Below are 72089 nucleotides of genomic sequence, written 5' to 3'. Positions count from 1 at the left end.
AGACACTCCCGCGTTTTTCCCTGGCACGCCTGCTTTTTTCCGCACACTCCCAGAAAACAGCCAGTTTCCGCCCAGAAACACCCACTTCCTGTCAATCACACTGCGATCACTTCAACAATGAAAAATCTTTGTTCGGGTGTGAGTAAATCTACTAGGTTTTGTGTTAAAATTCTAACCGCATGCGCACTGCGAACCATGCGCATGCACATTTTTGCCTTAATCGCTCCGTTGCGAAAATCGTCAACGAGCGAACAACTCGGAATGACCCCCTATGTTCAGAGAAAGTGTTCCTTATGAAGGTGGAATAAAGGCATATAAACAGCCATGCGGATTTGTTCCCTTCATAATACCCCAATGAAAATATAGCAGAGATCAGAAAAATTGTATCTCTCAACAATAAATATTTTTATACTATATAGATGACATTTGTTGATACAGACAATAATTGGCATGCAATTTTGTCCCATGACTGAATTTCACATTTTGTACAGCACTGATCAATCAACAGGCTTAACATTTTTGTCTTTGCAAGTGCATTTTGTACTGTTTTCAAGAAAGATGGTCTCTTCTGGTAGCAGTTGAGAATACTACTTTGTATTTTAATGTTATGTCCGTGTCCTGCAATGTCCAGTACTACAAGTCACATTTTTTATTTTATTCAAACTACAGGTTGAGTATCCCTTATCCAAAATGCTTGAGACCAGAGGTATTTTGGATATCGGATTTTTCCGTATTTTGGAATAATTGCATACCATAATGAGATGTCATGGCGATGGGACCTAAGTCTAAGCACAGAATGCATTTGTGTTACATATACACCTTATACACACAGCCTGAAGTCAATTTTAGCCAATATTTTTTATAACTTTGTGCATTAAACAAAGTGTGTCTACATTCACACAATTAAATTATGTTTCATACACACCTTATACACACAGCCTGAAGGTCATTTAATACAAAAATTTTAATAACTTTGTGTATTAAACAAAGTTTGTGTACATTGAGCCATCAAAAAACAAAGGTTTCACTATTTCACTCTCACTCAAAAAAGTCCGTATTTCGGAATATTTGGATATGGGATACTCAACCTGTATTTCTGTGTACACCGTGTCACACCATATAAATAAAATAGGCCCCACAATGCTATTACTGTATGGGGTTTGTAATTATGATCTTTAATGTTTTTGATATAGATCCAATCTAGGCCTCCATTACGCGGACACTGGGTTCTGATTATTCAAGTAACTTTATAATGCAGCCCAATGCAGTGGTTTATATTACAGCTCAGAGAGAAGTATAAAATAGTGGTGTGTTGGAAGGAAAAAGTATAAAAACAAAATAAAAAACCTAAAATTTTCCTGATTTTTTTTTTCCTTCTTATTTTTTTTATCTACATAAATGAATTACAAATATAATCAGAAAATTATGACAATTTTCAGATTTTAAAACAGTTTTTTGCATTTTAATTTGCTCCATGTACTTTGTTGTCTTTTAAGCCACATAGAAAGCTCATGGGAGAATTTGCAGACCTTTTCACTCATTTACTTAACACAGGAAAGAGGTTTGCCTACATTTCAAGTAAAAAAGTTTTATTACTTTAAAATCATATTTACATGTATTTTAAAACGTAAACATTATTCATTGGGGTAGACAACATAGCTCAGAGTAAAACTACATTATGATGAAGGAAAATAGGTGAAAAACTGCTATATTCTCTTAAGCCACTTGTAGTTTAGTGCTTTCACCCATGTGTATATAAAAGGATTATTTTATAAGATTCAAATCATGTATTACATGAGGTAAACACACAGGGCGGTATTCAAATGATATCACACCCAATCTCCTTTCTAAAGTGATCCACCATTACGCACATTGCGTCCATATTGATCAGGTTTAGCTGCTTAGGGCACCCTCGCTACCCCAGGGGTAGCAAGCTGAAATGATTATACCATGCCAGTCAGCAGAAACAGAATTGGTGTGGAAGGGAGTAAAAAAAATTGAATACCGCCCATGTAGTTTATAGATGCATTTTACCCATTTTTTTTTTAAATTTACTTTTACATTAAGCAATCCCACTTAAGTTTCATATAAGAATTATTAAGTAATGTAACGTAAAAGAGAGGACATTAGGTTATTCATCTCCACAACTTAAATCGTATAATAATACGAAGTCAGAGCTTTTAGATTTTACAAAAAAATTCCCTTTCAACACACTGATAATTAAAAGGTTAAAAAAAGAAAGCTTCCTAAGCTTGTTCACAAAGAGCAGATGTGGGCCTGCAGGTGTATTTTTGAGTTTAGATGAATATTATTTATCTGGCAACCCCACTTACAGGGAACATGTGAGCATCTACAAAGAACCAACTAAATCTTTGTCATTATTAAAGTATATATATATATATATATATATATATATATATATATATTTATTTATTATACATAAAAACTTTTTGACATTTTAATTTGCAGCTGAGATTATCCAATTCTGTCCCCTTAAAATCTGAAAGCAATTCCATTTTCATCTATCAATAAAAATAAATAAGAACAAAATAAGATCACTGCCAGCCAGCATTTATAGTGTGGCAGTGACTGGTGTTCATGTTGCAGCAGGTTAGCAGTGAAATGGAGTCTCCATGCTGTAAACAATTCTGGTGTGAAATACCCTGAGATCATGTGGATAACAGGCTACATACTGCATAGAGTAATTACCCCTATATCAGATTACAGATTTGCTAGGTTCCTAATACAAACAAGTATCTGATACACACTGAGTCCTGACTCTAAACTGCATTTGTCTTTCTATTTACTGCTTTGCCATCCACCATTTAAACAAACACCCTCCTTTATCCCACAATGCTTGCTGCTCCACACCTATATATAGACCTTGTTTGATGACATCATGATCATGTGACCAGGCAGTTACTACTTTCTCTCTAATGGCTAGGGTAAGAAGCTGAGAGTCATCATGTGACTGGGATGGGCTGATAGGAAAATATGCAGAACAGATGATTCCAGAAAGTGGCTTAATTTCAATAATGTTGCAGCAGCTGCACTGTATAATGTGAACAGAACACAGGGGTGTCAGTAGTACCTCATATAGCAGTGTGACATGCAGACTTGTAGGAGTAAGGAAAATACATTACATATGTATGCTTATTGCTTACATCAGCTTTATTTAATTTTTGCTATTTATTAAGCTGTCATTGTTCTAAAATACCCTTCCTTATTATTATTATTATCATCATAATTACATAAAAGCTAGTTATACAACCCTGTCTTTTTAAGTTTTTTGTGTAGATGGCAACATTTAAAAAGTAATTTCAAATGACAGCTGTAATTCTGTCTTCCACTGCTAATAATGGTCATTATGGTGGGTATGGTCATTTTTTTTTCATTTGGGGGATGGTGAGGGGTGTATCAAAGTCTCAAAGCTTGTATAGAGATAAAAGCCCATATTTCCCAAGCCTTGGAGAGTGATAAATTGCACGGTGATAAAGTACCAAACAACCAGCTCCTAACTTCCATGACAGCACTCAGAAATCAATGAAAGGATTTCAACGGAAAAAAGTATTGGATGGTGCGCAATAAATGAAATACAGGCAGCCATCACATATAAAGGGAACACCACATCCCTAGGAGCCAAGAATAAACAAATACATTTTCTCTTACGTCCTAGAGGATGCTGGGGTCCATTTTAGTACCATGGGGTATAGACGGTTCCGCAGGAGCCTTTGGCACTTTAAGACTTTTCAACAGTGTGAACTGGCTCCTCCCTCTATGCCTCTCCTCCAGACCTCAGTTTAGAATATGTGCCCAGGAGACTGGATGCACACTAGTGGAACTCAACAGAGCTTTGCTGGAAAAAGACGTTCTTAGGTTTTTTATTTTACAGGGAAGTTGCTGGCAACAGCTTCCCTGCTTCGTGGGAGTAGGAACCAACTTCTCAATTAGTTAATGGTTCTGCTTCCGCTGATAGGACACCATTAGCTCCTGAAGGGTACTGAACACAGCCCAAGCCTGGCCAGCGTTCAATCCCACAGCACTGCCGCCACTCCCTAATAGAGCCAGAAGTCAGAAGGCTGGTGAGTATATTACCGGAGTTCTGCAGAGAGGGGATCCTCCGGTCATCATTGGTGGCATACAGGTACATGCACAGCAGCGGGACGCTGCACACCATGTCTCTCATCACAAGGGTGCAGAGCGCGTGGGTGGGGGGACGCGCTCTGAGGGCATATTTTAAAACCTTACTCTCACTGGCAAAAAGGGTACATATATGTACAGCCGCTGATGTGCCATCCCCAGCCAGTATAAATATTACATTGCTGAGGCTGAAGGGCGGGGCTTCTCCTCAGACTTGCCAGAACACTCACTGGGTGCCATTTTCTCCTGCCGAAACTCCAGTGTGAAGCTCCTGAACGCTGTTTCTCCTCATGACAACGCTGATACAAGTACAGGGTGTTATAGAAGGGGCAGAGAGTGTTCATTATAATTAGGTCTGTGGCCCATTATTGGTATATGCGCTGTAAGTGGGTAATATTTCCACAATTCACAATAAGGCGCAGTGTGTGAACTGGCAAATCCCTCTGTGTCTCTGACAGACTTTAGTGTGGGTCTGTCCCCAATAGCTCCCCTGTGTGATAGGCGTATGTGTGTGTGTGTGTGTACAAGTGTGTAACATGTCAGACATTGGGGAGGGTTCTTCCCAGGAAGAACCCATTTTAGATGCACAAGAGGGTGATATGGTGGCCCTTCCCTCTCAGAAGGAGCCGGAGTGGGTGAGAATGTTGCAAAAGAATATGTCAATGCTTGCAAAGTAATTCTGAGTCTGAACAACAGACTAAATATTGGAGGCAGTCTGTGGAGGATGCACTATTTACTGACCCCTCCATATCATCCACTCGGGTCCCAGCCAGTTCCCAGAAAAGGCCTCTGGCCCAGATAATGCAAGGGGACACAGACACACATGTCGACACTGGGGATTTGAGAGGCGTAAAACCCAAATTACCCAAAAGCATACAATGTATGATAGTCGCTATAAAGGAAGTGTTGGAGTTTCCTGAAACAACACTGGTCCCAAAGGAAAAGGATTATTTTAAATTAAATAAAAAACAGGTTGTGACTTTTCCTCCTTCAAAGGATTTGAATGCGTTCTTTGGAGAATCCTGGGCTAATCCAGAGAAGAAATTTACCCTTCCCAGAAGGATACGTGTAGCGTGCCCTTTCCCTGAGGAAGACAGGCACAAATGGGAGACACCCCCAATGATAGACACCTCAGTTTCACGGCTGTCTAAGAAAATTGTTTTGCCTGCCACTGGTCCAGCCCCTTTAAAAGATCCAGCTGACCATAAATTAGAAACCACCCTAAAATCTATATATACGGCTAACGGAACGGTGCTCAGGCCCACCATTGCTTGTTCGTGGGTGGGTAACGCTGTGGAAAAACGGTCTGACAACTTGCTTGTTAACATAGATACAGTTGACAGGGATGAAATAGTCCTAACTCTCGGACATATCAAAGATGCTGCAGGTTACTTAGTTGAAGCTATGAAGGATATTGGGTTGCTGAGTTCAAGATTCTCTGCTATGGCGATTTCAGGCCGCAGGGCGCTATGGATCCGCCAATGGAATGCTGATGCGGAATCAAAAAAGAATATTGAGGCGCTCCCTTACAATGGAGAGGCCCTCTTTGGAGACAAGCTGGATGCCATGATTTCAACAACTACATCAGGCAAGTCAGCATTTCTGCCCTCAGCAGCTGCTCCACCTAGGAAAGGATTTCATTCTCATACGATGCAGTCCTTTCGGCCCAACAAGTCCAAAAAGGCAAAGGGTACCCCCTTCTTCACATGAAGAGGTAAAAAATCTACAACACCATCAGGCTCGCAGGAGCAGAAGTCAACAGCTACTTCTGCTAAAACCTCAGCATGACGCTGGGGCTCCCCTGCGGACGTACGATCGGGTGGGGGAACGTCTACGGTTTTTCAGCCAGGTCTGGATTCACTCAGATCTGGATCCTTGGGTATTACAGATAGTATCCCAAGGGTAGAAATTGGAATTTCAAGACCTTCCCCATGTCGATTTTTCAACAACCCCTGAATTGGACACTTCAAATATGGCACCGTGTAAGGTTTAAAAGCACCAGGAGCCGGGAGAAAGTCTTCAGCTGTCTAATCAAAGGACTTGCTAATCAGGAGATAACAAAGCCGTTTATGACAAGCCGTGTAGCACTGCTGTTTTCTGCAAAGCAAATGCAACAAAATTGCTAAATAACATACTAACACAGCTTGACTAATCCTTGCTTTAATATCAGTGCACTGATCTTTGCTATTTGCAACAATCCATGAGCCTTATTAACATCGGGACTAATGCACTTACGAATTTGGATACATTTGTTCACTGAAAAGTTGCCATATTGACGCACTAATTATATTTATGTGGTCATGCAAGTTTATTGTCTTTCTGTATAGACATATGTGTAGTTTAAATTAATACTGGCCGGTATTGTGATTTTTAGCTTGATTTTATAATATGTATGTGTAAATAAATTATACACGAATCTATGGAAGCGCTGTTTTTGTTTTTGTAGTGTGTCGTAAATTGGAGTTTGAATAGCCCCTATATTGCAGCAGCTGAAAGAACCGTGTATCATTTGAATATTATAAATTATACCATTGCTATAAATTAATTTTTTTTTTTAAATAGCTTTGCCAAGATCATTATGCGCCGAATTATTTTTTCTTTGTGTGTAAACTAGTCTATTCATATCAGGCTGCTTTTGTCTGGCAGGGCCATGTTGACACTCAGGTGTATCGCTGATAGGATGGAGAGAAGAAATCAATATCTTAAAGGGAAAACTCTTTCTAATACAGAAGGGTGTTTGGAAGATAAAACAGATATGCATAGGTTATTTAATAAATTGGAGAATCTCTGTATTGCAGAGACAAGGCATTGGTGGGACCAGATTACCCTACAGAAGTATCTGGACGGTAATCTAGTACCCCAGGGATTAAGAATATTAAAATCCTCAGCTGTTAAAGATGATAAAAAATTCTCAGATGATTGGAATGGTATCTTAGATATGTGTTCTAAAAATCTCATGAAACTCCTTATTCGATATAGGGAGGAGCAAGTGACACAATTACAAGATGAGATTGAAAAAACTCATACATTATTAAAAGCATTTGAGGGAAGTACAGATTTTAAAGAAAGAGATGCTAAGGTAAATAGGAAGATTGAGGAATCAGAGCAAGAAATTATAACTCGGAAGGAACACAAATTAGACAGAGACCAACAAGATTATGCAAGGGGAGAAGTCCACAATTTCAATAGGACCTGTAGGAATAGCAATAGATTCAATGATCCTGGAACTCCTTATATTAAGAAAAAGAAAAGTGTCCAGTTTCGAGAAAGGAATAGAGATTAGGAGATAAATTGTAATAGACAGACATCTCATTACCGTACAAATCAAGGTAATGATAGGAAAAGGAACCATAGCTACAGTGATCAAAGCCAACATGGGGTATCATACCGAAATAGATATGAGCCCCTAACATATTATAATTCTCCTAATTATGAGTTTAATAAGATGAGAAGAAACAGTAGGCAAAATAGGAGGGAACTAGAGGGTGATGAGGAACTTGAGAATTCCCCTGTAAATCAGTCTTTTTTAGGGACACGCCCCCCAAACAGGTGGTACAAGGAAACCCCAAAGGGCCCACAAAAACGAGGAAGAATAAGAGACGACGAGGAGTCAGAGGAGGGAGGAGAAACAAAAACAAAGAATCCATGTGTCAGATAGGTGGTGAGAAGAAGGGAGTATTCAATCTCTCTTCCAAGGAACTCACAATTGATGAGAAAAAACTCTTGGAGAGGGGTTTGAATTTTGCCCCGGTGACAAAACCGAATCTTTTCAATTTGTTTATTGATTTGAATCGCTTTGTAAGAACTCTCTGCCGTAAGCGATATTTCGCGCTGAAAACCATGAAATATAACAAAATTTATGGTATGGCCATAGTCCTAGATAAGGACGATAGGGAAACCATCAATATTTCAGAATCATTAACAAATGAGTCAGAGCAAGAGGTGGATAGTCAAAATATATGACCAAAATCTATTTAGAAATAAATCAAACTTCTACCCACTGCAATAGAAAGGGCCATTTTAGAACAATGTGTGAAAAGGCAGATGAGAAACATTTTAGGGATAATCTCACTTCTGGAGAGAGGAGGTCGATTAAATGTCTATATGCTGATAAAAATATTGTGATTAAGCCTGCGGATAAGGGCAGTGGGATTGTCATCCTAGACACTATGGATTATGTGAAGGAATCACTGAGACAGCTAAGTGATGAAGGATTCTATAAGAAGCTCACAGGCAATCCCACCGCCCTTTTCCAAAGTCAATTAAAGGATTTATTGGATGATGGACTACAGTCAGGAGCCATCTCCAAGGATACTATGAATTTTCTTTTTTGCACTCACCCAGTTATCCCCACATTTTATTATTTGCCCAAAATTCACAAGTCACTTGTCACTCCCCCTGGGTGACCTATTATTTCGGGTGTGGGTTCCCTCACTAATAATCTTTCATTTTTTGTTGATCACTATTTACAAGGATATGTAGGTCAGCTTAAATCATATATTAAAGATGCAAAGGGCTTTTTAAATATGATAAATCAAGTGGTGTGGAAGCCAGGGTATTACCTGGTAACATACGATGTAGAATCACTGTATTCAATATTCCGCACGAGCTAGGTATTCAAGCAATAGAACATTATTTGAAAAATGATAAAAATATAACAGAAACACTCACTGGCTTTATATTAGAATCAACTAGATTCATTCTCACTCATAATTATTTCACGTTTGATTCTTCTATTTATTTACAAACACGGGGGACTGCCATGGAGACCAGGTGCGCCCCGAGTTTCGCGAACCTCTATATGGGGCTCCTGGAGGAGCGACATGTTTGGGGCGCGGAACTCGGGGAGAGCCTGGTCCTCTATGGTAGATATATAGATTATTTATTTTGGATTTGGGATGGGGATTTATCTTCACTGCATGCTTTCACTTTAAGTTTAAATCAAAATTTGTTTGGTTTAAAATTCACTTGTTCCTATAGCACGGTCACTATTAATTTTCTGGATATCACACTTAAAGTGAAAGACAATTGTCTTGCTACGGAAACGTATATAAAACCAGTCGACACTTAGTCGAAAATAGTTCACACTTAAGAAGTTGGAAGAACAATATTCCAAAGAGCCAGCTGGTCAGACTTAAGAGAAATTGTTCCACAGAAGCTACCTATAGACAGCAAGCGACCGATATGTTAACCTCCTTTGAAAAACAGGGCTATCCTAAAGATCTACTACTAAAAGCAAATGTGGAGGTAGAAAAGATGGAAAGAGCTAAACTTTTAGAGCCCCGACAGGATGTTATTTGTTCAGAATTTAAAAAGAAAGATGTAGAATTAGAATCAGCATTTTTTGTCACCCAGTTCAATAGCTATGCAAGTGAAATTAAAAAGATCATAAAGAAGAATACCTCCATACTCTGTATGGATAATTTATTGAAAGATAAAATGAACTTAGAGGGAAGGGTAATCTTCAGAAAATCGGAAAATTTAAAGTCAAGATTGGAACAAAGCCATTTTGTGAACCCCACTGTGTCTAACTCATGTAAGAACACCTGGTTATCAGAGAAACCAGTCGGATTTCATAAATGTGGGAGACTTGAATGTACGACCTGTAAGTACTCCCCTAGAAAAAGTACGGATTTCCGTTCGTATACGAACAGAGAAACATTTTTGATTAAAAAATTTCTGAACTGTAAGTCAGTCTTTGTAATTTACCTGATCACCTGTGGCTGTGGTAAGCAGTACGTAGGTTGGACAATTCGTACGCTTCATGTACGATTTTCCGAACATCGAAGAAACATCCAAAAGGGTTTAAAACTACATCCCCTATCATCCCATATCTCTAGTTGTCAGAAACAGAGTATGGCTATAGTAACGGTGAAGGCAATAGAACAAATAGGAATAACCAAACGGGGGGGGGGGGGAGGGGATAGATTTAAACAACTGTGCAAACAAGAAGCATATTGGATATATGTACTGGGTACCCTAACACCTGGGGGGCTTAACGATACAGTTGAGCTGAATAATGTTTAGGGACTTAAGTATGTTGGATACATAATGATGTAAAATCAAATATGTGAAGTTCCTCTGCCACTACCAATATCCTATTTATTTTGAAAAAACTTGGGATATCTCGTTTCCTCATCTCCTCCCTTTGTACATCTCATGATTCCTCCTCTCTCTATTTTCCATTGTTATGAGCTATACTTGTTGCCATTCGGGAATGTGGTATGTTGTAACTTGGATTTGTGTCTATATTTGGGGGGCGGGAGAATAGAGAATTCTGGACTGCCCTTATGTCTGTATTCTTTCGCCTCTCTTCTTATTCTTCTAAATACATGTACAGTGGGGATCGAAAGTTTGGGCACCCCAGGCAAAAATTAATTTTAATGTGCAAAAAGAAGCCAAGGAAAGATGGAAAAATCTCCAAAAGGCATCAAATTACAGATTAGACATTCTTATAACATGTCAAAAAAAGTTTGATTTTATTTCCATCATTTACACTTTCAAGATGACAGAAAACAAAAAATGGCGTCTGTAAAAGTTTGGGCACCCTGCAGAGTTAATGCCTTGTACTGCCCCTTTTGGCAAGTATCACAGCTTGTAAACGCTTTTTGTAGCCAGCCAAGAGTCTTTCAATTCTTGTTTGAGGTATCTTCACCCATTCTTCCTTACAAAAGTCTTCCAGTTCTTTGAGATTCCTGGGCTGTTTGTGACGCACTGCTCTTTTAAGGTCTATCCATAGATTTTCAATTATATTGAGGTCAGGAGATTGTGAAGGCCATGGCAAAACCTTCAGTTTACGCCTCTTAATGTAATCCACTGTGGATTTTGAGGTGTGTTTAGGATCATTATCCATTTGTAGAAGCCAGCCTCTCTTTAACTTCAGCTTTTTCACAGATGGCATCAAGTTAGCATCCAAAATTTGCTGGAATCTTATTGAATCCATTTTTCCTTCTACTCGTGAAATGTTCCCTGTGCCACTGGCTGCAATACAACCACAAAGCATGATTGATCCACCCCCATGCTTAATAGTTGGACAGAGGTTCTTTTCATTAAATTCTGTGCCCTTCCTTCTCCAAACGTACCTTTGCTCATTCCGGCCAAAAAGTTCTATTTTAACCTCATCGGTCCACAGAACTTTATTCCAAAATGCATCAGGCTTGTCTATATGTTCATTTGCAAACTTCAAACGCTAATTTTTGTGGTGAGGATGTAGAAGAGGTTTTCTTCTGATGACACTTCCATTAAGACCATATTTGTACAAGTATCTCTTTATAGTGGAATAGTGTACCACAACTCCAGTGTCTGCCAGATCTTCCTGGAGGGATCGGGCAGTCAAACGTGGATTTTGACTTGCTTTTCTCACAATCCTGCTAGCTGTTCTGTCTGATATTTTTCTTGGTCTTCCAGATCTTGCTTTAACTTCCACTGTTCCTGATGACTGCCATTTCTTAATTACATTCTGAACAGAGGATATGGGCATCTGATAACGCTTTGCTAGCTTCTTATAGCCTTCTCCTGCTTTGTGAGCGTCAACTATTCTCAGTTTCAGTGTTCTACACAACTGCTTAGTGGAACCCATGGTGCTGATTGTTGGAGCAAGGTCAGATGAGTCTGGGCTTTTAAAACCTTTGAGATTGACATCACCTGGTCTTTCCAGATGATGATTGAGAACAATCCATGACACTGCCAGGTCTCAGCTGTCCAGAGGGGGCAGTAGAAGGTATTAACTCTGCAGGGTGCCCAAACTTTTGCAGATGTCATTTTTTGTTTTCTGTTCTTTTGATAGTGTAAATGATGGAAATAAAATCAAACTTTTTTTGACATGTTATAAGAATGTCTAATCTGTAATTTGATGCCTTTTGGAGATTTTTCCATCTTTCCTTGGCTTCTTTTTGCACATTAAAATGAATTTTTGCCTGGGTGCCCAAACTTTCGATCTCCACTGTATGCATGTGTAAAGGTTTGAAATAGCTAATAAGGATTATAATGGGAACATTCCAGATATATGAAGTATAAGATTTGTATTTGGAATAAAAAAGCTAAACTATAATAATGATGTATGATTTTTGGGTATTATTTCTGCCGTTATATAAGTACGCATATACAAAATGTATGTAGGGCTATATATGTATGTATGTATGTATGTATATGTATAAATGTATGCATGTATATACATATGTATTTCTTTATCTTTCCTCTTTGCAAAATGGAATAAGAATTAGCGTGCACCTGACTGTTGACTGTATTTATTTATATATATTTTTCAACATCTTTTGATACATTTATGTGTCGGCGCATGTATATAATGTATGGCTTTTAATTTGAAGCCGGCGCTAATACATGGATGCATAAATGTATTAATAAATGCTTGCAATGGTAATGTGTTTTATTAAATATTATTGTAATCTTTATTGAATAGTATAGTTTAAATTGATATAACTGTGTCTCTGTGTCATAAATCCAAACCTGTTGAATAATGCAGAGTAGTAATTAGTTATAATGAAGTTACAATGATGTTAAATATGCACTGCATTTAGAAAAAATATGTGGAATGCATAATGTATCCATTTGAGGAGGATGTAATTGACGTCTCAATATGAGAACGAGGCTTGGAAAGCGGACATATGACCAATACACGTCATCTGTAATCATTGCGCAAGCACCCGCGGTCTGGCTCGAAATGAGGCTTGGAGAGCAGACACAGGGTGCAGGAAGCTAGAAAGCACGCTATTTAAATGCGGGCACAGAGACTCACGTTCTTATCATCTCGGAGGAAGCCGCCGATGCGCTGTAGGCGGAGAAACGCATAAGACGTCATTTTGGTCCGGTACCGGCTATCTTTATACAGCACGTGTAATCTACATTAACAACCCCTGAATTGGACACTCCAGATATGGCACCGTGTAAGGTTTAAAAGCACCAGGATTCGGGAGAAAGTTCTACAGCTGTCTAATCAAAGGACTTGCTAATCAGGTGATAACAAAGCCGTTTATGACAAGCCGTGTAGCACTGCTGTTTTCTGCAAAGCAAATGCAACAAAATTGCTAAATAACATACTAACACAGCTTGACTAATCCTTGCTTTAATATCAGTGCACTGATCTTTGCTATTTGCAACAATTCTAAAAATACATGAGCCTTATTAACATCGGGACTAATGCACTTACGAATTTGGATACATTTGTTCACTGAAAAGTTGCCATATTGACGCACTAATTATATTTATGTGGTCATGCAAGTTTATTGTCTTTCTGTATAGACATATGTGTAGTTTAAATAAATACTGGCCGGTATTGTGATTTTTAGCTTGATTTTATAATATGTATGTGTAAATAAATTATACACGAATCTATGGAAGCGCTGTTTTTGTTTTTGTAGATTTTTCAAATCAGCCTTACCAGCTTCTGTTCAGGACAGAACAAAAGTGCTGAACGCAATACAGAAATTATGTCAAGACAACATAATTTCCTTAGTTCCTGTGTCACAATAGGAAAAAGGGTTTTATTCAAGCCTGTTTGTAGTCATTGGAGTCCCTGGTCACTTGTACAATATTGTGAAATCTATTGTTGTATTGAATTCTAATGTAGGACAAATAGTCTTTTACCTTTTGCGTATTTTAGATGTCTAGGCCACTTTATCAAAGGTAAACATCTATTTGTTGACCAAGAATATACCTATTGTCTGGCCTATTATGTAAGCTAAAAAGGAGAACAATTTCTTATTAACATACTATAAAGAACAAACAGCCGATTTTAAACCTAAAGACTCTGAACCTCTATTTGAAAAGGTTCAAATTCAAGATGGAATCCCTGAGAGCGGTGATCTCCAGCTTGGAGGAAAAGGAATTTCTGGTGTCAATGGACATCAAAGATGCTTATTTACATGTTCCCATCTACTGTCCGCATCAGGCATACCTGAAGTTTGCAGTGCAGGACTGCCACTACCAGTTCCAAACATTGCCTTTCGGGCTCTCCATGGCTCCGAGAGTATTCACCAAGGTGATGGCGAAGATGATGGTTCTTCTTCGCAAGAAAGGAGTCAATGTAATCCCATACTTGGACGATCTCCTCATAAAAGCAATATCCAGGGAGAAACTAGTGCAGAACATTGCTCTTTCCCTGACAGTGCTTCAACAGCACGGTTGGATAATAAACCTTCCAAAATCACAATTGGAACCCACAATGAGGTTATCATTTTTGGGAATGATATTAGACACAGAAGCATAGAAAGTATTCCTACTGGTGGAAAAGGCTCTAGAGATCCAGAGGATGATCAAACAAGTTTTGAAACCAGCACGCATATCGTTTCATCAGTGCATCAAGCCTGCTGGGGAAGATGGTAGCGGCCTACGAGGCTCTACAATTTGGCCGATTCCACGCCAGGGTGTTCCAATGGGACCTACTGGACAAGTGGTCAGGATCGCACCTACACATGCACGGGGGATAATCATGTCTACAAAAGCCAGAATTTTACTCAGACTTGGATCCTGGTGACCACGGATGCAAGCCTCTGAGGTTGGGGAGCAGTCACGCAAGGGGAAAGCTTCCAAAGAAGATGGTCAAGTCAAGAAGTACTCCTTCACATAAACATTCTGGAATTGAGAGCTGTGTACAACAGCCTTCATCAAGCGGCACACCTTCTTCAAGGTCGTCCCATACAGATCCAGTTAGACAATGTAACGGCAGTAGCTTACATAAACCGTCAGGGCGGAACAAAAAGCAGAGCGGCAATGGCGGAGGTGACAAAAATACTCCTCTGGGCAGAAAGACGTGCAAAAGCTCTATCGGCAATTTTCATTCTGGGAGTAGACAACTGGGAAGCAGACTTCCCCAGCAGATACGATCTCCATCCAGAAGAATGGGGCCTCCATCCAGAGGTCTTTGCGGAGGTAGCAAGTCGTTGGGGCGTTCCTCAAGTAGATATGATGGCATCACGTCTCAACAAGAAGCTTCAGAAATATTGTTCCAGGTCGAGGGACCCACAAGCAATAGCAGTAGATGCACTGGTGATCCAGTGGGTGTTTCAGTCGGTGTATCTGTTCCCTCCACTTCAACTAATACCAAAAGTTCTCAAGGTCATCAGAAGAACAAGGGTTCAAGCAATTCTCATTGCTCCAGACTGGCCAAGGAGGGCTTGGTATCCAGATCTTCAGGAGTTACTACTGGAAGATCCTCGACCTCTTCCTCTTCGCGAGGACCTGCTTCAGCAGGGGCCATTAGTTTATCAAGACTTACCGCGGCTACGTTTGACGGCTTGGCTGTTGAGCGCCAGATCCTAGCCCGTAAGGGTATTCCCAATAAAGTCATTCACACACTTATTCTGGCCAGGAAAAGGGTAATGTCCAAACATTACCATCGTATTTGGAGAAAATATGTAATCCAATAAGTCTCCTGCGGTGGAGTTTTCAATTAGGACGTCTTCTCCTATTTCTACAGGAGGGTGTGGATGCTGGCTTGAGATTAGGGTCTATCAAGGTCCAAATTTCGGCCTTGTCCATTTTTTTCCAGAAACAGTTGGCTTCCCTTCCTGAGGTCCAGACGTTTGTGATTGGGGTTCTGCGCATCCAACCTCCCTTTGTGCCTCCTGCGGTGCCATGGGATCTTAAATGTGATGTTGCTGTTCCTTAAATCGGACTGCTTTGAGCCTCTGCAAGAGGTAGAGTTGAAGTTTCTCACTTGGAAAGTGGTCATGCTGTTGGCCTTGGCTTCAGGCAGACGAGTGTCTAAATTAGCGGCTCTGTCACACAAGAGTCCTTATTTGTTTTTCATGAAGATAGAGCTGAACTGCAGACGCGTCAGCATTTTCTTCCAAAGGTTGTGTCTTCTTTCCATATCAACCAACCTGTGGTGGTGCAAGTGGCTTCTGACACCTCAGCCATTTCAAAGTCCTTGGATGTCGTCAGAGCGTTGAGGACTTATGTTGCAAAAATGGCTCGGATAAGGAAAACAAAATTTTGTTTGTCCTCTATGACCCCAATAAGATTGGGGGTCCTGCTTCTAAGCAGACTATTGTGCGCTGGATCAGAGGAACCATTCAACACGCTAATTCCATGGCAGGATTGCCGTTACCGAGTTCGGTAAAGGCCCACTCTACAAGGAAAGTGGTTTCTTCCTGTGGTTTCTTCCTAAGATTGGGGGTCCTGCTTCTAAGCAGACTATTGTGCGCTGGATCAGAGGTACCATTCAACACGCTAATTCCATGGCAGGATTGCCGTTACCGAGTTCGGTAAAGGCCCACTCTACAAGGAAAGTGGTTTCTTCCTGGGCGGCTGCCCGGGGTGTCTCGGCGTTGAAAATTTGCAGAGCAGCTACTTGGTCAGGGGCAAACACGTTTGCTAAGTTTTACAAGTTTGACACCTTGGCTGCTGACGACCTTCAGTTTGGTCAGTCAGTGCTACAGGAACTTTAGCACTTTCCCGCCCGTACTGGGAGCTGAGAGAAATGTCATATAGTGGAAGAATTTTGGTAATTAAGGCAATTATTTTGCCACTTTTACTTTTTGTGTCAAATATTTTCCCGCCATCTGGAATATGTTTAAGAAAGATTAATAGGGCCCTTTTTCTCTTTTTTTGGAACTCCAAAATGGAAAAAGTTAAAAGGGAAATTGTTCTAAAGTCACGTCAGAAAGGGGGTTTCAAATTTCCAGATATTGAATTTTTCTTGGGTTTTAATTTTGTTATGACAATAATAAAAATTTTAGGGAAAGGTAGTATGGCAGCCTTTATGGCAAGATATGTAGCTGGAAGTATATTTTGGAAACTAAAGTGGTGTGATTATGATTTAAGGAGGCCTGTTTCTTTTGTGTGTCCTTAGTGGTATGAAAGGATGTTGTTTTTCCTGAGGAAATTTAAACTAGAAAATGCTAGTAAAATAGAATTACAGCAAAAAAAGAAAATAGAGTTCGTCAGGAAAGATGAGGGGACTGTAAACATTTATCTTTTAACTCAGAAGCAGGCTGTTAAAGTGTGGAGGAACTTACAGACAGATGGAATGACTAACAAACAAAAAGACATGGTGGGGCTAAGCTTACACAGAGCCTTACCTGTCAGAGAGTGGTTAAAAGGGAGGGATTTAGTAAGATCTGAAAAATGCCCTTGTTGAAAGATGCTATGGGAGGGAAAATATATCTCATATATTCTGGGAATGTGGAGTAGCTCAGGGTGTGTGGAAGAGTTTGGAACCCTTGTGCAAAGAATTAACAGGGATACCTGCTATGTCATTAGAAATTGTCTTATTTGGGTTAGGGGCGTGTGGTAAAATTAAGGGAAGATTACTATATTTGTTAATTACTTGTGTGAAAGAGGTGCTGTGGGACACAAGGAATTTGTATATCTTTAAGAAGGAAAACTTCCAAGTAAAGGACTGTGTCAGTATGGTTCTCGACAAACTGTAATTTTGCTATATGTGGTGTAACAGTATTTATTTCTGACCTACAGCTATTTGTCTTCTATGTATAAAATGTGTACACATAGCCATATACTGTATTTGTGTTGTAAGACTTTCATTTTCCATCTTTGTAGGAACAAGCTGTTTGTTCTTTATAGTATGTTAATAAGAAATTGTTCTCCTTTTTAGCTTACATAATAGGCCAGACAATAGGTCTATTCGTGGTCAACAAATAGATGTTTACCTTTGATAAAGTGGCCTAAACATCTAAAATACGCAAAAGGTAAAAGGCTATTTGTCCTACGTTAGAATTCAATACAACACTAGATTTCACAATATTGTACAAGTGACCAGGGACTCCAATGACATGTGTATGGAGATATGATCCCTTGACCACCTCTCAGAATTCTGGGTTAAATAGAGGGTCACGTCAGACTGATGGCAGCCTCCATTGAGACCTGAGATTGGCATCAGGGTTCCTTTAACTGACAAGACCTAGGCACTACGCAGCGACAGGAGGCTCCCTGGGACTACACCTTATGCTAGGACTCTGATTATCCTGTATAACTGCCTTAACCACTCAACTGGCATGATCAGATTTCATGCAACTGCGCTGTCCCACCCTGACCCCCCGTTTTTGACGTGGAGATCCGTCCTGAAGATGTGCATAATATAATGTTTAAATATTTAAAAAAATACCTTTTCAACTTTATTAAATAAAATAAAGTTTAAAAAACAATGTTAACGCTTTTGAAGGGAAAAATCGTCAGTTAAGTGGTTTAAGGAACGTGGATAAGTATATTTCAATTATTGTCAATGATATTGTAAATAAATGATTGTTAAACTGTATTAGTGTTCCTGACCCTCACTATACTTCCGATATACTAGTCCCACTGAAAACGTGGGATAAGAGGAAAGGAGATGGTTTAGATGATGCTGAGGGCATATGGAAATTTAAAAAATGGAAACATCTCGTGAAAATATAAACTTTGCAACAGGTGTTACCCGAACTCTCATCGTTCCCATTTACTGCATCATTGCACATGGGACGACAGTAGAAAGGGTAACTGACCTACAGCTGCTGGGACGTCTTTACCTTCTCAAAGCGATACTATTATATATCTGCTCCTTTGATTGTGGCATGCACATATTCATGGATACATAAAAAGTGTCCAGATTTGAGTTTATGTTACCAGAATGTATAACTTGTGGATCACTGATTTATAGGTTTTTCCTGTGCTGTACATGCATTACCTGATTAAATCAGGGATTGAATATATATAGGCAAAAGTATTGAGATAGGGATATCTTTACCTTCTCAAAGTGATAACTATATATTTTCCTTTTATATCTATGGTGATTATGTTATGCGCAAGTACATGGATACATGATGAATGTCCAGATTTTGGTTCATGTCATCAAAATGTATGCTTTGTGGATTAATGATCTGTTTGTTTCCTTTTTTGCACTGTACGCATACAGCCTGATTTAATCAGGGATTTAGCACACACATGCCTAGACATAGAGAGAAAGGGGAACAGCGTGCATGTTGGCAAATATTTAAGTATCCTTAGCATTTTGGCGAGTGATCTGACTGGCACTCACACAAACCAGCCCCTGGTTTCTATGATCAACTATCTAGCACAGTGATACATGTTTGTACATTATTGTCACAAAAGTACATACAGATTGAGAAACAGACTTAGAAAGGACATGATGTCCATACTGATTAATGTCTATACACTTTGGGAATGACGACTATTTTATACTCACATTTATGATGATCAATCATCCACCACCGCGATATATGTGTGCATATTATTGTCAAAAAGCATATATAGGTTAAAAAGGGCACAATGTCCATATTAACAAATGTTTATACACTTTGAGAATAATGGTTATGATGTATTTACATCTATGATGCTGCATTGAAACCTAATGATTTTGATTAATACTCTAAGGCATCAAGGTGTGTTGGTAATTAACACTAATTGTGTTTTAATTAATACCCACTACTCCTGCCTTCTTAGAGGACATTGTTTTTCTTTTCTTAAAGGATAAGTGCTTCAGTTGAGGTTACGAGTACCGCTAATCGGGTTATTTAATAGAGACCCAATGAATCTCTTGGAAGGATATCTTAGAATGAATAACAACCCGATAAAAATTATTTGATATTATATTTTCACTTTTTGTTCTATATTATTCACTGTTACAGTATAAGTGTGGTTATATATAAAAAGGAATCTTTACTGTTTATAAATACGTACAACAGTGACTAACAGGTCAATACTGACCAATTTATATATTTTTGTTGTTTATGTCTGATCTTGATCACAATATTTTATATAAATAATTAATAAATGTTAAGTTTTAATTCTATAATTAATACATATTTTTAGATAAAAAAGAGTGCGCCACAAAGTAAGCCTTCTTTGGTAGATGACCGTCTTTTGGTCATCCACCCCCCTCTTTTCTCGAGCTAGTTAATTGATAAGAAAGGTGTTTCACCACAGGTGATGGCAATCATACATTATCAGGAAAGTCCAGGAACAGAGCATTTTCTCCCTCATGGAGAGGGTCAGGTAGGCAAGTATGATGAAGGGCCTAAAAGTAATAAAAAAACATTGCATTCAGGAAGATTTTGACTTGTTACCTATTTCACCTAACCCTTATTCCCTGCTCAGTTCTATGGATGTACCTACTATGAGCCCTATAGACCAGTGGTTCTCAAACTCGGTCCTCAGAACCCCACACAGTGCATGTTTTGTAGGTAACCCAACAGGTGCACAGGTGTATTAATTACTCACTGACACATTTTAAAAGCTCCACAGGTGGAGCTAATTATTTCACTTGTGATTCTGTGAGGAGACCTGCAAAACATGCACTGTGTGGGGTCCTGAGGACTGAGTTTGAGAACCTTTGCTATAGACTATAGTGCACCGACCCCATTGATTTTTTAGGGGACGGAGGACTGCGCCGGGACGATGGACCAAAGGCTCATCACTCTGGCGCAAGTTCAGGCGTCAGCTGAAACCTGTCAAGTGCAGTATTGACTTAAAATATAAGTTTCAACAATGGAGGCCAAAACTTCACCTCATGAAATTTCATGGCTCATCTGCTACACCAGTTACTGTACTGCCATACATTAAGTAATGTTGTTTTCTCTATTTTGTTTGGTTTTCTTGCCCTGACATTAAGGGTTATGATAATTTTATTTCTTTTTCAAGCTGAAATATTTAAGTTTTCCTTTACTAATATTTTTCTTGCAGGGTCTGACTGACCAATTCTTATTTATTTTTTATATGAGAAACAGCAGTTCTACATTTTTATCTACTGTTCTGGATACAGGAATGTATCATTATTTTTTATTTATATTTTTGGCTGAGGTAAAGCCTATATATTTGTGTTATTTTTTAGGATGCTGGTTACAGCTAATGGCTGCCACAATTAGTAACAATCCTGTGAAAGTAACAGGATTGTACAGTGTTATTTTGTTGCAGAATTTTGTTTTCTACAATGTGTCTTTTTATTTGTATTCAATGCACAGGCTAAAGCGGAGGAAAGGTAAATTTGTACTTTCCACTAAAGGGTTAATTAAGTGGTCACTCAGCTCTGACCTTTTGACCGGCCCTAATCAGCTGGTGATTACTGCAGGTGTGGGTGTGCTGGGAAGAAACCAGTGCCTAGGTGCAGCTGCAGGTGAACTTTTGAACCTGTGTCTGTCTGAGGGTGAGTGGGAGGTCACTACTACTGCTCCATAATGGGTTTCTTTAGGGTTTCATCCTTGACTGTAATAGGCCCTACACACTGGCCGATTTGTTTGAAAGATATGAACGATCTCGTTCATAAATGAACGAGAACTCATTCATATCTTTCAGTGTGGAGGCTCCAGTGGTGAACGATGCGCGGCCCCGCTCTCGTTCATCGCTGGTCTCCCGTCGGCTGTGCATGCAGGCCAATATGGACGATCTCGTCCATATTTGCCTGCACTTCAATGGAGCCGCGTGACGGGGGGAGTGAAGAAACTTCACTCCCCCCCGCCGCCGGGTCGCTCGTCGGCCGTATCCGCCTCCGGGCAGCTCGGCGGCGGATCGGCCAGTGTGTAGGGCCCTTAAGGATGTTTAAATCCAGGGGTAGAAGGGCTGCAGTATTACAACAGCTATATGTAAATGAAGGGGATATAATGTGTGCAGGATTGTGGGCTCACTGAGGCTCCACCTCAGGCTGAGTGGCCATATGGTACAGCTGTTTGGTCAATGTCTCAAAGGAATAAAAATGATGGGATTGGGATTTTAAGTAAAAATAAAGATATTATAGTGGCTAACTATGTAGTGATAGAATTGGGCAGGTGTATTCTGGTGACACCTAAATATAAAAGTCATGTATTTAGGCTGGTGAATATTTATGCCACTGTTAATAGAGCAGAAAGGAAACCTTTTTTTGAGAAAATTAATTTTTTTTCTACCAGGTAAAAGCCCATTAATAGTTGTGGGGGATCTAACTTGTAAACTAAAATGCCAAACTGATTGATTAAAATTTTTCCCTGTACAATTAGTAAGTGACTTTCAATGAATTGATGTGGTAGCGGCTTGCAGGGTTACCCCTGTGCCGAATAGCTATCACACTGATAGAGGGGGGATTCATTCCAGATTAGATTATTGCTTTGTGTCCAAGGGATGGGAGGTGTGTAATTATAGTTAGAGGGGAGTAGGGTTTTCGGACCATGAATGTATTAGATGTGATTTGGGAATTAATATAAATATGCTGTGTGGGAAAGGTTTGTGGAAACTTAATATTACTGTCTTGGAGAATGAAGAAATTAAAAAAGCCTTTGTGGAACTATATAAGGTTTGGGTGGGAAAAAAAGGGGATTACCTAAATGTTGTTTTGTGGTGGGAATGGGTTAAGGGAATGTGCCAGAAATTCTTTAAAAAAGGGGATATAAATTAGCAATGAGGAAAAAACAAACTTATAAGGAATGCATTGCCCGGTTAGAGTCCCTGTATAAACTGAGGGATAATGGATTTGACATTTGCAATGAAATTAAAGATGCACGGAAGGAGTTAAATAAGATGCTTTATGAGAAAGGCAAAGACATCATATATAGAGCAAAAATAGATAAATTAGAGAAAGATGAGAAATGCACCAGATTCTTCTTTAAGAAAAGCATGGTCAAAAGGGATATGGATATACTTTTAAATGAGCAAGGTGTGGAGGTTAAAGGTGTGGAAGTGAGGGGCACTATTGTCAAATACTATGAGACCTTATATGCAGATAAAGTGAGAGATGATGGATTGGTAGAAGAGGTGTTAAATGCTGTGGAAAATAAAGTATATGAGGAGGTTAAATACTACTTTAACCATGTTGTTGTTGTTAGAGTTAATGTTAAGTAAATGACTGTATGGAAGTCAGATTTAGAAAAGCAAGTGAATATTTATTTTTAAGGACCACGCCCATATACAGGTTGAGAGACCACATTCTCTCTCCCTGGGTCAAAATGAATCAACCCAGAAACATGCCAATACAATGATTTTTATAACATACAGTTACGCCCCATTCTTATAACCCTCCCATATGATTTCATGCATCTTGAGTACAGTGTTATGCAATATTAGGACAATTGGCAAAGACAACAAAGAGATATTTAGCCAATACATCCTCGTGATGAGGCTGACGCGTGCTTTTAACCATGTGTCCTTGATTATAATAAAGAATACTATTTTCCTAATTTTCCATTGTTTAAAGTTGTGTGTGGGGGTATTCCTTATTAGGAATTAAACTGGACTTCAGATGTGCGTACGTGGACTTGATACTAGCCAACAAAGTTGTTTTGTTCCTCTTAGTGTGTATAAAGTTGATATGAATATGCTTTCTCATTTAGCTAGAAACAAAATTGATTCTCTTATGCTTTTAGACTATAATGGTGAATATGAGGTCACCTTTGATATTGTGATTATTATGTGTATGCATAATATACGTACTATCCCGTAGTACATATATATAGCTGTTAGGCCTTTAGAATGTTGCCTCTGTCACAGTATTTGACACTGGTGAATGAAATAAAACACGAGGAGGTGAAAATGGTGGTAAATGCAATGTCAAAACATAAAACACCAGGGAAAGATGGCCTACCTGTGGAGTTTTCTATATGTTTTGGGGAACAAACTGGTAATGATATCATTGATGTATGCAAATATATGTGGAAACATGCAACTCTAGCTGAAACAATGATGGAAGGTGTGGTGGTGTTAATCTTTAAAAAAGGGGATAGGAGAGACCTTAAGAATTGGAGACCGATCACATTACTAAATGTGGATTATAAAATCTTTGCAAAATTAATTTTCTTTAGGATGAGGGTTGTTATAGAGCAGGTAGTGCAGGAAGATCAGGTATGTGGAGTGCCAAATAGAGGGATGGAGGATAATTTAGTTTTATTAAGGGACATACTATGGGATTGTGAGGAGGAGGCAATCTTTGATGTTATTTTCAGTAGATTTTGAAAAAGCATACGATAGGTTATCCCCTGTCTTTCTATTCCAGGTCCTGTTTAAAATGGAGTTCCCTGTAGAATTTGTTAGTGATTAGTCTTTATGAAGGTGATGGAAGTTTCTTTTGGTTAATGGTATTTTAAGTAACATGGTCAAAGTGAGATCAGGAGTGAGGTAAGGGTGTGCCCTCTCTCCACTTGTTTTTATTTGTGCTATAGAGCCATTATTAAGTTTTAGTCAGGAAAGCAAGGTTATGAAAGGCTTCCTAGTACCAGGTAGTGGTGGAAAAGTCATCAAAGTTTTAAGCTATATGGATGACATGTGGGTTTTTTTGTGTGTGAATCAGAAAGAGCAGTCAAGAGGGCTACGATGTGCTTATCTATGTTCTGTGGGGCATCTGACATTAAAATTAATTGGCAAAAAAGTGAAATTAAATGTTTTGGGAGAGATAATGGCCCTCATTCCGAGTTGTTCGCTCGCAAGGCGATTATAGCAGAGTTACACACGCTAAGCCGCCGCCTACTGGGAGTGAATCTAAACATCTTAAATGTGCGACCGATGTATTCGCAATATTGCGATCAAAACCGAGTTAGCAGTTTCTGAGTAACTCCAGACTTACTCTGCCTGTGCGATCAATTCAGTGCTTTTCGGTCCCGGCTGACGTCATAAACACACCCAGCGTTCGCCCAAGCACTCCCACCGTTTCTCCAGACACGCCTGCGTTTTTTCCGGAAACGGTAGCGTTTCCTGCCACACGCCCCTAAAACGCCGTACATCCGCCCAGTAACACCCATTTCCTGTCAATCACAATGCGTTCTCCGGAGCGACGAAAAAGCCGTGAGTAAAATTACTTTCTTCTTAGTAAAGTTACTTGACGCATGCGCAGTGCGAACATTACGCATGCGCACTAAGAGAATTCTCACTGCGATGCGATGAAAAATACCGAGCGAACAACTCGGAATGAGGGCCAATGATTTTGTAGATGGAGAAATAAAAAAAGACTGAAGGCAGTATAAAAATATTGGGTGAAAAATTTGATAAGAACTTGAGTGGTCGAGAAAACTGGATAGATGTACAGAAGAAGATTGAGAGGAAACTGAGTTTCTGGAAGCTGAGAGAAATGTCCTTTAGTGAAAGAATTTTGGTAATTAAGGCAATTATTTTGCCACTTTTACTTTTTTTGTCAAATATTTTCCCGCCGTCTGGAATATGTTTAAGAAAGATTAATAGGGCCCTTTTTCTCTTTTTTTGGAACTCCAAAATGGAAAAATGGAAAAGGGAAATTGTTCTAAAGTCACGTCAGAAAGGGTGTTTCAAATTCCCAGATATTTAATTTTTCTCGGGTTTTAATTTTATGACAATACTAAAAAATTTTGGGAAAGGTAATATGGCAGCCTTTATGGCAAAATATGTAGCTGGAAGTATTTTTGGGAAACTAAAGTGGTGTGATTATGATTTAAGGAGGCCTGTTTCTTTTGTGTGTCCTCAGTGGTACGAAAGGATGTTGTTTTTCCTGAGGAAATTTAAACTAGAAAATGCTAGTAAAATAGAATTACAGCAAAAAAAGAAAATTAAAGCGTTCATCAGGAAAGATGAGGGGACTGTAAACATTGATCTTTTAACTCAGAAGCAGGCTGTTAAAGTGTGGGGGAACTTACAGACAGATGGAATGACTAACAAACAAAAAGACATGGTGTGGCTTAGCTTACACAGAGCCTTACCTGTCAGAGAGTGGTTAAAAGGGAGATATTTAGTAAGATCTGAAAAATGCCCTCAGGAAAGATGCTATGGGAGGGAAAATATATCTCATATATTCTGGGAATGTGGAGTAGCTCAGGGTGTGTGGAAGAGTTTGGAACCCTTGTGCAAAGAATTAACAGGGATACCTGCTATGTCATTAGAAATTGTCTTATTTGGGTTAGGGGCGTGTGGTAAAATGAAGGGAAAATTACTATGGTTATTAATTACTTGTGTGAAAGAGGTGTGGGACACAAGGAATTTGTGTATCTTTAAGAAGGAAAACTTCCAAGTAAAGGACTGTCAGTATGGTTCTCGACAAACTGTATTTTTGTTATATGTGCGATCAGAGGAAAGAAGATGGTTTAGATGATACTGAAGGCATATGGAAATCGAAAAAATGGAAACATCTGGTGGAAATATAAACTTTCTATGTAATTTGTAGGGATACGGTATTACCGGATCTTTGTACAATTTGGCTTTCGTATATTAAAAAATAAAGAACAGAATGATGACATGCTTTAAGTTCATGGTTCTGAAGGGCATTATCGAGATATGACCAGGGTAATTTGGATTGATCTTAAGCAAACCTAATGGTTTAAAAAAAAAAAAAATCTGTTCTTATCAGTTTAATATCTGATACGCCCCCTATCTGGGGCCATATATTAAATGGATTTTTAGAACAGGGAGATGGAAGAAGAGCTTGCTCTGTCCACTCCACGCATTGACCCGGTATTGCAGTACCTCCGTGACCGGTGCACCTTTCCTATTCTGTCTTCCAAAAACAGACTTTTGACAACGTCATTGCTTTTTCCTAGGGTTTGCATTTGTAGAGGTCTTGCAGCATTGCTAAACTCCTTGACTTTGGGGGATTTTGCAAGGAACAGCAACGCTTGAATACACTGTTGCAAAATTGTATTCAAGCGTTGCTGTTCCTTGCAAAATGCTACAATGGATTAATAAAAGCACCTGAAAACTACTGTGTGGAGTCTTGTTTTGTGTCTACTTCTTGTCTCCATTGAATTCCCTCCTTCTATCCAAGGCAAATTTAAATGCTGGGGGCCATGTGGATGTGAGGACTACGTAGGCCTAATTCCTGAATGCTAACTGAGTGCGAACAAACATCCCCACTTCGAAATCAATTCCTAAATTCATAACTTACTATTATCATCCTGCAGTTTGGCTTTTCGACCCTTTCTTGTTTGGAAATATATATATTTCTCTATCGTCCTAGTGGATGCTGGGGTTCCTGAAAGGACCATGGGGAATAGCGGCTCCGCAGGAGACAGGGCACAAAAGTAAAGCTTTTCCGATCAGGTGGTGTGCACTGGCTCCTCCCCCTATGACCCTCCTCCAGACTCCAGTTAGATTTTTGTGCCCGGCCGAGAAGGGTGCAATTCTAGGTGGCTCTCCTAAAGAGCTGCTTAGAGAAAGTTTAGCTTAGGTTTTTTATTTTACAGTGAGTCCTGCTGGCAACAGGATCACTGCAACGAGGGACTGAGGGGAGAAGAAGTGAACTCACCTGCGTGCAGGATGGATTGGCTTCTTGGCTACTGGACATCAGCTCCAGAGGGACGATCACAGGTACAGCCTGGATGGTCACCGGAGCCGCGCCGCCGGCCCCCTTGCAGATGCTGAAGTTAGAAGAGGTCCAGAATCGGCGGCTGAAGACTCTGACAGTCTTCTAAAGGTAGCGCACAGCACTGCAGCTGTGCGCCATTTTCCTCTCAGCACACTTCACACGCTGTCACTGAGGGTGCAGGGCGCTGGGGGGGGGGCGCCCTGGGAGGCAAATGTAAACCTATATACTGGCTAAAAATACCTCACATATAGCCCCCAGAGGCTATATGGAGATATTTAACCCCTGCCAAACTTCACTAAAGAGCGGGAGACGAGCCCGCCGGAAAAGGGGCAGGGCCTATCTCCTCAGCACACAGCGCCATTTTTTCTCTCACAGAAAGGCTGGAGAGAAGGCTCCCAGGCTCTCCCCTGCACTGCACTACAGAAACAGGGTTTAAACAGAGAGGGGGGCACTAATTGGCGATATAAATATATATATAAAGATGCTATTAGGGAGAAACACTTATATAAGGTTGTCCCTATGTAATTATAGCGTTTTTTGGTGTGTGCTGGCAAACTCTCCCTCTGTCTCTCCAAAGGGCTAGTGGGGTCCTGTCCTCTGTCAGAGCATTCCAGGTGTGTGTGCTGTGTGTCGGTACGTGTGTGTCGACATGTATGAGGACGATGTTGGAGGAGGCGGAGAAATTGCCTGTAATGGTGATGTCACTCTCTAGGGAGTCGACACCGGAATGGATGGCTTATTTAGGGAATTACGTGAAAATGTCAACACGCTGCAAGGTCGGTTGACGACATGAGACGGCCGACAAACATTTACCTCAGTCGGTCGACACAGACACAGACACGGACACTGAATCCAGTGTCGACGGTGAATAAACAAACGTATTCCTCATTAGGGCCACACGTTAAGGGCAATAAAGGAGGTGTTACATATTTCTGATACTACAAGTACCACAAAAAAGGGTATTATGTGGGAGTGAAAAAACTACCTGTAGTTTTTCCTGAATCAGATAAAATAAAATGAAGTGTGTGATGATGCGTGGGTTTACCCCGATAGCAAATATTGGCGTTATACCCTTTCCCGCCAGAAGTTAGGAAAACACCCCTTAGGGTGGATAAGGCGCTCACACGCTTATCAAGTGGCGTTACCGTCTCCAGATACGGCCGCCCTCAAGGAGCCAGCTGATAGGCAGCTGGAAAAATATCCTAAAAAGTATATACACACATACGGTGGTTATACTGCGACCAGCGATCGCCATCAGCCTGGAGATGCAGTGCTGGGTTGGCTTGGTCGAATTCCCTGACTAAAAATATTTTATTGATATAGAGCATTTAATAGGATGCATTCTATATATATGTATGCGAGATGCACAGAGGGATATTTGCACTCTGGCATCAAGATAAGTGCGTTGTCCATATCTCCCAGAAGATGTCATGGACACGACAGTGGTCAGGTGATACAGATCCCATACGGCACATGGAGTATTGCCGTATAAAGGGAAGGAGTTATTTGGGGTCGGTCCATCGGACCTGGGGGCCACGGCTACAGCTGGGAAATCCAACCTTTTTACCCCAAGTTACATCTCAGCAGAAAAAGACACTGTCTTTTCAGCCTCAATCCTTCCGTTTCCCATGTGGGCAAGCGGGCAAAAGGCCAGTCATATCTGCCCAGACATAGAGGAAAGGGAAGTAGACTGCAGCAGGCAGCCCCTTCCCAGGAAAAGAAGCCCTCCACCGCGTCTGCCAAGTCCTCAGCGTGACGCTGGGGCCGTGCAAGCGGACTCAGGTGAGGTGGGGGGGTAGTCTCAAGAGTCTCAGCGCGCAGTGGGATCACTCGCAAGTTGACCCCTAGATCGTACAAGTATTATCCCAGGGGTACAGATTGGAGAGTCGAGACATTTTTTCCTCGCAGGTTCCTGAAGCCTGCTTTACCAACGGCTCCCTCCGACAGGGAGGCAGTATTGGGAAAAAATTCACAAGCTGTATTTCCAGCAGGTGATAATCAAAGTACCCCTCCTACAACAAGGAAAAGGGTATTAGTCTTCCACACTATATTGTGGTACTGAAGCCAGACGGCTTGGTGAGACATAGTCTAAATCTGAAATCTTTGAACACTTACATAAAAAGGTTCAAATCAAGATGGAGTCACTCAGAGCAGTGATAGAGAACCGGAAAAAAGGGGACTATATGGTGTCCCTGGACATCAAGGATTACCTCCATGTCCAAATTTGCCCTTCTCAACAAGGGTACCTCTGGTTCGTGATACAGAACTGTCAATATCAGTTTCAGACGCTGCCGTTGTTTTATCCACGGCACCCCGGGCCTTTACCAAGGTAATGGCCGAAAAGATGATTCTTAAAAGAAGAAAGGCATCTTAATTATCCCTTACTTGGACGATATCCTGAAAGGGGCAAGTTTCCAGAGAACAGTTGGAGGTCGGAAAAGAACTATCTAAAGTAGTTCTACGACAGCACGAGTGGATTCTAAATATTCCAAAAATCGCAGCTGTTTTCCGATGATACGTCTGCTGTTCCTAGGAATGATTCTGGGCATAGTCCAGAAAGAGGTATTTCTCCTGGAGGGGAAAGCCAGGGAGTTATCCGACCTAGTCAGAAACCTCCTAAAACCAGGCCAAGTATCAGTGCATCAATGCACAGGAGTCCTGGGAAAAATGGTGGCTTCTTACGAAGCGATTCCATTCGGCAGATCTCACGCAAAAACTTTTCAGGGGGATTTGCGGGACGAATGGTCCGGATCGCATCTTCAGATGCATCAGCGGATAACCCTGTCTCCAAGGACAAGGGTGTCTCTTCTGTGGGGGCTGCAGAGTGCTCATCTTCTAGAGGGCAGCACATTCAGCATTCAGGACTGTGTTCTGGTGACCACGGATGCCAGTCTGAGAGGCTGGGGAACAGTCACACAGGGAAGAAATTTCCAAGGAAGTGTGGTCAAGTCTGGAGATTTCTCTCCACATGAATATACTGGAGCTAAGGGCAATTTACGATGCTCTGAGCCTAGGAAGACCTCTGCTTCAAAGTCAACCGGTGCTGATCCAGTAGGACATCATCATGGCAGTCGCCCACGTAAACAGACGGGGCGGCACAAGAAGCAGGAGGGCAATGACAGCAAGGATTCTTCGCTGGGCGAAAAATCATGTGATAACACTGTCAGCAGTGTTCATTCCGGGAGTGGACAACTAGGAAGATTTCCTCAGCATGAATGAATTCCACCCGGAAAAGTGGGAACTTCATCTGGAAGTTTCCACATGTTTGTAAACCGTTGGGAAAGACCAAAGGTGGTTATGATGGCGTCCCACATGAAGCGCCAGGTCTAGAGACCCTCAGGCAATAGCTGGGACGCTCTGGTAACACCGTGGGTGTACCAGTCGGTGTATGTGTTCCCTCCTCTGCCTTTCATACCCAGTGTATGGAGAATGATAGGAAGGAGAGGAGTAAGAACTATACTCGTGGCTCCGGTTTGGCCAAGAAGAACTTGGTACCCGGAACTTCAAGAGATACTAGAAAGGATCTTGATTCAGCAAGAATCATGTCTGTTCCATGACTTTCCGCAGCCGCGTTGACGGGTGAACGCCGGATCCTAAGGGAAAAAGGCATTCCGGAAGAGGTCATCCCTACCCTGGTCAGAGCCAGGAAGGAGGTGACCGCACAACATTATCACTGCTTAGGTGAAAATGTGTTCCATGGTGTGAGGCCAGGAAGGCTCCACGGAAGAATTTCAACTACGTTAATTCCTACATTTCCTGCAAACAGGAGTGTATATGGGTCTCAAATTGGGGTCCATTAAGGTTCAAATTTCGACCGGTCGATTTTCTTCCAGAAAGAAATTGGCTTCAGTTCCTGAAGTCCAGAAGTTGTTAAGGGAGTACTGCATATACAACCCCCTTTTGATGTCTCCAGTGGCACTGGGCGATCTCAACGTAGTTTGGGATTCCTAAAATCACATTGGTTTAAACAACTCAAATCTGTGGATTTGATATATCTCACATGGAAAGCGACCATGCTGTTGGTCCTGGCCTCGGCCAGGCGAGTGTCAGAATTGGCGGCTTTATCTCACAAAGCCATATCTGATTGTCCATTCGGACAGAGCAAAGCTGTGGACTCATCCCCAGTTTCTCCCTAAGGTGGTGTCAGCGTTTCACCTGAACCAGCTTATTGTGGTACCTGCGGCTGCTAGGGACTTGGAGGACTCCAAGTTGCTGGATGTTGTCAGGGCCCTGAAAATATAGTTTCCAGGTCGGCTGGAGTCAGGAAATCTGACTTGCTGTTTATCCTGTATGCACCCAACAAGCTGGGTGCTCCTGCTTCTAAGCAGACTATTGCTCGTTGGATTTGTAGTACAATTCAGCTTGCACATTCTGTGGCAGGCTTGCCACAGCAAAAAATATGTAAATGCCCATTCCACAAGGAAGGTGGGCTCATCTTGGGCGGCTGCCCGAGGGGTCTCGGCATTACAACTCTGCCGAGCAGCTACGTGGTCGGGGGAGAACACGTTTGTAAAATTCTACAAATTTGATACCCTGCCAAAAAGAGGACCTGGAGTTCTCTCATTCGGTGCTGCAGAGTCATCCGCACTCTCCCGCCCGTTTGGGAGCTTTGGTATAATCCCCATGGTCCTTTCAGGAACCCCAGCATCCACTAGGACGATAGAGAAAATAAGAATTTACTTACCGATAATTCTATTTCTCGGAGTCCGTAGTGGATGCTGGGCGCCCATCCCAAGTGCGGATTATTCTGCAATACTTGTACATAGTTATTGTTACAAAAATCGGGTTATTGTTGTAGGAAGCCGTCTTTCAGAGGCTCCTTTTGTTATCATACTGTTAACTGGGTTTAGATCACAAGTTGTACGGTGTGATTGGTGTGGCTGGTATGAGTCTTACCCGGGATTCAAAATTCCTCCCTTATTGTGTACGCTCGTCCGGGCACAGTACCTAACTGGAGTCTGGAGGAGGGTCATAGGGGGAGGAGCCAGTGCACACCACCTGATCGGAAAAGCTTTACTTTTGTGCCCTGTCTCCTGCGGAGCCGCTATTCCCCATGGTCCTTTCAGGAACCCCAGCATCCACTACGGACTCCGAGAAATAGAATTATCGGTAAGTAAATTCTTATTATTTTTTTTTGTGGAGGTGTCTGTCCGCGCTGGCTGCAGGAGGTGTGGATGTTTGCTGTGGAGGCAGTAAAGGAACAACCTCTGATGTATGTATATGCAGCATCTATCTCCTGGTGTTTCTCCCTCAAGTGGATGCCAGCAAGCAAGAAAGCAAAGCAAATGCAGTCTATACAGCCAAGCTCATTGTGACATCATGTGTGTCGCATAATGATGACATCACGTGTCGCATAATGATGACATCACAGAGGGTGCATCACGATGACATCACAGAGCCCTCCCTCTGTAGTGAAAAATTGAAACCTGCTAGGTTGGACGGGCTTGTTGAAATAATCCGAATTTCAAGGAAAGGTTCAACGCAACCAGGGAACCTTCCATTGAAGAATGAATGTCCCACTGCTTAATTGATGAAGTGCATAGCATTGTGTAAGTGTGATAAGCACGGAGCCAGGGACGGGCGGCAGATGTCTGGTGGGTGTGGTTGTCGGAGGCGGGCCACATGCAAATGATTGTGCATCAGCCAGCCAGCCAGCCAGCCAGCCAGAGAAAGAGAGTAAACTCACGATGCAGGAGTGAGTGAGTGAGTGAGGGAATGTGGGAGGGGGTGTGCCTGCTTGCTTGTCAGTCAGGATGTCTCCTTCTTCGTCGTCGCCACCACCGCTAAATGTCAAGTCAATCTACAGAGAGTATAGAGTGTACATGTTATGTGGGGGGGGAGGGTCATTCTCCATGATGGGTTGAGGATCCTTTTTCAGCCGTGCGCCTCCCTTGGCCCCTGTTCGGGTTATCGCTTCTCGGCCTTTTGGCTAAGACCAAGTGAGGTGGTGGAGGTCTTGCCAGAAGGTTGGTTTGTGGGGATCCTATTCCAGGGCCACTAGCTGGAGAGGAGGGATCAGGACACGTATTTTTCTGCAGTATGGCAGCTCTAGGGATCAAGAACACAATTCGGCTTGGGGTGAATGCAGATTTGAGAGATGCTATTCGTCTGAAAGACATTGCGGTGGATCTTTTGGAAGGAGTAATTGGAGTGGACATCAAGGGTGAGATCTTTTGTACACAGGACTTTCCTATACAGGGCTTATATAATGTCTCTTTCCATAATTATGTGGACTGTTTAAAAGTTTTCCAAAAACTAAAGGAAAAAGAAGGAACGCAGGATTTGGAAGGGATCACGGTTACTCTCTTGTTCTCATACCAAGAGATTCCGGTGACCGTGCACCTTTACAACCCCTTTCAAGAAATTTACCTTATTGAGCGGTTCTTACACAGGTACTGTTCTCATGTCAGGGGGGATTCAGACTAACCAATATTGTTGGTGTATTCAACGGCAAGGTCAAATTTTGTGTGAGGTTTAAGAAGTGTGAAGGTGGTATTGGGGGAATCATGCACCCTCCTGCTACTTTTACAGTGAATGGGAGCATAGGCTTCCTATATTATCCAGAGCAACCCCTTTATTGTAGGAAATGTTTTGAGTATGGCCACAAAAAGGAGGAGTGTAAGAGATTGTTTTCATGCTGCAGGAATTGCAAGAAAGAGGGGCATTATGCAGGGGACTGTCCTGAGCCTAGAACCTGCGACCTGTGTGGGCTAACGGGTCACACCTGCAGAGAGTGTTCTGGGCCTGCTGAGTATCAGTATGGGGCACAGAAGAGTGATGTGCCTGCGGTAGCCCTGAAGCTTGCAGAAGCGCCAAATGTTCAATCTGTGTTGGGTGCACAGAAACACTGTGATGGAGCGCAGGACCGGAGCATGGAGGTAACTTCGCACGTGCAGAGTCAGCCGCAGGTGTCTGTGTGGGCAGCGCTAATTGGAAGCCTGCTGGCAGCTGTGTGTGTGGCAGGTGGAAGCGCTGAGAGTCAGTGTGTGAGCGCAGTGTCTGTTCAGTGCAGCGCTGTGAGTAGAAGCCCTGTTGTGCACATCATTCGGGAGGAGGACACTGGCAGCAGCTCTGGCAGCCTCACGCCGGGTGGCAGGGTGCTGATGATTGCCAGCCCAGAGATAATGTCAGAATCGGCATCTGAAGCCTTTTAATGGAGCAGAGAGAACCTGTCAGATGACTCTGAGGCTTTCCAGCTGGTGCGTAAGAGTGGGGAACAGGAGGGTGCAGGTACCTGTAAGAAGCCACGTATTGCAGGTGCTGAGTCTGATAATGTGCAAGATCTTGCTATGGACCTGAGCACTAGCTCTATGCGGTCCCCCCTAGACAGAATCTAAGTGCCGTTTTTTTAGGAGGAGGAGGCGACAGAGTCGATGGAGGTATCTCAATCCGGTGGACCTGGATGAGGGGGACTTTAAGATTCCGAACTAGTTATGCCACATGGTTCCTATCCTTCGGCCAGCCATACCTTGGTTATAGGATCTTCAAATTCCAGACCCATTAAGAATGTGGCTAGGAGGTTCTGGATGAATTATGGTCTTATGGGGGTGATATTATTTGTGTACAGGAGGGGCTTTTGAGGGGCCCTTGAAGAAAAAAAAAGAGGGTAATTTTGAGAATTGCGTATGGTCTGGGACTAAGTGTAACATAAATGATGGGGTGGGTATACTTATTTGGAATAGGGAGGTGGTGGTGGAAAAGGTTATTGAAATTGAAGTGGGGTGCTGTATTATGTTAATATTGTGCTATAAAGGATGGAGGTTCAGAATTATGAATATTTATGCCCCAGTAGATAAAAATGACAGGAAGGAGTTGTTTGAGAAAGTTAAGTTGTTTATACCAGGAAGAATTCCTCTTGTTTTAGTTGGTGATTTTAATTGTGTCATTAATAAGGGAATTGGTTTTGGGGTAGGGGTCAGTCAGAGGGACATTACTGGGAATTTGTTAAAGCAATTGTTAAGTGATGTTGTGGATGTATGTAAGATAAGGCGGTCGCCAGTGATGTATTGGGCGGATAGTGGGGGGTCTGCTTCCAGGATGGATTATGTTTTTATTTCTAAGGGTTTGAGTGGGAGTGGGTATAAGCAGAGAAGAGTTGGGTTTTCAGACCATGAATATGTAGAGTTTGTTATGGAAGGAAAGTCGGATGTGAGGTATGGGTGTGGGGTGTGGAAGTTGAATAGTAGTTTGTTAGAAGAAGAATAAGTGAAAAGAGCGTTTAAGAGTATGTATGAGAGGTGTGTATGTAGGAAGAGTGAGTTTGAGAATATATTATGTTTGTGGGATTGGGTGAAAAAGAGAGTGAAAGTATTTTTCAAGAGATGGGGATGTAGATTGGCTCAGAAGAGTGTATGAGGATGCTAATAAGAGGTTGCAATATTTGTATCATGTGAGGGATTTGGGTGTGGATGTGTGTGATGAGATTAGGCATGAAAGAGAAGTTATAAAGAAATATATATATGCGAAAGGAAGAGAGTGTTCGAGGTTTTACTTTAAGTAAGTGTGTCAGGGTGTTAAAGATATGAATATTGTGATTGGGAAAGATGAGAGAGGTGAGTGGTAATGATATGATGGGTGTGATTGAGGATTTTTACAGAGAATTGTATAAGAGGAGAGAATGTGATGATAGTATGGTGAGTGAAGTGTTAAGTGTTTTGAGTGGTAAGGTTAGAGAGGATGAGAAGGATTGTTTGATGTGTGATATTAGTGTGGAAGAGGTGAGGAAGGTTCTGATGTCTGCTGCGAGGAACAAAACTGCTGGGATGGATGGTTTGTCTGTGGAATTCTATGTAACCTTTTGGGAAGAAATTCAAAAGGATCTTATGCAGGTTTATGGGTATATGTGGGAGAATGGTTGTGTGAGTGGGTCTATGCGTGAAGGAGTCATTGTGTTAATTCATAAAAAGGGAGATAGGGAGAGACTGGGCAATTGGAGACCAATAATGTTGCTGAATGTGGACTATAAATTATATGCGAAGGTGATTGCGGATAGACTGAGGAATGTTGTGGATTAAGTGGTTGGTGGGGAACAAGTGTGTGCTGTGCCTGGGAGGAGAATGGGGAATAATTTGGTGTTATTGAGGGTTGTATGAGGAGAAGGAAGAGATGTATGGTGTTAGCACAACATTTTGAGAAGGCGTATGATAGGTTTTCGCATGAGTTTATGTTTAATGTGTTAGTGAGAATGGGTTTTCCTCGTATGTTTGTGGAGAGGATTAGAAGTTTGTATGCAGGTGCTGGGAGTAGTGTGTTAGTGAATGGTAATGTGAGTGGAAGGATCACGGTTGAATCGGGTGTTAGGCAAGGGTGTCCATTATATCCTGTGTTATTTATATGTGTGATTGAGCCTTTGTTGAGAATGATTGTGAGGGATAAGGTGGTGAGGTTTTTTTTCATTCCTGGAAGTGGGGGTAAGGTGTTCAAAGTGATGGGGTACATGGATGATGAAACGCTTGTGTGTGAGAATGTTGCGGCACTGTCTAGGGCAAAATCGTTGATTGGTTTCTTTTGTAGTGTGTCCACTTTTAAAGTTAATTGGGATAAGAGTAAATGATAGTGTAAGGATAGAGGGAGTGGAATGTGTGGAAGGGGGGTTAATAGTGCTTTGGGTTAAGTTTGAGAGTGATTTCAAAGGGATAGAGTTGGGATGAGTGTGGGGAAAAGATTGTTAGGAAATTTAATTTTTGGAAGCTGCATGAGTTGTCTATGACAGGAAAGGTGTTGGTAATTAAGAGTGTGATTTTACCGTTGTTGTTTGTGTCTTGTGTGTTTCCAATAAGTGCGAGGAATTTGCAGAAGATACATAGATTGCTGTTTTTGTTTGTTTGGGGATGTAATATGGAGAGGATGAAGAGAGAGAATGTGATGAAAGCTAGAGGTAAGGGTGGGATTGATTTTCCGAATATTGAAGTGTTTTTTTTGGGAAATGGAATTGTGTCTGTAACAAGGATGTTTGAGAGTGACAGTAAAGCAGCGTGTATGATGAAGTATATGGGTGGATGGATGTTGTGTGGTCTGGGGTGGTGTAGGAGAGATTTGAGGAAGCCTGTGGCCTCAATTTGCCCAGGTTGGTATTGTATGATTGAGAAGTTTATTAGAAAGTTTGGTTTGAGTGGGATTAGAATGATTGATTTTAAGGAAAAACAGAAAGGGATGAAGATGTTGAAAGATAGAGAGAGTATGTGTAATATTGATTGTCTGAATGTTGTGGAGGTGAAAGAAGTATGGAAGAATATGAGTGTGAAAGGTATGACTAATCGTCAGAGAGATATTGTGTGGATGGTAATGCATGGGATTTTGCCAGTGCGTGAGGTGCAGAAGAAGCGTGATTTGGTACGGGTGGATACATGTCAGATAGAGGGGTGAGGTGGGAGTGAGTCTATTTTGCATTTTTTTTGGAATTGTAAGTTTGCTAGGAAAGTGTGAAAGGGTGTGGGTGGTGTATGTAAGGAAGTGGCAGGTATTGATATGATGACATGGAAGGTTGTAAAGTTTCGATTAGGTGCAAGTGGTAGAGTGCAAGCATGATTGTTATGGTTAATTATGGCAAGTGTGAAAGAGGTGTTGTGGGACGCTAGGAATTTGTGTGTGTATAGAAAGGAGGAGTTGTCTGTGAGGGATTGTGTAAGAATGGTGCTTGGTAATTTGTATGTGTGTTTCTTGTATGATTGTAAAACTGGTGGTGGATGCTCGGAGGCAGAAGGGTATTGGAAAACCAAGAAGTGGAAACATGTGGTTAGTTATTAAAGTGTGAGGTTTTCTTTGTGGGTTTATGCAGTTGTAGAGTGCTTTTTTAGGTTGTGGGATTATGTGGATTTGTGACATGTAACAAGTCGATTGTAATTATTATGTTTATGTAATGTGTACTTTTTCTTGTTCATAAACCAAGATGATGAGCAGATTTCATGGTTTGGGTTCGGTTGAGAGATGACTGTCCATTGGATAGTAGTGATGCCTGAAATCTAACCTGAATGGATTAAAAAAACAAAAAAACCTGCTCAAGGGAAACACATGGTGGAGTACCTGTTCTCACAATAGGAGCGTGAGAGGTTCCTAGTGTGGAATGGAGAAACACCTTGTGGAGTACCATGCCAGGGTGTGGCAATGCCTCTGGTCGAGAGTGGAGAAAAACTGGACTTAGTATCCGTTGCCTTCTTAGAGGTTGAAATAGGACCCCTTACGTGGAGCGGGAATGGCCTGGTCTAGTATCTGCTCTCATACTGAGGGTTGACCCTGACACAGAGTGGGTATGAAGCTTGGTCTGGCTAAGAGATTGGGAGCAGCCTGAAACTCAAGGTGTTTTGTGGCCCCGGAACTGGAAGGGACAGGGGTGCCTGAAATGCACTGGGGATTCAGACCACCATTGCACTAGGGCACTTTTGCACAGAACACTTCAGCCCTTCCTGTCTGCACCCACTATCATTTGCCCTGGCCTTTTGGCTAGGGCAGGGATAATTTTTTATATTCCCCCGGCCTTCTGGCTGGGGCTTATTTATTTATTCACGTATTTTGCACTACACTGCACTTATTGATGTTTTTTGTAAGTCACGTCACTTTTTTTGTTGGGGTTTAGGTGAGACCATTGTGGGCCACCCTCTCACCTAGTTTCCAATGCCCTCTCCTTTTGGGAAGGGCCAGTGGCTGTTTCGATCCCCAGGGGGAAGCTTCGGCCAACCTTGGGGATACTCGAGGGTCCCTCTGCGCTTTGGCAAATGGGAAACCACAGTCCCTTTTTCCCCTCAGTAGGCCTTTTGGCTCTGAGGGGTTGGGGAGTAACGGGGCCCTTCTCGTTTTGGAGAGGGTCCAAGAACCTGTGCCCCAGCACGTTTGGCACAGACACTGGGTGATGAAGCCATGCACCTCAGGCTTAAAAAAAACAAAAACAACCTGCTAGAGGGAAATATTTGGTGGAGTACCTGTTCTTACACTAGGAGCGTGAGAGGTTCCTAGTGTGTAATGTATAAACACCTTGTGGATTACCATGCCGGGGTGTGGAAATGCCTCTGGTCGAGAGTGGAGAAAAACTAGGCTTAGTATCCACCGTCCTTCTAAGGGGTTGAAATAGGACCCCTTGCATGGAGTGGAGAATGGTCCAGTCTAGTATCTTCTCTCGTACTGGGGGTTGACCCTGGCACAGAGTAGGTATGAAGCTTGGTCTGGCTGGAGGTCAGGAGCAGCCTGGGGTGATATGTGCCACTGGTGCAGGAAGAGCCAGGGCTGCCCGAATATGCAGTGGTGATGTCTGCCCATCTTTGCACTTTTACGGCACTTTGCACTTTCACTTCTCCAACTTCTGCTGCACTTTTTTCCTTTTCCCTGGCCTTTCAGCTAGGGCAGGGATAATTTTTGAAACCCCCCCCCCCCCCCGCCGGCCTTCTGGCTGGGGCTTATTTATTTATTCACATGTTTTGCTCTATTTTGCACTACACTGCACTTATTTATGTTTTCTGTACGTCACGTCACTGTTTTTTGTTGGGGTTTAGGTGAGACCCTTATGGGTCACCCTTTCCCCTAGTTGTTAAGGCCCTCTCCTCTTGGGGAGGGCCAGAGGCTGTTTCGATCCCCAGGGGGAAGCTTCGGCCAACCTTGGGGGGACCCACAGTCCCTTTTTCCCCTCAGTAGGCCTTTTGGCTCTGAGGGGATGGGGAGTAACAGGGCCCTTCTTGTTTTGGAGAGCGTCCAAGAACCTAAGCCCCCAGCATGTTTGGCACAGACACTGGATGATGAAGTCACGCACCTCGGGCTTCAAGTAAAAAAAAATAAAAAAATGTTCTTAGTTTAATATCTGATACGCCCCCTATCTGGGGGCCATATATTAAATGGATTTTTAGAACAGGGAGATGGAAGAAGAGCTTGCTCTGTCCACTCCACGCATTGACCCGGTATTGCAGTACCTCCGGTACCGGTGCACCTTTCCTATTCTGTCTTCCAAAAATAGACTAGTGACGACGTCATTGCTTTTTCCCAGGGTTTGCATTTGCAAAGGTCTTGCAGCATTGCTAAACTCCTTGATTTTGGGGGATTTTTCAAGCAGGCTTAGACTGTTGCAAAACTGTATTCAAGCGTTGCTGTTCCTTGCAAAATGCTACAATAGATGAATAAAATGAATAAAAGCACCTAAAAACTACCGTGTGTGGTCTTTTTTTGTGTCTACTTCTTGTCTCCATTGAGTTCCCTCCTTCTATCCAAGGCAAATTTAAATGCTGGGGGGCCATGTAGATGTGAGGCCTATGTAGGCCTAATTCCGGAATGCAAACTAAGAGCACGCTAACAAACATTCCCACTTCAAAATCAATTCCTAAATTTCCTAACTTACTATTATTATTATCATCCTTCTGTTTGGCTTTTCGAACCCTTTCTTGTTTGGAATTTATTTATTTTTGTGACAGTGGTGTCCACGCTGGCTGCAGGAGGTGTGGATAGTTGCTGTAGAGACAGTAAAGGAACAACTTCTGATGTATGTATATGCTGCATCTATCTCCGCGTGTGGGTGTCTCCCTCAAGTGGATGTCAGCAAGCAAGCCAAGCGAATGCAGTCCATACAGCAAAGCTCATTGTGACATCGCATGTGGACGCATCACGATGACATAACAGATCCCTTCCACTGTAGTGAAAAATGTAAATCTGCTAGGTTGGACGGACTTGTTGAAATAATCCGGACTTCATGGAAAGGTTCAACGCAACCACGGAACCTTCCATTGAAAAATTAATGTTCCACTGCTTGATTGATGAAGTGCATAGCATTGTGTAAGTGTGATAAGCATGGAGCCAGAGACGGGCGTCAGACGTCTGGTGGGTGTGGTTGTCGGAGGCGGACCACATGTAAATGATTGTGCATCATCCAGCCAGCAAGACAGGAGAGAAAACTCACGATGCAGGAGTGAGTGAGGGAATGTGGGTGAGTGGGTGTGTGCCTGCTTGCTTGTTGGTCAGGATTTCTCCTTCTTCGTCGCCGCCGCCAAAAGTAAAATCAATCTACAGAGAGTATAGAGTAAGCATGTGGGGGGAGGGTCATTCTCCATAATGGGTTGTAGATCCTTTTTCAGCCGCGGGCCTCCCTTGGCCCCTATTCGGGTTATCGCTTCTCGAGCTTTTGGGTCAGACCAGGTGCAGTTGTACTTGGTCTGGGCTGAGGGGTTTTTAGTGGGGGGTCCAGTCCTTGGGCCCCTGGCTGGTGAGGAGGGATTCAGATTTTGTTCGTGGAGTGGAGGCGTTCCTTTTCTTCATTTGCATCATGGCAGCTATAGGATTGAAGCAAACGATTCGTTTTGTTGTCAGCGAGGAGAAAAGATCAGCTCGTGGATTGAAATTTATTGCACTGGATCTGCTGGAAGAAAAGGTTGGAATTAATGTTAAGGTGGATTTGCTTTGCATTCAAGAATTTCCCAATCAAAGAATGTATGATGTGTTCTTTCGCTGTTATGCAGACTGTGCTAGTGCTTTTCAAAAGCTGAAAGATTTTGAAGGAGATGCTTTGTTGGAGGGCTTTTCTTTTTCTCCTCTATTTTTCCTTTCAAGAAACACCTGTGACTATTCATTTATGCAATCCTTTTATGGATGAAAAACTTATAGAAGCCTTTTTGTGTAGGTACTGTTCATCTGTGAGGGGGGGAGCTAGGCTGATGAATATTGTTGGGGTTTGGAATGGGAAATGAAGTACTTTGTGAAACTCAAGAAATGCCCTGATAATATTTATGGAATTATGCACCCCCTGCAAACTTTACAGTTGCTGGAAATAGAGGTTTTCTTTATTATCCTGGGCAGCCCACTTACTGTCGGAAGTGTTTTGAATATGGACACAGGAGGGATGAATGTACCAAGAAAGCTGGTTGTTGCAGAAATTGCAAACAAGAAGGTCAAATTGCAAGTGAGTGCCCTGCCCCCAAGGCATGTGACTTGTGCAGTAAAGAAGGCCATACCTGTAAAGAGTGTCCTGGTTCTGATGAATACAGAATGCATTGTGTAAGGAAGGAGATCTTTTCTGAAGCCATGTGGAGAAAATGCCTGAAAATGGCTTTGGGAGAGAAGAAGGAACAGACTAATGTAATGGAGACAGGTGTGAGCTTGTTGCCGCAAAACTTGCGCCAGCACGTGTCTGAGCATCAGATGGTGGCTGGAAGTCCAGTGGCGGAGGGGTGTGAAGCAGGGCCGACCTCTGTGTATGTCAAAATGGCCACAGTGTTGGTGAAGAAGCAGGGGATGCAGCCTCTGCAGCAGCGAGGGCAGAGTCAGATAAAGGAGTGCTCTTCAATAGATGAAGATTCTGTGGAAAGTTCAGTGGCAATACCGGCAAGTGGTGTGTGCCTATCCATAGAAAGTCCGGACATTATGTCTGATTCTGCTAACTCTGAGAGTTTTCAATGGAAGGATGGGGCCAGATATTGCGTAAATGTGAAGAGCATGGGGTGGAAAGTAGTAGCAAAAACCCCCATATTAAAAGTGCCGCAACAGGAGAAGCGGGACAAGTATATGCAATGGACTGAAGTGTTAGCCGGCTATCCCAGCTGTTAGTTTCCCCCACGGACGCCCTGAAAGTGCGGGTTTTTTAGGAGGAGATGGAGGAAAAGAGTCGATGGAGGTATCCCTATCACATGGCAATGGATGAAGGGGACTCTGAGATTTCGGCTAAAATATGTTAAATGGTTCCTCTGTTTTAGCCAGCCGCACAATGGCTATAGAGTGTTTAAATTCCAAGTCTATATTAAGAATCCTGCAAGAAGAGCTGCTGTCTTAGATGAAATATGGTCCTTTGGAGCAGATATTGTGTGTCTGCAGGAAGGCGGCATTGATGGGTCCCTAAAGAAAAATGCGGGAAAGTTTAGTAATTGTTTTTTGGTCAGGGTCTAAAAGTAATAGAACGGATGGGGTAGGGGTACTTATTAGGAATAACAAGGTGGTGGTGGAGTCTTTTTTGGAAATAGAAGTAGGGCAGTGTATAATGTTAGTGTTAGGGTATAGAGGGTGGAGGTTTAGAATTTTGAATGTGTACACACCTGCAGATAAAAATGAGAGGGAAAATGTATTTGAAAAAATTAAGTTGTAGATCCCTGGGAGAATTCCTATAGTGTTGGGGGGGGATTTTAATTGTGTGATCAATAAGGGTGTAGGTTGTGGGAGGGGCGTGAATAAAGTGGATATAACTGTTAATGCAAATAATAAGTTATTTCTTTTTGCAGGATGTTGTGTTTCTGTGCAAAATAAAGCCACCGCCGGTGACTTATTGGACAGACAGTGGAAGGACAGCTTCACGGCTGGACTATGCTTTTGTGTCGAAAGGTGTGAATGTTTGTAAGTATAAACAGAGAAAAACTGTTTTCTGATCATGAATAGTTGGGTTTGTAATAGAAGGTTTGGTTGATGGTAAGTATGGAAATGGGGTATGGAAGTTGAATGCTAGTTTGTTGGAAGTGGAGGAAGTGAGGTGTGCCTTTGGGAAAATGTATGAAAGGTGTGTGTAGAAAGAGTGAGTTTGTGAATGTATTATGTTGGTGGGATTGGGTGAAAGAAAGGTGTAAAGTTTTTTTATGAAATGGTGGAATAGAATGGCTGAGAGAAAGAGGAGAATGTATGAGGTTGCAAATAAGAGATTGACATTTTTGTATCAATTGAGAGATATGGGTGTGGATGTGAGTGATGAAATTAGGGGTGAAAGGGAGACTATTAAGAGATGTATGTATGCGAGGGGAAGAGAAATTATTTTTAGAGCGAAAGTGGAGAGAATGGAGGAAGATGAAAGGTGTACGAGATATTTTTTCAAGAAGGCATGTCAGGGTAAGAGAGATATGAATGTGGCGATTGGGAAAGATGAGAATGAGGTGTGTGGTGATAAAATGATGTATGTGATTGAGGTCTTTTATAAAGAGTTATATAAGAGGAATGAATGTGATGCTAGTATGGCGAGTGAGGTGTTAAGTGTCTTGTGTGATAAAGTGAGGGATGATGAGAAAGAGGGTTTGGTGTGTGAGGTTAGTGAGGGTGAGATGAAAAAGGTATTGATGACTGCTGGGAGGAATAAAACTCCAGGTATGGATGGGCTGTCTGTGGAATTTTATGGGTGTTTTTGGGAGGTGATTAAAGAAGAATTGATGGATGTGTATAGATATATGTGGGTGAATGGTTGTTTGTGTGAGTCTATGTGTGAAGGTATGGTTGTATTAATTCACAAAAAGGGTGATAGGAAGAGGCTGGGTAATTGGAGGCCAATTACTCTGTTGAATGTTGATTATAAGTTGTATGCAAAGATGATTGCAGACAGAATGAGGAATGTTGTGAGTCAGGTGATTGGTGAAGAACAAGTATGTGTGGTGCCTGGGAGAAGAATGGTTGATAATTTGGTTTTGTTGAGGGATGTGATTGAGGATTGTATTATAGGCGAAAGAAGAGGTGTATGATATTGGCAATAGATTTTGAAAAGGCGTATGATAGGGTTTCGCATGAGTTTATGTTTAGTGTGTTGGTGAGAATGGGGTTTCTGGATCTGTTTGTTGAAAGGATTAGAAGTTTGTATAAGGGAGTAGGGAGTAGTGTGTTGGTGAATGGTAATATGACCGGGAGGATCACGGTTGAATCGGGTGTTAGGCAAGGGTGTCCATTATCTCCATTTTTATTTATTTGTGTGATTGAGCCACTGTTGCGAATGATTATAAGGGATAAGGTGGTGAGGGATTTTTTGATACCGGGGAGTGGGGGGAAGACTTTAAAGGTAATGGGCTATATGGATGATGTGACACTGGTATGTGAGAGTAGAGCTGCTTTGAATAGATATAAATTATTAATTAGTTGTTTTTGTAGTGTGTCGGCATTTAGAGTCAATTGGGACAAGAGCAAATTTAAATGTTTCAGAGATAGTGAGGTGGAAGTAGAGGCTGTTGAGTGAGTGAAAGGAGGATTGAAAGTGCTTAGGGTCACGTTTGAAAGCGATTTGAAAGGGAATGAGAGTTGGGATGAATGTGGTGAGACGATTGTGAGAAAAGTGAATTTTTGGAAGTTGCGTGAGTTGTCTGTGACTGGGAAGGTGCTTGTAATTAAGAGTGTGATTTTACCTTTGTTGTTATTTGTGGCATGTGTGTTCCCAATTAGTGGGCGGAATCTGCAAAAGATAAATAGGATATTATTTTTGGGGATGTAAGATGGAGAGACTGAAGAGAGAGAATGTATTGAAAAAGAGATGTATTGGTGGGATTGATTTTCCGAATGTCGAGGTGTTTTGGGGGGTGAATGGTATTGTGTCTTTAGTTAGGATGTATGAGAATGGGAGTAAAGCTGCGTGTATGATGACGTATATGGCTGGATGCATGTTGTGTGGTCTAGGGTGGTGTAAGAGGGATTTGTGTAAGCCTGTGGCCTCCAATTGGCCAGTCTGGTATTGTATGATTGAAAAGTTTATTAGAAAGTTTGGGTTGAGTGGTTTGAGAATGTGTGATTTTAAAGAGAAGCGTAAGGTGTTGAGGGTGTTGCAAGATAAGGTGAGTATGTATAATATTGATAATCTGAGGGAGGTAGAAGTAAGAGGTTTGTAAGCGTTTGAGTGTGAAAGGGATAACAAATAGGCAGAAAGATATTGTGTGGATGGGTGTGCATGGTATTAAACTGGTATGTGAAGTACAGAAGAGGCGTGACTTAGTACAAATGGATACGTGCCCTAGGGATGGATGTGATGCAAGTGAAACTATTTTACATTTATTTTGGAATTGTAAGTTTTCTAGGGAAGTGTGGAAGGGAGTGGGTGGTCTTTGTAAAGAAGTGACTGGAATTAGGATGATGACGTGGAAGGTGGCAATGTTTGAATGTTAGGCTAATCTGCGTGTATGCATCCCCTGGTAAGAATGAGTGTTTGGAGCTTTTCCAAACCCTGCAGGTGCAGCTTGCAACCACTAGGGCAGTAGTGATGGCAGGAGACTTCAACTGCACCATGGAGAAGAATGGATGCAGCACCTGCAACTCTACCAAGCTTGATGTGACATCTAAAATGCTTATAGACATGGTGAACGAAGCATCATATGGGCTCCATGAATTACACGTGGAGCCGCCCCAATGGCTCTGTGCACTCCCACATTGACTTTGTGTTCACCTCTAGAGCAGTGAAGCAAACTAGGCATACTATGGTCCCATGCTTCTTCTCAGACTACAGGGCCATTCTCTTCCAAGGAGTCCTGGGCAATGGATTTTTCTCCTGGCTCCTGGAAGTTGAATTGTGCCCTACTGGAAAGAGGATGTGCTGGTGGAGCTGAAGAATGCCTATATCATATGGAAAACTGACAAATGTTATCTTGATTGTATGAGTGACTGGTGGGAATATGCTAAGGCTAACATTCACAATTTCTTTCAGGTTAAGGGCAGACAACCGACGTGCAACCAAAAGCCGAACTTCAGGAGACTGCAAAGACAACTGCAGTCCCTGCTGAACCTCCAATGGTGCGGCTGGGACATGAGACGAGCTGGATGAGACCAAAGGGTGCCTGAAAAGGCACTTTGAGGAGGAATCCAGACGCACTGTCTTCCGTTCCAAGGTGGAGAACCTGGAGAACGGTGAGAAATATAACTCTTTCTTTTTCAGGAAACTCCACTCTGGCGACACGCCCCTGACTAAGCTGCGAGATGAGACCAGTATTCCCAGACAGGGGAAGGAGGGCGTGATGAAAGTCGTCCGAAACTATTACAGCAACCTCTACTCCCCTAAGACAACAGGTATCACTAACACCATTGATCCTGCAAGTAAAGCAGCTCTGGATGCTCCCTTGGCGTTGGGGGAGTTGCACTCTGCCGCCAGATCCTTTAGGCAGAGCAGAACCCCAGGCAGTGATGGTCTCCCAGCAGAGCTCTATGTAGCGCTGTGGGACCTCATTGGCCTGGACCTGCTCGAGCTGTATGAGGAGGTGGTTGTGGAGGGCAAAATGCCTCTATCGCTGAGGGAGGGAATGATCACAATCTTTTAAAAGCGTAAGGGAGAAGTGAGCTGAAAAATTGGAGGCCCATCTCTCTCTTAAACGTGGACTACAAGATCCTCGCCAAGGTACTCATCAACAGGCTGAATGTGGTCATCGGACAGATCATTCACCCGGACCAGACCTGTGGCAAACCTAGCCGCAGGATTGCAGACAGCCTTGCCCTCCTCAGACACATGGTCCATTACATCAAGGACCGGAATGTGCACGCGGCTCTGGTCAGCCTTGACCATGAGAAGGCCTTTGATCGTGTCTCACATGAGTTGATGGGCAGTGTGCTGCATAAATTTGGGCTTAGTTAAATGTTTTGTACGTATGTTAACCTGATGTACCTTGACATTCCCAGCTCGGTGTTGGTGAATGGCTGGAAGACTGACCCCTTTTCCATTCTGTCTGGGGTCATACAAGGCTGCCCTCTTTCACCTCTTCTTTTTGTTTGTGTTATAGAGTTCCTGGCTGCGTGCATCAGACAGAATCCAGAGATCAGAGGGGTCATTGCACCGGGTCGTGATTGACGAGAGGCCAAGTGTTCGCTGTACATGGACGACGTCACTGTCTTCTGCGCAGACCAGAGTTCGGTGACAGCACTCATCCAGACCTGCGAGAACTTCAGCCGAGCTTCAGGGACTAAAGTCAACTGCGGGAAGTCAGAGGGTATGCTCTTCGGAAAGTGGCACCTGTCATCCTCTGCACCATTTCCTTTTGCTATCAAGCCCGACTTCATTAAGATCCTGGGAATCTGGTTCGGTGGCGAGGGTGCAGCCCTGAAATATTGGGACGAGAGACTGGCGACTGTTCGACTAAATATTGGATTGTGGGGCCTCAGAGAACTCACCATCGAGGGGAAATAACTTGTGCTGCTCAACGAGATTCTTCCCGTTCTGCAGTACACTGCGCAAGCCTGGACACCTCTGGCCAAGGTCTGCAGGGCCATCACAAGGGCAGTGTTTCACTTCATCTGGGGCTCCAAGATGGACAGAGTTAAGCAATCAGTATTGTACAAGGAGCCCCTGAAATGTGGAAAGGGAATACCTGATATCCCCACCATACTGCAAGCCTTCTTTGTGTGTAACTGCATCTGCAGGACTTTGTGTGAGAACTTTAAAGACCCTACAGGAAACTACATGTGCCGTTTCTTCCTCCTGCCCCTTTGGAGGGTCCTCGGCTGGGACAAATGGGATCGCTCCATCCCTTATAACTGGAACACCCCCTGGTTCTACCTGTACGTGTCCAAGTTCGTGAGAAAGCACCAACTTGAGGGAGTTAAACCTGACTTGTGGAAACCAAAGACCATCTACAAGCTCATCAAAGCTATGGACGTCATGGAGCAGATTCCAGGGCTCCCTTCAGCAACTGCCAAACAGGTCTGGGAGAATGTGGCCCCCAAAAGGCTCACAAACAGACACAAAGACCTGTCGTGGATGGCCATTCAAGGGGGTTTTCCCCTCAGGTCATTCATGCACTCCCGGAACCTGTGCAGGTACAGACATTGCCCCAGGTGCATCAACGCCGCCAACATACTCGACCAGATACTGGGAGACGACTCGCCGCCACCCGAGAAGGGTGACCCGGCACCCGATGCCGAGGAAGCCCCGCCTGACTGAGTGGTAACGTAAATGTTGAATTGTAACTGTTGCCTAGCCTTTCTTTTTCTCCCAACTAATGGCGTCTTTTTCTATTTTCACCATTAATGTGAGGAGTATTAAGGATAAGCTTAGAAGACAGTCTGTGTTTACTTTCTTAGAAAGTCAGAAATGCGATGTGTATATGTTGCAGGAATGCTCTCTTCCCTTCAAGTCATACAAACATCTGGGCAGGCAGTGGTCTCACGGCGCCTCCTATTGGTCCGGTGGGGGGGGGGGGGTGTAAGTCTGCGGGGGTCGCTATTCTTATTAGGGGGAGCCTCTTCCCGCTGGATTCTGTTCAGAAGCTTGTCTGCGGCAGATTACTTGTCGCAGACGGCTCCTGGGCAGGTGAGCCTGTTAGGCTAATCTGCGTGTACGCACCCCCTGGTAAGAATGAGCGTTTGGAGCTTTTCCAGACCCTGCGACTGCAGCTCGCAACCACTAAGGCGGTAGTGGTGGCAGGAGACTTCACCATGGAGGAGGATGGACGCAGCACCAGCAACTCTACCAAGCTGGATGTGACGTCTAAACTGCTTATAGAAATGGTGACCGAAGCATCATTGCGGGTCACTATGGGCTCCATGGGGGCCCCAATGGCTCTGTGCGTTCCCGCATTGACTTTGTGTTTACCTCTAGAGCAGTGAAGCAGACTAGGCATACAATGGTCCCCTGCTTCTTCTCAGACCACAGGGCCATTCTCTTCCAAGGAGTTCTGGGCAGTGGTTTTTCACCTGGCCCAGGCTCCTGGAAGTTGAATTGTTTCCTACTGGCGGTGCTGAAGGATGCCTACATCACATGGAAAAATGACAAATGTTGTTTTGACTGTATGAGTGACTGGTGGGAATATGCTAAGGCTAACATTCGCAGTTTCTATCAGGTGAAAGGCAGACAACAGGCGTGCGACCGAAAGAGGAACTTCAGGAGACTGCAAAGACAACTGCAGTCCCTGCTGGACCTCCAATGGTGCGGCTGGGACGTGAGAGACTAGCTGGATGAGATCAAAGGGAGCCTGAAAAGGCACTTTGAGGAGGAATCCAGACGTATAGTCTTCCGTTCCAAGGTGGAGAACCTGGAGAAGGATGAGAAATGTAACTTTCTTTTTCTGGAAACTCCACTCTGGCCACACGCCCCTGACTGAGCTGCGAGATGAGACCGGTATTTCCAGACAGGGGAAGCAGGGCGTGATGAAAGTCATCAGAGACTACTACAGCGACCTCTACTCCCCTAAGACCACAGACAGTGAGGAGGCTGATAAGTTCCTGTCAGGTATCACTAACACCATTGATCCTGCAGGCAAAGCTGCCCTGGATGTTCCCTTGGCGTTGGAGGAGTTGCACTCTGCCTCCAGATCCTTTAGGCAGGGCAGGACCCCGGGCAGTGATGGTCTCCCAGCAGAGCTCTATGTAGCGCTGTGGAACCTCATTGGACCAGACCTGCTCGAGATGTATGGGGAGATGGTGGTGGAGGGCAAAATGCCCCCATCGCTGCGGGAGGGAATGATCATGATCTTGTATAAGCGTAAGGGGGAGAGATGTGAGCTAAAAAATTGGAGGCCCATCTCTCTCTTAGACGTGGACTACAAGATCCTCGCCAAGGTGGTCGCCAACAGGCTGAAGGCTGTCATCGGACAAATCATTCACCCGGACCATGCCTGCGGCATCCCCGGTCGCAGGATTGCAGACAGCCTTGCTCTTCTCAGAGACACGGTCCACTACATCAAGGACCGGAACGTTCACGCGGCCCTAGTCGGCTTGGACCAGGAGAAGGCCTTTGATCGTGTCTCACATGAGTTGATGGGCAGGGTTCTGCATAAATTTGGCCTCGGTAAAATGTTTTGTACGTATGTTAACCTGATGTACCTTGACATCCACAGCTCGGTGCTGGTGAATGGCTGGATGACTGACCCCTTTTCTAGTCTGTCTAAGGTCAGACAAGGCTGCCCCCTTTCACCTATTCTTTTTGTTTGTGTTATAGAGCTCATGGCTGTATGCATCAGACAGAATCCAGAGATCAGAGGGATCACCGCACCGGGTCGTGACCGACGAGAGGCCAAGTGTTCGCTGTACATGGACGACGTCACTGTCTTCTGCGCGGATCATCGCTCAGTGACAGCACTCGTACAGACCTGCGAGAACTTCGGCCGAGCCTCAGGGGTTAAAGTCAACTGCGGGCAGTCAGAGGCTATGCTCTTCGGAAAGTGGCACCTGTCATCCTCTGCACCATTTCCTTTTGCCATCAAGCCTGACTTCATTAAGATCCTGGGAGTCTGGTTTGGCGGCGAGGGTGCAGCCCTGAAATGCTGGGACGAGAGACTGGCGACTTTCTGCCAAAAGATTGGATTGTGGAGCCTCAGAGAACTTACCATCGAGGGGAAATCACTTGTGCTGCGCAACAAGATTCTTCCCGTTATACAGTACACCGCTGGTCGCGGTCTGCAGGGCCATTACAAGGGCAGTGTTTCACTTCATCTGGGGCTCCAAGATGGACATAGTTAAGCGATCAGTTATGTACAAGAAGTCTCTCAAAGGTGGAAAGGGAATACCTGATATCTCCACCATGCTGCGAGCCTTCTTTGTGTGTAACTGCATCCGACGGACATTGTGTGAGAACTTTAAAGGTACTCCATGTCCCGTTTCTTCCTCCTGCCTCTTTGGAGGAACCTCGGCTGGGACAAATGGGACAGCTCCATCCCTTACAACTGGAACACCCCCTGGTTCTACCTGGATGTTTCCAAGTTCGTGAGGGAACACTGGCTTCCACAAGTCAGGTTTAAATCCCTCCAGTTAAAGACAATCTACAAGCTCATCAGAGATAAAGACGATTTGGAGCCGATTCCGGGGCTCCCTTCAACGACTGCCAAACAGGTCTGGGAGAATGTGGCCTCCAAAAGGCTCACAAACACACACAAAGACCTGTCGTGGATGGCCATTCAAGGAGGTTTGCCCCTCAGGTCATTCATGCACTCCTGGAACCTATGCAGGTACAGACATTGCCCCAGGTGCATCATACATGAGGAAACATCTATGCACCTGTTTTGGGACTGTGCCTGTGCTCAGTTGTTGTTGGATGCCCTGGAAAACGAACTGAAAAACTGTGTGCCAAGGAACTGTCTCACTTACCATTCGGTACTCTATGGACTATTCCCTGGCACCCATACCGTTGGGGCGATCCAGGAAACCTAGCGCCTTATGAACTGTGTTAAGGACGCTTTGTGGCTCACCAGGAACAGCCTCACACTGCGGAGGGAGAGGATGTCCATCCAGGACTGTTGCAGGCTGGTCCACAGCCTGCTAAGAGGCTATTCCATCATGGACAGCCCTGAGGAAGAAGAGGACTAGCCCCGCTCCCCTTTTTCTGCCCCTCTCCCCTTCTCCCCTTGTGTGAACTGATTAATGAGACTTTGGGACCGTGGCCCCTTCCCCCCTCCCCACTCACAATGTCTGTTGTTTTGTTGATGTCTTTCTATTTATTGCCCTTCCCCTTATGTGTCTGTCTTTCAATAAAGCTTCGGGCATGTGATTCCCCCTCCCTCACCCTCCTATCCTCCACACCCATAGCCTTATTAACTGTTGTATTATTGTATAGTTTAAATGCATAGTGCAGTCCGACAACTATAGTGTAGGCTCAGGCCTGTGCCGTAGTTCTTCGACTGCACTATACCGTCTGCATCTGTACTGTGTTTTGGCTGTGCTGCGACACGGTACTTATGATTGTCATGTATATGTATGTTTTTTGCTACTTTATGTCAAATTAAGACTGCTTTTTCAATCAAAAAAATCTGTTCTTATCAGTTCACGCTGACAGTGCTACCTTGTTTCTAGATTCATCTATCGAAAAGCCAAGAACCTGAGAGATATTCTTGTAAAAAGTGCATTACCGATCGAGAGAATGCAAATCAGAATTACATCTAAAGGGTTTTTCCGTTGTGGCTTTTGTCCCATGTATTAAAGTTGTAACATTGAAAGAAAAATAACAGAATATAAATCCAATCAAACACAGACTACATATCCCATCAAAGATTTTATCACTTGCTGCACCAAAAATGTTGTATACTTATTGGAATGCCATTGCGGCTTGCAATATATTGGTAGAACAGGAAGGTTGTTGAAAGAATGTTTATCAGAACATACGAGAAATATAAAAAAAGGTTATGAGCAGCATAGTGTTTCTAACCATTATAAAAACGTACATAACTGTAATCTTAAAGGGTTAAAAAGCTTTATGGGCATCAAAATTGTTAAACATAATTGGAGAACACGAAATTCAGAAAAACTGCTAGCACAAATAGAAATAAACTATACACCAATTAAAAACCCTATCACCAAGTGGTTTGAACTTAGAGTTCGAGGTGAAGTGGTTCCTGTAACGATTATGTATATCAGCTTGCCTTTTATTATGTCGCGGCTAAAGTCTTCTTTTTTCTGTCTTTTATGTTCTCAGAATTTTTGAAACTAATATCATGTGACCTATGTGGATCATGGAGATCATCTATATGGACATAAAGATTGTTCAAAATGACAGCTTCGTTAAAGACAGCCGTATGAAGATCTGGACGCTTAGTGATAATCAGCGTCTACAACATTGTAATGTCTTCGTCTATATACATATATATGTATGAGCTGGCAAAGTTGTTTTTTCACCTCCAGGTATTTAATAGTTAATTTTTTAGCTATATATATATATATATATATATATATATATATATATATATATATATATATACCAGCAAATAGAAAACCACAGCACTCGCCACCCCAGAAGTGGGGTGCAGTATCTGCACTCGCCACTAATAGGGTGGGGTGCATGTAGCCCATGGCCACCTACTCAAAAATATAGAAACAAAAAGTACAGCACTCACCAAAATGAGCTCAATTATCCTCACAACATCTATGGATAAATGAATAAATGATGGGGGTTTAGTTAGTGAATTGGCCAATGCACGGAAGCCTGCATACCGCTCCAAGGTACCCCACCTTCATGCATTTATCCATAGATGTTATGAGGATAAGTGAGCTCATTTTGGTGAGTGCTGTACTTTTTGTTTCTATATTTTTGAGTAGGTGGCCATGGGCTACATGCACCCCACCCTATTAGTGGCGAGTGCAGATACTGCACCCCACTTCTGGGGTGGCGAGTGCTGTGGTTTTCTATTTGCTGGTATATTTTAGAGTTAATCCCTGGTTAACTCATTAAGTGTGGCCACAAACTTTGTTCATGCACCCCAATTATCCTAAACCTGTGTCAGCTGCCCTTTAGTAAATGATTAGCCAGTGTCAGGTGACTAGTGTACCTTTTAAAAGCCATGCAGTTCATGGCAGGTATACCTTACACCAAGTGGGCATTTTTTCAGTTATATTATGTGACACAGTTGCCAGGTTTTAATTTTGATGATTTGGTGATAATGTAGGACCTGCATGAAGGTGGGGTACCTTGCAGCGGTATGCAGGCTTCCGTGCATTGGCCAATTCACTAACTAAACCCCCATCATTTATTCATTTATCCATAGATGTTGTGAGGATAAGTGAGCTCATTTTGGTGAGTGCTGTACTTTTTGTTTCTATATATATATATATTTTATTTTATTTTTTTAATAATTTCAGCGCTTTATATGAGCGCTCCTAATGGGCATCAGTCTCATTATCCAATTTACGGCATAGCGGGTCTGTTTGCAGTGCAGGCACATGGATATCAGTTTTGCCTCCCAGTTTAGCGCTTTATAATAGCGCATCAAACCCAATATAGATCAAACATTTTGATTGTCTGGTTCCTGAAGGAGAGAAAAACAACTTCTTAAAGTAAGCTGAGATCCAGCAAACTATTTTTTACTTATGTGGATGGCAATTGATGTGATCATTTATGTTCCGTTTCTGGTGCGATAATGCCATATAAGATTGTTTTGTTTTAAGAATATTTTATTATTGTGTATAAATCAATATAAAAGAAAAATGTATGTATATATATACCATACTCTTATATCTGAAGGCTGTCTCAGTCTAGGTAACTTAATTGTGAAATACTTACACCTGTGTATGATGTTTCTTATGTATGATTTGTCAGAACACACCATGTGACTTTTTTAAACTTGAATATATCTGGGCTAACCAGAATGGACACATTACTTCTTGAGGAAGGGGAGGGAATCCCCGAAACGCGTTGAAGCTGCTGTCAGTAATTACATCTGACTGTCTATTCTGTTTTTATTGGATGAATAAAATCGTGTGTCTTTGAAAGAAATACCGGTCTGTTTGACTCCTGCCGTCTGTATCGTGAAGGACACAAAAGATACCTTTATGTGCACGCGAGACAGGACACTAATGTAAGTGATATTCCATAAGCCCAGCTCGTTTTAAATGATTATACGTCTGATACCCACTGGCAGAAAGATACCTTTATGGGAAAGCGAGACAGAACTATAAAGTGAGTGTCTTTCTGATAACGGGGAAACAGCTGAACGTTGTTCTGGATAAGGACATTCTCCCTTTAAGTTCCCGTTTTAAAGTTTCAATATTTTAAAGCAGCGCTAGTTTGCAACCACCTTTTGTTTTGTATGTATTTGTCTTGCAGGGATTTATGAGGGAAAATCCCACGTGTTACAAACTAGCAGCTTTCAGTCTGTTAGCGCAGGGCTGCTTATACACTTTTTCCCGACACAGTACTTATGTTTGTTATGTATATGTATGTTTTTTGCTACTTTATGTCAAATAAAGACTGCTTTTTCAATCAAAAAAATCTGTTCTTATCAGTTCACGCTGACTGACAGTGCTACCTTGTTTCTTGGACCGACAAGTTTCCTTCTCAGGGATAAGCTGTACGGGGGCCGAGAAGCCAGAAAACCGAAGCTGAGACTGCGAGTAGAAGGAGAAGATCGCTTGAAGAGGGAGAAGATTTGCATCGTCCCCCAGCTGCAGCAGAGGGTTAGACTTGGTTGCTCTGCCCTCTGGAGAAGATACCCCCCTCCTCCGCCAGCAAGACTGCGAGGAGAAAAGGACCTTCCCCAGAGAAAGCACTGCATCGCTCCCTAGCTGCTCTGGAGGGTTAGACTTGCTTTGCTCTGCCCTCTGTAGTGACCGACCGCCTCTCCTCCTCTCGACGGAAGCACTGATCCTCCGCACCGCCTCCTACGCCAAGGGAACCATGAGTATGGCCACCGCTGCCCCAGCCGCCGCTGTTCCAGCCCTAGCTGCTCCAGCCTCTGCCTCCACTCCGGCCCCCCTCGCCAGGAAGATGCAGGCGAAGAAACCCGCCAAAGGCCTCACCGGATCGGCCGCATCCAGCGCCACCACCCCTGCAGCGACACCGCCAGCGGCGCCCACCCATGTGAGCTCCAAGGACAAACCATCCCTGGAGCCCTGGATGAGGTACACCTTGGTGATGAAGCTAAAGGAGGTGGATGGACGGATTCCGGACATGACGGTGGAGACCTTCGGAAAGAAGATGATCCTTGACCACGGCTTCTCGACCGCTGAAACCCTCAGCATACAGAACTACCTGAAGGGGATCTTCTACGTCACCTCCGCCTCCCCATGCCATCTGCAAGAGGTACTGGGAGGCAGTGAAAGCGGCGAGACCCGAATCCCCTTTCTCTCACTTTGTGGGCAATTGCCCTATTCAAAGAGAGGAAAGGCGGGTGACTGTTTCAATGCGCAACCCACACACGCCCATCAAAGACATCGTCACATTTCTCAGCCGTTTCTGATCCGTCAAGAAAGACCCCACAAGGGTTCTGGACGGGAATGAAATCTGGACTGGAAGTGGGCGGTGATCGTCGTTCTGCAAAAGGACACCTCGTGCCCAGAAGGAGTCAAGCACCTCCCACAGTGCTTCTCCCTGGGGGGATCCCAAGGACTTCTTCACTATGCCGACCAGCCACGCAACTGCAGGAAGTGTGGTGGGATGGGCCACGTGATGAAGGACTGCAAGGTCCCGGCCTGCAAGAATTGTCACTAGGCCAGCCATGAGACAAAAGACTGCCCCACGAGGAAAACCTGCAACCTGTGTGGCAAGGTGGACCACATCTACAGGGACTGCCCCAGTAGGGCGAGAACCTACTCAGCGGTGGTGACCGGACGTGCCCTACCTGCCCTCAAGCTGCTGCCCTCGGCAACAGCACAGAAGTAGCAGCCTCAGGAGGGTAAGAAACCTTCCACCTCCACCTCCCCCACTCTTCCCCCTCCTACCACCACCAGCCCATCCTCTGTGACAGAGACTCCCATCCCTACCACTGTCACAACCCTTCCTGACCCCCCCCTCCGACTCTCCCATCCAGCCCACTGTCTCTCCCAACCCAGCCTCCCTCCCCCTCCCCTCTCTTCCCTGGAAGAGTTCCCCCCTATTACGCCCACTGCAGGTGCTGAGAAGATGAGGAATTGCAAGAGATTCACAGCCTACTAAGAGCCTTATTAACTGTTGTATTATTGTATAGTTTAAATGCATAGTGCAGTCTGAGAACTATAGTGTAGGCTGGCCTGTGCCGGAGTTCTTCAAATGCACTATAACGTCTGCATGTGTACTGTGTTTTGGCTGTGCTGCGAAACGGTACTTATGATTGTCATGTATATGTATGTTTTTTGCTACTTTAAGTCAAGCACCTCCCACAGTGCTTCTCCCTGGGGGGATCCCAAGGACTCTTTCACTACACCGACCAGCCACACAACTGCAGGAAGTGTGGCGGGATGGGCCACGTGATGAAGGACTGCAAGGTCCCGGCCTGCAAGAATTGTCACTTGGCCAGCCATGAGACAAAAGACTGCCCCACGAGGAAAACCTGCAACCTGTGCGGCAAGGTGGATCACGTCTACAGGGACTGCCCCAGTAGGGCGAAAACCTACGCATCGGTGACCGGACGTGCCCCCCAAGCTGCTGCCCTCGGCAACAGCACAGAAGAAGAAGCAGCAGCCACAGTAGGGTAAGAAACCTGCCAACCAAACCTCCCTCACCACTCCCCACCCTCCCCCTGTGACAGACTCCCATCCCTACCACTTTCACAACCCTTCCCATCCCTCCCTCCAACTCTCCCATCCAGCCCACTGTCTCTCCCAACCCAGCCCGCCCTGCCCTCTCTCGGAGAACCTGGAGAAGGATGAGAAATGTAACTTTCTTTTTCAGGAAACTCCACTCTGGCCACACGCCCCTGACTGAGCTGCGAGATGAGACCGGTATTCCCAGACAGGGGAAGCAGGGCGTGATGAAAGTCGTCCGAGACTATTACAGCGACCTCTACTCCCCTAAGACCACAGACAGCGAGGAGGCTGATAAGTTCCTGTCAGGTATCACTAACACCATTGATCCTGCAGGCAAAGCTGCCCTGGATGTTCCCTTGGCATTGGAGGAGTTGCACTCTGCCGCCAGATCCTTTAGGCAGGGCAGGACCCCGGGCAGTGATGGTCTCCCAGCAGAGCTCTATGTAGCGCTGTGGGACCTCATTGGACCGGACCTGCTCGAGCTGTACGGGGAGATGGTGGTGGAGGGCAAATTGCCGCCATCGCTGAGGGAGGGAATGACCACGATCTTGTATAAGCATAAGGGGGAGAGATGTGAGCTGAAAAATTGGAGGCCCATCTCTCTCTTAAACGTGGGCTACAAGATCCTCGCCAACAGGCTGAAGGCTGTCATCGGACAAATCATTCACCCGGACCAGACCTGCGGCATCCCCAGTCGCAGGATTGCAGACTGCCTTGCTCTCCTCAGAGACACGGTCCATTACATCAAGGACCGGAACGTTCACGCGGCCCTGGTCAGCCTTGACCAGGAGAAGGCCTTTGATCGTGTCTCACATGAGTTGATGGGCAGGGAACTGCATGAATTTGGCCTTGGTAAAATGTTTTGTACGTATGTTAACCTGATGTACCTTGACATCCACAGCTCTGTGCTGGTGAACAGTGGGAAGACTGACCCCTTTTCCATTCTCTCTGGGGTCAGACAAGGCTGCCCTCTGTCACTTCTTCTTTTTGTTTGTGTTATAGAGCTCATGGCTGTATGCATCAGACGGAATCCAGAGATCAGAGGGATCACCGCACCGGGTCATGACCGACGAGAGACCAAGGGGTAAATTTACTAACATTCGTATTTTTCTAAATCATGTCCAAGTTCAATCACGACTGACATCGACAATGCAAAATTGCAACTTTTTGAATTGATTACGACTAATTTACTAAGCTGTCGTATTCGTATTTTCCGTATCTTCCGATGTCGATGTCATTCGTGCTTTTCTGCTGTAGATTGCGGCCGCGTTTGCTATTTCGCGGCCGCGTTGTTGTGGTTTTTTTATGACTGCGTCACAAGTCTGTTACGGCAGTGATTTGGAATTTGCTGCCGCGTTTTTACTCCTAAGTTTCGTTTACGTCACGCGGCCGTGATTGGTTGTATTCGTGAAGGAGGAGTGTCTGTGCATATTACTATAAAAACGCCCCAAACACTCCGCACCTCGTGGGTTTAGCTAGTGGAGAGGAGAGAGGAAGGTGTATTTGGAGTTGGTGAGTTTGGTGGAGTTTTTGGTGGATTTGGAGAGGAGTTTGGTGATTGTTGAGTGCTGTACTGTGTGTGTTAGTAGTCTTGTGATCTTTGTAGTATTGTTTTTTCACAGTTTGTCAATTTTTTTGTCCTTGTTTTTTTTTTACAGTCTTTTGTCATTGTTTGTGAGTGAGTGAGTGAGTGAGCGTGTGTGTTGGCTGTGTGGTGTGTAGTAGGAGTAGTGGAGGAGTGTGTTTTGTGTAGAGATGAGCGGGTTCGGTTTCTCTGAATCCGAACCCGCCAGAACTTCATGTTTTTTTTCATGGGTCCGAGCGACTCGGATCTTCCCGCCTTGCTCGGTTAACCCGAGCGCGCCCGAACGTCATCATGACGCTGTCGGATTCTCGCGAGGCTCGGATTCTATCGCGAGACTCGGATTCTATATAAGGAGCCGCGCGTCGCCGCCATTTTCACACGTGCATTGAGATTGATAGGGAGAGGACGTGGCTGGCGTCCTCTCCGTTTAGAATTAGAATAGATTAGAGAGACACTTGATTTACTAATTTTGGGGAGCATTAGGAGTACTCAGTAGTGTACAGTGCAGAGTTTTGCTGATAGTGACCAGTGACCACCACTTTTATTTATAATCCGTTCTCTGCCTGAAAAAAGCGATACACAGCACACAGTGACTCAGTCACATACCATATCTGTGTGCACTGCTCAGGCTCAGGCCAGTGTGCTGCATCATCTATTATCTATATATAATATTATATATATCTGTCTGACTGCTCAGCTCACACAGCTTATAATTGTGGGGGAGACTGGGGAGCACTACTGCAGTGCCAGTTATAGGTTATAGCAGGAGCCAGGAGTACATAATATATTATATAGTGAGTGACCACCAGACACACAGTGCAGTTTATTTAATATATCCGTTCTCTGCCTGAAAAAAGCGATACACACAGTGACTCAGTCAGTCACATACCATATCTGTGTGCACTGCTCAGGCTCAGGCCAGTGTGCTGCATCATCTATATATATTATATATCTGTCTGACTGCTCAGCTCACACAGCTTATAATTGTGGGGGAGACTGGGGAGCACTACTGCAGTGCCAGTTATAGGTTATAGCAGGAGCCAGGAGTACATAATATTATATTAAAATTAAACAGTGCACACTTTTGCTGCAGGAGTGCCACTGCCAGTGTGACTAGTGACCAGTGACCTGACCACCAGTATATAATATTAGTAGTATACTATCTCTTTATCAACCAGTCTATATTAGCAGCAGACACAGTACAGTGCGGTAGTTCACGGCTGTGGCTACCTCTGTGTCGGCACTCGGCAGCCCGTCCATAATTGTATATACCACCTAACCGTGGTTTTTTTTTCTTTCTTTATACATACATACTAGTTACGAGTATACTATCTCTTTATCAACCAGTCTATATATTAGCAGCAGACACAGTACAGTGCGGTAGTTCACGGCTGTGGCTACCTCTGTGTCGGCACTCGACAGCCCGTCCATAATTGTATATACCACCTAACCGTGGTTTTTTTTTCTTTCTTTATACATACATACTAGTTACGAGTATACTATCTCTTTATCAACCAGTCTATATATTAGCAGCAGACACAGTACAGTGCGGTAGTTCACGGCTGTGGCTACCTCTGTGTCGGCACTCGGCAGCCCGTCCATAATTGTATATACCACCTAACCGTGGTTTTTTTTTCTTTCTTTATACATACATACTAGTTACGAGTATACTATCTCTTTATCAACCAGTCTATATATTAGCAGCAGACACAGTACAGTGCGGTAGTTCACGGCTGTGGCTACCTCTGTGTCGGCACTCGGCAGCCCGTCCATAATTGTATATACCACCTAACCGTGGTTTTTTTTTCTTTCTTTATACATACATACTGGTTACGAGTATACTATCTCTTTATCAACCAGTCTATATATTAGCAGCAGACACAGTACAGTGCGGTAGTTCACGGCTGTGGCTACCTCTGTGTCGGCACTCGGCAGCCCGTCCATAATTGTATATACCACCTAACCGTGGTTTTTTTTTCTTTCTTTATACATACATACTAGTTACGAGTATACTATCTCTTTATCAACCAGTCTATATATTAGCAGCAGACACAGTACAGTGCGGTAGTTCACGGCTGTGGCTACCTCTGTGTCGGCACTCGGCAGCCCGTCCATAATTGTATATACCACCTAACCGTGTTTTTTTTTTCTTTCTTTATACATACATACTAGTTACGAGTATACTATCTCTTTATCAACCAGTCTATATATTAGCAGCAGACACAGTACAGTGCGGTAGTTCACGGCTGTGGCTACCTCTGTGTCGGCACTCGGCAGCCCGTCCATAATTGTATATACCACCTAACCGTGGTTTTTTTTTCTTTCTTTATACATACATACTAGTTACGAGTATACTATCTCTTTATCAACCAGTCTATATATTAGCAGCAGACACAGTACAGTGCGGTAGTTCACGGCTGTGGCTACCTCTGTGTCGGCACTCGGCAGCCCGTCCATAATTGTATACTAGTATCCAATCCATCCATCTCCATTGTTTACCTGAGGTGCCTTTTAGTTGTGCCTATTAAAATATGGAGAACAAAAATGTTGAGGTTCCAAAATTAGGGAAAGATCAAGATCCACTTCCACCTCGTGCTGAAGCTGCTGCCACTAGTCATGGCCGAGACGATGAAATGCCAGCAACGTCGTCTGCCAAGGCCGATGCCCAATGTCATAGTACAGAGCATGTCAAATCCAAAACACCAAATATCAGTAAAAAGCCTCTTTTTTTCTTTGCGTCATGTGCTGTTTGGGGAGGGTTTTTTGGAAGGGACATCCTGCGTGACACTGCAGTGCCACTCCTAGATGGGCCCGGTGTTTGTGTCGGCCACTAGGGTCGCTAATCTTACTCACACAGTCAGCTACCTCATTGCGCCTCTTTTTTTCTTTGCGTCATGTGCTGTTTGGGGAGGGTTTTTTGGAAGGGACATCCTGCGTGACACTGCAGTGCCACTCCTAGATGGGCCCGGTGTTTGTGTCGGCCACTAGGGTCGCTAATCTTACTCACACAGCTACCTCATTGCGCCTCTTTTTTTCTTTGCATCATGTGCTGTTTGGGGAGGGTTTTTTGGAAGGGACATCCTGCGTGACACTGCAGTGCCACTCCTAGATGGGCCCGGTGTTTGTGTCGGCCACTAGGGTCGCTAATCTTACTCACACAGCTACCTCATTGCGCCTCTTTTTTTCTTTGCGTCATGTGCTGTTTGGGGAGGGTTTTTTGGAAGGGCCATCCTGCGTGACACTGCAGTGCCACTCCTAGATGGGCCCGGTGTTTGTGTCGGCCACTAGGGTCGCTAATCTTACTCACACAGCTACCTCATTGCGCCTCTTTTTTTCTTTGCGTCATGTGCTGTTTGGGGAGGGTTTTTTGGAAGGGACATCCTGCGTGACACTGCAGTGCCACTCCTAGATGGGCCCGGTGTTTGTGTCGGCCACTAGGGTCGCTAATCTTACTCACACAGCTACCTCATTGCGCCTCTTTTTTTCTTTGCGTCATGTGCTGTTTGGGGAGGGTTTTTTGGAAGGGACATCCTGCGTGACACTGCAGTGCCACTCCTAGATGGGCCCGGTGTTTGTGTCGGCCACTAGGGTCGCTTATCTTACTCACACAGCGACCTCGGTGCAAATTTTAGGACTAAAAATAATATTGTGAGGTGTGAGGTATTCAGAATAGACTGAAAATGAGTGTAAATTATGGTTTTTGAGGTTAATAATACTTTGGGATCAAAATGACCCCCAAATTCTATGATTTAAGCTGTTTTTTAGTGTTTTTTGAAAAAAACACCCGAATCCAAAACACACCCGAATCCGACAAAAAAAATTCGGTGAGGTTTTGCCAAAACGCGTTCGAACCCAAAACAGGTGGAGGCTGGTAGTGAGGTGGAGGCTGGTAGTGAGGTGGAGGGGGGTAGTGAGAGGGAGGAGGTTAGTGAGGAGGAGGAGGAGGGGGTGCCTGTTGCTGTATTTTCCAGTGATGGTGTTGTGGCTCCGCAGCCACGCACCACTACCAAGACTGGCAGGAATATAAAGTTCAGCTATGCTGAAAACATGGCTTTGGTGCGTGAGCTGATGAAGCACCATCGCCAATTGTTTGGTCAGGATGCTGCCAAGGTGTCCTCCCGCAGGAAGTCTGTCCTGTGGGGTCAAGTAATACTTGCTGTGAATAGTGAGGGTGTGGTGAGGCGGACTGAGGACACGTGCCGCAAGCGATTTTATGATATTAAGCGGCGTGTCAAGGCCAAGATGGCCAAAGAGGCCAAATCGGCACGGAAAACCGGAGGTGGGCCACCTTTCCGTGTAAGCTATCGGGACTGGGAGGAGCCTGTGCGGGCATTGATTCCTGCCGAAGTGGTGTCTGCTACTCATGTCCGGGATTCGGACCGACCCACGCAGGATGGTAAGTTTGATTTTTTATCTTGTTTTTAAAATGTCCGTAAAATGTAGATAATGTCATTTTTAAAGGGTAAAGGATGCATTTTTTTAAAAAAAACATATTGCAGGCCTATGCTCCCTTAAGGTGTGTTTGTGTTTAGAATGTGCTTTTTTCACCTTGCCTAGGCTATTTGTTCTATTTAATTTAGTGCCAAAACATGTGCAGTGTTTTTTCTAAATTAATTTTTTTTTTTTTTTTTGGCGATAATGCTTGAACATGTGTGTTGTTTTATTTTTAAAAAATGGTATTTTTGTAAAACTAACAGAAAAGCGGGGCAATTTTTTAAACATTACATTTTTAAAACATTTGCAAGTAGTCAATCTCTGCAATATCTGAGTCAAAATTCAAAAATGTAACATATTTATTGTGTGCCACATCATGTACATTTTGATCTTCAACTCAAAATCATGAAGCTAGAAGCTCTTAAGCTTAAAGATTTTGTTTAAACAATACCTAATAGATGGTTACAGTACAATAATGCTTTGCAGTGGTTCTTTTTACCAAAAGCATGGTAATAATGTTTGGTTAACTTTTTCAACAGTCACACAGACCAGCCGCCCAGACAGGCCTCAGACAAGTCAGGATGAGGCTGGGATTGCAGGTAAGTCTTCACTGTAGTCACATATTCTGAAAACACATAGAAGTACAAAATATTAATTTTTTTTTGGGCACCTAGGTTCTGCTTCTGGAAGCCGACCTCCTGTAAGGCGCCCATCACAGGGCTTGGGCCACTTACCCAGGAGGCCAAGTAAGACACGGCGTCTTGGCTCGGATTCTGCGGCTCCATCATCCCCACCCAGGCGAAGACTTTCGGCAGTGTCACCCCAGCCACCACTGGCACTATTGGCGAGTTCTCAGAGTGATGAGCCCCGATCACCTCAGTTATCTGGTGAGTAAAATCAGAAATTAAACACATAAGCAATAATATACACAGTACAGTTAATATGTTGTTAGTTGGTTTGGAGTTTACATGTTTTCAAGAACAAGCAATGTGTTGTTCCGTCTTCAATTGCTAAAGGTGGTTTAAAAAAATTATATAAGGTCTTAGTGGATGTTCTCGACAACATCTTTGTAAGAAAAGTTCAGATTTGTTTCCAAATTAAGCACACACACGTGCACATTATTCTAAAATATGAATACAATTAAATATTTAAAAAACAAACCACAACATTATAGTGTTCACACATCGCCCCTGTCCAGTATGTAGATGGCTTACTTGCTCGGCTCCTCTGGACTATACAGGTAAGTAGTCTATATCGTGGTCAGGGGAGGGAATCTAACAGTGTAATGGTGTGGAGGGGAGTTAGTTAGGTGAGGATTATGCAAATCTGTCTATGTTTGCGCCTGTGTTGGTATATATTTTTAAATAGCTTTAAAAAATTAAAAGTTATTAAACTCAAATGTTAATAATTCAAAAATGGAGTATTATGAATGTAGTAATGTGTAGCATTAGCCTTGAATAAAAAAAAAAAAAAAAAAACATTGCATGTTGCCCACCCCATACAGAGCACAGCTTGATGGCCGACGTGGACCAGCAGGGCCAAGAACAACAGCCAACCATCACACTGCAACTTACAGCTGTTGACCCAAGCCAGCCAATACAGTTGCAGGATATCCCCCAAGCATCCATCAGTCCACAACTGGCACAAGCTCCGCCACCAAGCCAAATTCCTGATGATTTTTGGGCCAGTTGGACAAGCCAACAGGCCCAAAGCAATGCCAGCCTGACCGCACATACACAACACCTTGCCAGTCTGCCCCATCATCTACCGCGTATTAGTCGCAACTCGGGCAGACTGATAGTACAAGTAGGGCGAATGGCTACCTCAATGGAGCAAATTAGGGCTGACAACAGCCAAATGCTTGCACATTTATCCCGCATCATAGATGAGCAACAGCGACATCAGCAGGCACTCGTTCAGCTCATTCAACACAATCAAGTGGTGAATGAGTTCTTATCCAGGATTGTAGCCAGCCACACTGCTACTAACACTCAGCTGATTGCAAGCCTAAATAATTTGAGCAGCAATATTTCTCTGATGGGAGCTCAGCAAGTAACCTCCAGCTCGGGGACCACGACCCCTATCCAAACGCCAGTAACCTCCCCTGTTCGGCGTTACTCAAGAGCACGTGCCAGTGAGCCAGCACCCAGCACACACAAGCGAAAAAAATAACAACAATGTTATTTGAAAAAAAAAAAAAATTTATTTGTCAAACACACAACTTCTTGTGTCCGTCTCCAACATTGTCGAAGCTGCTCTGTATGTATGTATGTTTTTCATGGGTAATGACTGAAAATGGATTTTAAGCATAAACTAAGCACAATGTACACACCACTATAACCAACAAACAGTAATGAACAAAACACACAATAGAAAGTAGTGCAAAGTGTTGAGTCAAGGATAATTACAGCCTAATAAAACTGACCTGAAAAATATCGCTGGATCACTTCTTGCCGTACCTGCCTCCCTACATTTGTACTCACACTGTCACCAGATGTTTCTAACTCCTCTGCTTGCTGACTGCTTTCTCCCTCATCATGTGCCAGATGTTGACTTAAACACAGATTATGGAGAAAACAGCAGCAGAACACAATTCTAGTCACCTTTGAGGGACTATACAACAAAAGGCCGGCAGATTTATCCAGACACCGAAACCGTGACTTCAGCACACCAAAACATCTTTCTATCACATTCCGCGTAGCCTTATGTGCATGATTGTAACTGTGTTCAGCAGGAGAATCAGGTTGGGACAATGGAGTAAGGAGCCAAGAGTAGCAGCCGTAACCCCCATCACCTAAAAAACATATATAGTCAACATTAGTACATATGTTAGATTATTCTTTCACCTCATCCAAACTCTAGTTTGTGGTTAAAAGACATACACACAAAACATTTTCAACATACCCAACAGCCAGCCATCAGGCATTTGTCCCTCCTCAAATTTATCGAAGAGCGATGACTGCCTGAGGATGAAGGAGTCATGGCAGGCACCAGGGTAACCTGCAACAACACTCATAATTTTTAAGTTTGCATCACAGACCACCTGGACATTAGTTGATTGAGCCAGATGCCTATTAGTATATATATATTGGCGGCCCTTAGGTGATCTCAGCTGAACGTGTGTGCAATCTATGGCCCCCAGCACATTGGGCATGCCAGCAAGCTCATAGAAAGCTACCCTGACAGCACTCCACTCCGACTCCTCGGTAGGGAAGCAGATTGAGGCTTTAATGTGTGGCTCCAACACATCCAAAACCTGAGTGGTCATTAAAGAAGCTAAGGTGAGTGTCATGTTAGGTATTCTCTACAATACTGTGGTGTTTCAACTTCCAGAAGCAACACTTAGCCATATCCGCATATGTGTTTTTAGACTCACCTGCATCAAATATCTTGAAAAGGTGGGCTGTGAGATACCAATGACGTCGCCTGCCACAGCCTGGAAGCTCCCAGTAGCCATAAAGTGTAACACAGCCAGGAGTTTGTGTAGGCCTGAGACAGAGCGAGAGCGTGCTGTCTCAGGGTCTATGCCCAGTTTGTCAAGGTCATACAGGTGGAAAATGTTGTTTCTATTTAGGCGGAACATCTGTATGACCCTATCATCGGACAATGCATTTAAGTTTAAACGCCCTCTAAAAAAACGAGGCTGGCGCAGCCTCCGCGGTACCTGGACAACCTGTTGACCATGTTCACTTATCTGGGCCTGATTCCTGGAAGCCTCATGGAGCAGTCTAAGGTATCCCACAGCAAACAAAAAACCATTGCCACACACCACAGCCGCCATTTCAGAGTGAGAGAAGTTCAGAATGTGCCTGAAACACTTTTATAGGGCCAAACATTCAGGTGTGAGTAATGGATAATTGAGTACACATGTAAACGCGGTTTTCAAAGGCTGGCGCGTTTTTTTTTAGGAAAAAATTACGAATTGTAATTTTTCGCGGCCGCGAATGCATTTTTGCGGCAGCAATTACAATTACGAATGGTTAGTAAATGACCGAGATTCATATCTAAACAGGCGTAATTTGACCGATGGTGTATTCATTCGTAATTTTTTTGTTGGACTTGCAAAAAATTACGAATGCCCTCATCACTGCCGTGATTATTGCTTAGTAAATTACCGAGATGACACTTTGATGAAAAAACGGCATCTCGGTCAAAATCGGGAGCTTAGTAAATTTCCCCCCAAGTGTTCACTGTACATGGACGACATCACTGTCTTCTGCACGGATCATCGCTCGGTGACAGCACTCGTCCAGACTTGCGAGAACTTCGGCCGAGCTTCAGGGGCTAAAGTCAACTGAGGGAAGTCAGAGGCCATGCTCTTCGGAGAGTGGCACCTGTCATCCTCTGCATTGTTTCCTTTTGCCATCAAGCCTGACTTCATTAAGATTGGATTGTGGAGCCTCAGAGAACTTACCATCGAGGGGAAATCACTTGTGCTGCGCAACAAGATTCTTCCCGTTATACAGTACACCGCGCAGGCCTGGCCACCACTGGTCGCGGTCTGCAGGGCCATTACAAGGGCAGTGTTTCACTTCATCTGGGGCTCCAAGATGGACAGAGTTAAGCGATCAGTTATGTACAAGGAGTCCCTCAAAGGTGGAAAGGGAATACCTGATATCTCCACCATGCTGCGAGCCTTCTTTGTGTGTAACTGCATCCGACGGACATTGTGTGAGAACTTTAAAGACTCTGCAGGAAACTCCATGTCCCGTTTCTTCCTCCTGCCTCTTTGGAGGAACCTCGGCTGGGACAAATGGGCCAGCTCCATCCCTTACAACTGGAACACCCCCTGGTTCTACCTGGATGTTTCCAAGTTCGTGAGGGAACACTGGCTTCCACAAGTCAGGTTTAATTCCCTCCAGTTAAAGACAATCTACAAGCTCATCAGAGCTAAAGACGATTTGGAGCCGATTCCGGGGCTCCCTTCAGCGACTGCCAAACAGGTCTGGGAGAATGTGGCCTCCCAAAGGCTCACAAACACACACAAAGACCTGTCGTGGATGGCCTTTCAAGGAGGTTTGCCCCTCAGGTCATTCATGCACTCCCGGAACCTATGCAGGTAGAGACATTGCCCCAGGTGCATCATACATGGGGAAACATCTATGCACCTGTTTTGGGACTGTGCCTGTGCTCAGTTGTTGTTGGATGCCCTGGAAAACTAACTGAAAAACTGTGTGCCAAGGACCTGTCTCACGTACCATTCGGTACTCTACGGACTATTCCCTGGCACCCACACCATTGGGGCGATCCAGGAAGCCTGGCGCCTTATGAACTGTGTTATGGACGCTTTGTGGCTTGCCAGGAACCGCCTCATACTGCGGAGGGAGAGGATGTCCATCCAGGACTGTTGCAGGCTGGTTCACAGCCTGTTAAAAGACTATTCCATCATGGACAGCCCTGAGGAGGAAGAGGAGTAAACCCTCCCTTTTTCTGCCCCTCTCCCCTTGTTTGAACTGATTAATGAGACTGAGACCATGGCCCCTTCCCCCTCACTCACAATGTCTGTTGTTTTGTTGATGTCTTTCTATTTATTGCCCCTCCCCTTATATGTGTCTGTCTTTCAATAAAGCTTCGGGCATGTGATTCCCCCTCCCTCACCCTCCTACCCTCCACACCCATAGCCTTATTAACTGTTGTAATATTGTATAGTTTAAATGCATAGTGCAGTCTGAGAGCTACAGTGTAGGCTGGCCTGTGCCGTAGTTCTTCGACTGCACTATACCGTCTGCATCTGTACTGTGTTTTGGCTGTGCTGCGACACGGTACTTATGTTTTTCATGTATATGTATGTTTTTTGCTACTTTTATGTCAAATAAAGACTGCTTTTTCAATCAAAAAATGTGTTCTTATCAGTTTAATATCTGATACGCCCCCATATATTAAATGGATTTTTAGAACAGGGAGATGGAAGAAGAGCTTGCTCTGTCCACTCCACGCATTGACCCGGTATTGCAGTACCTCCAGGACCGGTGCACCTTTCCTATTCTGTATTCCAAAAATAGACTAATGACGACTTCTTAGCTTTTCCCCAGGATTTGCAAAGTTCTTGCAGTATTGATAAACTCCTTGATTTTGGTGGATTTTGCAAGCAGGCTTTTACACTGTTGCAAAATTGTATTCAAGCGTTGCTGTCTATTCCTTGCAAAATGCTACAATGGACAAATAAAATGAATAAAAGCACCTGAAAACTACTGTGTGGAGTCTTGTTTTGCGTTTACTTCTTGTCTCCATTGAATTTACTCCTTCTGCACAAGGCAAATTTAAACGCTGGGTGACCATTTGGTAGTGATGAGCGCCGGAAATTTTTCGGGTTTTGTGTTTTGGTTTTGGGTTCGGTTCCGCGGCCGTGTTTTGGGTTCGAACGCGTTTTGGCAAAACCTCACCGAATTTTTTTTGTCGGATTCGGGTGTGTTTTGGATTCGGGTGTTTTTTTCAAAAAACCCTAAAAAACAGCTTAAATCATAGAATTTGGGGGTCATTTTGATCCCAAAGTATTATTAACCTCAAAAACCATAATTTCCACTCATTTTCAGTCTATTCTGAACACCTCACACCTCACAATATTATTTTTAGTCCTAAAATTTGCACCGAGGTCGCTGGATGGCTAAGCTAAGCGACCCAAGTGGCCGACACAAACACCTGGCCCATCTAGGAGTGGCACTGCAGTGTCACGCAGGATGGCCCTTCCAAAAAACACCCCCCAAACAGCACATGACGCAAAGAAAAAAGGAGGCGCAATGAGGTAGCTGTGTGAGTAAGCTAAGCGACCCTAGTGGCCGACACAAACACCTGGCCCATCTAGGAGTGGCACTGCAGTGTCACGCAGGCTGGCCCTTCAAAAACTACTCCCCAAACAGCACATGACGCAAAGAAAAAAAGAGGCGCAATGAGGTAGCTGTGTGAGTAAGCTAAGCGACCCAAGTGGCCGACACAAACACCTGGCCCATCTAGGAGTGGCACTGCAGTGTCACACAGGCTGGCCCTTCAAAAAACTACTCCCCAAACAGCACATGACGCAAAGAAAAAAAGAGGCGCAATGAGGTAGCTGTGTGAGTAAGCTAGTAGATAAAGACAACCTTTCTGTCAAACTTGACAGGTGACACACCCCCTTGCTCCTAGGCTCCACCCCTTTAATATTAAATGATAGTGTTTTATATCGCTTTAATTTAAAATTTTATATTAAATTTTATATAAATTTATAGTGTTCGATATTAAACCGTATTAAAAATTGTTGCGTAACACCAGTCACAGAGTGTCACGCAACACCAGTCGCAGAATGTCACGCAACGCAGCGCGTCAAATCAGGCGGATGAAAGATGCATATTACACAGTGTTAAAACCAGGTAGTTTTAGCGGCATTGATAAATATTATGGGTCGGTTAAAAATAAATTTAAAAGATCCGACGTAAGAAAGTGGTTACAAGAACAAGACGCATACACGCTGCACAAGCCAGCAAGAAAAAACTATAAAAGGAACATGATTTGTGTATCAGGTATAAACCAACAGTGGCAATGCGATTTGGTCTCGCTGATAGATTTGTCAAAATACAACGATGGCGTTAAATACATATTAACAATCATCGATATATTCAGTAAGAGGGTGTGGGGTGAAAGTCTGACCGCTAAGAATACAGCAACGGTCGCTAATGCTTTTGAAAAAATATTCCAGCGCGGTGATGTGCCGATGAAGCTACAAACCGATAATGGTAAAGAGTTTCTAAACAGAAACCTAAAAAAGGTGTTAGAAAAATACGGTATAAATCATTTCACGACCAATAACGATGTGAAAGCTGCTGTTATAGAGCGCTTCAATAGGACTTTAAAAACACGCATGTGGCGCTATTTCACGGCAAAGAATACCTACAGATATATAGACGTTTTACAAGACTTCATACGCAGCTATAATAACACATACCATAGAACGATTAAGTGCGCTCCAAACGATGTGAATGACTCTAACGCATTGAGTGTCTTCAAAACGACCTACGGTGATTACTTTAGAAGTAAGAAAGCCCCAGTTTGTTTAGGAATCGGTGACCACGTCCGTATTTCTAAATATAAGGACATATTTCAGAAAGGTTACGAACAGAGCTTTTCTGAGGAGGTTTTTGTTGTACATAGTGTGAACACTAAAGGGATTAAACCGCTTTATAAGTTGGCAGATCTGTATGGTGAAGTTATAACAGGTAGTTTTTACCCCGAAGAGCTTCA

The 72089-nt window shown here is 43.5% G+C and overlaps 1 non-coding gene and 2 pseudogenes across 1 annotated transcript; all 3 read left to right on the top strand.

Moving 5' to 3' along the window:
• Nucleotides 1-26322: 26322 nt before the first annotated feature.
• On the top strand, nt 26323-26515 carry LOC134899737 (U2 spliceosomal RNA). The gene has a single exon (XR_010173353.1). It is a non-coding gene; the product is annotated as a U2 spliceosomal RNA (small nuclear RNA).
• Nucleotides 26516-40065: 13550 nt separating this feature from the next.
• Nucleotides 40066-40246, top strand: LOC134899785 (U2 spliceosomal RNA; annotated as a pseudogene).
• A 29450-nt stretch (nt 40247-69696) lies between these two features.
• On the top strand, nt 69697-69858 carry LOC134899772 (U2 spliceosomal RNA; annotated as a pseudogene).
• Nucleotides 69859-72089: the final 2231 nt, after the last annotated feature.

Source organism: Pseudophryne corroboree, chromosome 3, assembly GCF_028390025.1.
Source record: "Pseudophryne corroboree isolate aPseCor3 chromosome 3, aPseCor3.hap2, whole genome shotgun sequence".
Taxonomy (NCBI): domain Eukaryota; kingdom Metazoa; phylum Chordata; class Amphibia; order Anura; family Myobatrachidae; genus Pseudophryne; species Pseudophryne corroboree.
This window is presented reverse-complemented; position numbering and strand designations above follow the sequence as displayed.